A 60,948-nucleotide genomic window follows, 5' to 3' on the forward strand; every position below is an offset into this window, starting at 1 on the left:
ATGCAACCATATGGTGTATCTAACTCAGAAAGTCTCAAAAATTTAGGTCCAGGTACAAGGGAAATGCATTTAAAATACAGCTTTCCCTTTCTAAGTATTCATCATCTTCATCTTCAATTTTCATAGTAGTTCACTTACTGTTCTCTTGGAACAGAGGCTGAGCCTGTAATTATCAAATGATGCACGCCCTGGCTTAGGGTAGACTGAAGCTGGAACTCCCAAGGGATGGGAGACAATTGCTCAGCACCCATTACACTTAGTGTTTCACTGACACTTAGGACAATTAGTGCAATTAGAAATTGCAAGACACAGGAAATTCTCCAGCTGACTCCAGGAATCCATGGAGGCTAATTTTAATCTTCCTGAATGTAGGTTTTCCTGCAGAACAGAAATCTGGGAGCAGATGCTGCCCTAGAGAGCTCATATTTTTCTTGGAAGAAACCCTATGCTCCTGTGAAATAGCAGGGGTCTGATCCGTCTCTCCTTTCTGTAAACATCCTAGTGTTTACAGCAACATCACAATGTTAAGTATCACTGTACAAAATCCAGATGTCCAAACTCATGAAAAACCTCTATGAAGGCAACAGGAATTCTTCTGTGGATAAGGCAAGCTGCAGCTTGCTCTAGATGGATGTAACCAGAGCCACAGTTTACTCTCAGTTGCACTGGCACGAGCATAACAAAGCTCCATAAAGCTTCAGATGTACAGTGGACTGACAGCAAAACATGTCCCTAGATACTGAAACATACCCAAAGGAACCAACTTGTTTGAAGACCTCATTGGAAATGGCCAGTAGCACACCTTACCTTTTGATCTTTCACTCCAGCTGTGACTTCTATTTAGCTTTTAACTGTTGGAAGTCCAGATTTTCCCTGTCCCTTTGCCATATGAATGCCTAACACTTTTTGTTCTATTAACATGCCATCTTCGTTATTCAGGATACCATGGATAGCTAAGCAAAGGAAAACTAGATGTAGCAATAACTTCATATTGTGTGTGCTTGGAGGAAAAAGTTTCTCCCTCCAGGCATTACCCATGCACTCCCACTTTGCTCACTGCAGTTCTACTTCACAATCCCTGGTTCCCATCCTCCCAGGATGAGGATTACAGGTCCCAGTCATGCACCCACAGTTCTTCAAGCCAGGGGCTCACTGCAGGGGCATGTAGAATTGACACAGGGACCATCCTGTGCAGTATCAGCCAGGAGGGAGTCAGGAGCCAGACTGGGACTCAGCCTTCAGTCACATGCCATGGGTAACACATCCTCACCTGCCCAAAGCCAGAGGGGCTTTCTGACTCTGTCCCAGTCAAATCTCAATATGAAATGGATGTTTTCAGGGTGGTTCCATTGAAATCCTGCCTTTCCCTTCTGACCCTGTACATCTTATTACACCATTTGGAGCAGAAGGGATATTTCTCTCTCCAGCACTTCATCAGGGCGAGTGCTGGTACAGGGGATGGCATAAGGTAATGTAACACGTTGCAGTGAAAGCCTGCATCTCACTCAATCAACAAGACCCCACTGTGGACTTTCTGTGCAATCATCTTTTAAAAACTGCACCCCAAACAGCCTTGGTACCTTCCTCTTACATACTTAACACTTTGCTTTCTGTTTGTTCCAAAGTGTAACAGATGTATAAAAGCCTTGATCGGTGGGTGCAGTGTTTTTGACTGGTGTACTGCCTTTTTGATAGGAAAACTTTATCTCCTGCCTATTTACACCGTAAGTACTTCAGCATACCAGGCCATAACATGCTCTGGTCTGTTAATAGATGTGGTGTTTTTCCCAAGGTCACACTTTTTCCACATTATTGCTAGATCTGACACCTCTTGAGGAAGACTGCATGGCTGCTCAGTGCAGGACGGCTGTCGAAAGCTGTCAGCCGAGTGTGGGGGACATGGAAGACAATCCTGCTCTGCCTGCACACAACATTCAGTAGCAGAGAGCGCTACAAGGAGCCCAGCAAGTCACAAGAGCCTTTGTGGAGCTGCATCAATGTACAATAAATAGCACAGTAAGAGCAGGAACAGGACCCCGTTGTGTGCCAGCAGGCACCGTGCACGACAGCTTGTGCTGAATGGCTCCAGCAGCAGCGTGCCAGCAGCTCTGGGCAGGCAGGCAGCCCAGCAGCAGCACCGTGCCAGTGCTGGCTGCCCCTGGCCCAGGTGGGCCTGCCTGCTCCCCCCACAGAACGGGGGAAGCTGCAGCTCCACCTCCACTCCGCTGCCATCTGGCTTTGGGCAAGTCCCTTCACCACCCTCACGTCCTTTGCAGCCTCTGTGCAGTGTGGTGGCAGGTTATCCCTCCCTGTATAGCTGCTCCACAGAAAATATCCTGCTTTGGATTTCTGCTTTGGATTACATCCCACTTGTACAGTGCCAGGAAAAATAAGGCCCTGCTGCAGTGCAGTCTTAAAACTCAGACAAGATACCTTTTTTTAATATAATTTCTTATGTTTGGTCAAGAAGTTTGGTTTTATAAAATGAATCAGCTATTTTCTTTATTCTTTAGGTTCTATCTAGGTCTAACTAAGTGCACATTTTTTAATATTTTATTAAATTTTGAAAATCTTAAAATTATATTATAATTTTAGAATGATAAACACTAACACATGAACTGCAATACACCAAAGGGCCAAAGAGGTCTCCTAATTATACCACTCTCTTAAAAATAGTTTGTATATATTGGGATTGACCAGGACTGATTTACAGTTCTAGGAAGGAAAATATGATACAACTGATCCAACAGATAACTTCATCGAGGAGATGCCACAGGCCTGGTCTCCATGGAGCAGGAGACTGTAATGAAGAATTGCTGTAGGGAAGAGTGAGCTGTCTCCAGAAGTCAGCAGCTTTGGAGCTGGCTTCAACCAATTACATTGGAAAGAATAATTATGGACCCCTGTGCTTCTACACACATTGTAATTGCAGTTTTGAGTAACAATTCTTTACACATGCAGAGCATTCCTATCAACTGATACTATTGAACAGGTAACATCCACCAGACAATTCAGTTACACACTGAGGAATACCAACACAAATGATTAAGCACTGTCTCTCAGAAGGGGCACCAGCTATTTTTCCACAAACAAGAAGATGGAAAGAAAAGGTAATGTTACATCAGTCAGTATTATTTCAGTAGCAGGGTAATTTAGGACAAAAATTTATGTTCAGGCTTTGAAATAGCTGCAAAGCTCAAGAAACACTATGATGTAATTTTGAGAGCAAACTCTGAGTGCAAAAGAAAGGCTATTGATGGGAATGTTAAGTTACTCAGAGACCAAGAGAACATAAGATTGTACATTTATCCATACCTGATAATCTTCAAAGAAAAATTTAGCTTTGCTACTTTCTAAATAAAATATTTAATTGAAATTACAATAGCTATATGAGGCAAGGAAATACAGAGGTAATCAAAATATTATTTTCTTGGCTTATTATCCAGAAATTTCAGTTTTGGAACATAATTGAACACTGCTTTTTCTCTCCTGTGGGCTGGTTTCTACAAGTCACTAACTTGCTGCTGCAAAAGCTGATTAGTTTCAGTGTGCTGTTACTCGAACAATTAAATTACAGGATATGAAATAGCTTGCAAATTTCTGGCAAAGTATCTGTTAATATGAATCATATGAAAGAAAACATTTTCTATCAAAATGTGTGTAATTACAGATTTAAGTCCAGGGTTGTGGCTTTGGACTTTAAAACCTCTCCATAGACTCAAGGGCCCCCAAAAATGGCAAAACAGTGTCCTGTGCCCAAAAGTAGGATTCCTAAAGTGCAGAGTGAGTGGAAACTTTTAACACTGCTCAGAACACCTTTCCTCTCTATTTTAGAATCAAATCCCTCAGGACAGGGCTGGACACCCCTCTCTACTGTTCCCCCAGTCTCACATTTGACTCCTGTGTTACAGCAGCAGCATCTGTAAGTAAGCAGAAGTAAAACCTCCCTCACATCATTCACTTTTTCTACCCCTTTTGTGTTTCATGTCTATTCCAGAGGCTTTTAATGAGAGCTGTAAATGATTCAGGATCACTCACCTTTGTTAAGAACAAGTCACAGAAAATAAATACATGCTCCACAAGGAAAAAAGAAAAGTCCTACTGAACAGTGGTAGCTTGTTGATGAAGGAAACATATGTAAAGAATTGTAGATGCTTTACAGAAAATCTATGCATACAAGATGTCTGAAGATTGCAGTACACAAAAAGAGGGATTCACCCAAAATATCCATGGCATATCACATGACATGACTGGCTCAAACCTTTGGCAAGATTCTCAGCACTCGTTTCCCTGCACAAGAGGACCGGGCTGGGCTCTCTGCCTTTCATCCCCACTGCAGATGTTCACAAGGTGCAGAATTTCCCAAGTGACAATTACAAAGTCCACCGTCTTGCCCCTTTAGAGACGCTTGTTAATTTACAGCAGAAGTGATTAATTACCTTGCCTCTACTAAGAAAAACTTGCCTGTTTGGTTCAGGGAAGTTGATCTATAAAAGTCTGTATTACAAGTTTGAACTATTATCTTTCACAAATCCACAGCACACCTTTGACTAGGGAATCCTATGGCTTAGGATCCCAGGGGCTAAAACTTTTCAATATTCCCATTTGTTCAACCACTGCAAAGCCATGTGTGTTCACAGCCCAAGAACTTTCGGTAAGAAATTGACTAATATCTCAAATCTGGAACACAAAAATGTGCCAGTGCATTTAGATGAACATTTAGCTCCAATGAATAGGCTATACTTGCAATCTTTCACCCTTTGTTTATTCATTGCTTGTATCAGTGACTCATTCCTCCCACAGAAAAATCAGCAGAAGGGCACTCAGAGGAACATTTTACAACTATCCCTCATTTTTCCCCCTCAACTTCCTCCCATCTCCTCTAACTCCATCTAGTACAGATTCCACCTCTCCTGCAGCACGTACAACAGCAGTAGATATGAATGGATCACCTCGTCTCAGAGATATCCCCTCCATCTCTTTTCTGGCTGGTGGTGAAGTGCTCTGGGCTTTCTACCTCTGTGACAGGAATTGTAGGATAGACTGTATTTTAACCAGATCTGCTTACATGCTGACAAGATCTAACAATGGGGGCAGCATTTCCCTGGTATAATCATGTCCACAACTCTTACATTGCTGCATTAAGATTTTGTACAAGAGAAACAACGCATTTCAATAATACTTGGTATATTATATATAATAAATATAATTGAGGTTACACTAGAAGTCTTCCCTCTTGTCCTTCTTGTAAACTGGAATAATATTAGATAGCTTATAATCAGCAGGGACCTTCCCAGCCCTTTGGTAGATGATCAAGAGGGGTTTTCCATGCCATACACCAGGTCCTTCACAATGCTGGGCTGAATCCCATCAGACCCCACAGACTTGTGAGCATTCAGCCAGTACAGCTAGCCCCTTACAATTTCAGCATTCACAAATGGAAAGTCACTGTTCTCACACTTGTGAACCTCCATCTCAGGAGACTCCAGGAGTGACAAGGCAAAATTCCATCAAGGTAATAAGAAAGGCAGCCTAGATTTTCTTCTTAAACAAATGACATCTCTTTCAAGAGAAAGTCTGATAAATGAAGATCATCTGTTAAGCATAAAGAAGTGACAATTCATACCAACATAGTATGAATCCCATTAGCTCACTTGCTCCCACAGGACATTAGGAAAAGCACCACAGAACTCCCCACAACTACCTAAGCCAACCCACACCAACAATTTACATTTTGAGACACCCTATAAGCAGTTAAACCTTACACTTGGTAGAATTTGGAAAGGTAGTTTCTACCCAATGTGAAGGTTGCTATCAAACCAAGAGATGTTATATCATGGAAACAATGACACCTGTTCCTCAACTGCTAAAATTTGGTTTGTGTCCAGTTCAATGAATGGGGCTGGGCACTTGATTGTGTAAGCTCTATAAATACACAGAACAAAGGAACTTGGAAGTTAGCCTGGGAAGGCTGATATCTTGTACATAGAAGAAAACTAAAGCAGAGGTTTACAGGTATCTCACTATCCCAATTGTCTGAGATTTAGTCTAGTACTTAGAAACCTTATGTCATCTATGCAAGGTGACTTAATTCCTTAACAACATTTGAAAGCTACACTTTCAAGTACCTCTTTACACAGTGTATGACTGTAGAATACAGGGGACCTACCTGGGACTTGAATCCAGTACTGCCATGTAGTTACCTATTCCTTCCTCCTTCTCTAAAGAAGAGAAGTCAGTGGGTACACTGTGATTTGTGACAGTGGTTCAGGTGCACTTTATGAATTCCAAAACCATAGACAAGCAAAAACTTGTAAGCCCCACTGCTTACTCTGTAAGTAGATTTCTGGGGTCCTTTCCCTGTGTCAGCTGTACTATATAAAAACAGATATATGAAAGTTAACAGACTGAAATTCAGTATCTGATTCTACAGTGGTAAACAAAAACATTATCAGTACAAAAAAGAATTTATAGCAGGCTAAAATTCTCTTTATCTCAGATACTTTCCCTGTGAAACAGTAAGGTAGTTTTACTGTAGCCATTTTATGGATTATAACTCTTTTACTCTACTTCCACTGACTAAACACAAGCATTCTTTGTAACAAACTGAGCAAGCTGGGGGTGGGTGGAGGGTGGGATGAGATGACCGACACAGAAAAACAGAAAAACACAAGCAGAGAGATAGATGTCTTGCACCTTATTTTTTTCTCCATTATGAAATCCATTTAATCTACATTTATAGCTTATAATCTTGTAAGGATCTCACTTGTTTCAGGCAGTGAAAAAAGGAAGAAAAAAAGCACAAGCGTAGTAGCTTTTAACTCGCTTTTCAGTCTAGAGAATAGCATACCATACAGATTTTAAGCAGTAAGTCTTTAGATTAAGCTTCAGAAAGAGGCTTTATTTACAGCTAGACAAACCCCTAGATTTCTAGGTTTTCCTTAGAAACTCATCTTATTGCTTACCTTGGGAGAGCAATAAATGTCAAGGTTAATTTCTTCTTACACTGGTCAATGCAAGATTGACCAATGCAGACCCTTTCCCCTCCAAATTAACTGAAGCACAGTTTAAACTGAACAGATAATTCTGTGACACCTGAAAGAGGTAATGTAGTCACAAAAATGGATGCAAAAATGGATGGAAAGAGGACAGCACTGTTTGTGTCAGAAGAGAAAGTTGGAGAGAGCTGTTTGCTGGTCCCCACCTACTAGTCCAGACAGAATTTTACAGGAGGATTTATGTCTAATTATGGGTTTAACCAGACAAAAATATTTTTATCTCTGTAGGATCCTTCTCACAGATAACTCTAATACATCTGCACACATTGGAGACGTGTGGTTTGGAAGGCCTATCTCACAAAAAGCATCATCAACTCTGTCCAGTCCTTAATATAAAATCTGAATATGCAAGAGAGGACTGAGGTGAATATTCTCCTGTCATACCTGACCTGCATGAAAACTGTAGTATATCCTGGAATTTCATTAGTATGTTAAAAAATAACTTAACAGGTTTAGATGTAGATGATTTAGATAGCAAGGGGGAATCTGAAGTTACAAATTCTCTTAAACATCCATAGTGACATTCACAGAGCTCAATTTAACACCCGAAGCTAACACCTCAGTTTCCAAGATGATCATATTGTGTGGTTCAAGGAAGTTCACTATTTACATCAAGCTTTTACAGACACCAAAATGACAGCTCTGCTCTACAAGGCACTAAACTTTATATACAGTGAGAAAACCTGTCCAAAAATCCTCACCAACTACAATAAAAAAAGACAAAACTCTTTAAATTATTTGTCATGGAAATGAAAGATTAAAAGTCAGCACTGAGGTCTTTGGAAACAGCTGAAGCCTCATTTTTCAAGAGACTGACTTCACTGGATAAGTAATACTGTTAACTTGGATCACATTTACATGTTTTAGCAGAACACACAAGAATTTGGTACATGACTCTGGTATGTTCACACAGATGTTATGCAAACACGGCAGTGTGTATTTATAGGTTTCTTTCTTCTGTGGAAAATCCCATTTCTATGAGTACACTGCAAGTCTCGGGATACAGCAGACTCTGTTCTCAGCTAAGATACTGTCTTTCAAAAGTGTTTTCATAGAGAGTAAAACCATGACAGCACCATGAAAACAAGCTTATTGTGCTTTGATAAAAGAAAAGCACTGCAGATGTATAAGCTACACTCTTAGCAGGAAAAAAAAGAAAAAAATTAATTTTATGAGAAGTGTCTTAAGATGTCTGAAAGAAAAAACCTTTATCAAAGATACTAAATATTGCAAAGAATGGAAAAAAGCATTAAATTTGGTCTCTGTATTTGGTATTATGTAAAACTTGAAGAATTCATTTTACTACTGACATTGGCTATATACTCCAGTGGTTCAACGCTCCAATTTCAAGAGGTGCTTTAATACAACTCATGTACACATTTTAAGGTAATACCTCCAGAGCTCTAAGTGCTGATGCTCCAGGGCAGGCAGGAGAGCAGCTAGAAACAGATTTTCTGGCACTCCATGCTGTTATATGAGTATAAAACAAGGTAAGCTAGGACTAAAGACTCATGCAGTGCTTGGAAAGAAGTTATGCTTTTGGTTAGGAATCCAAAAGCCACATATTTATAAAAAAACAATGAAACCATCATGTTTATATAAATAAGCTTGATGCCTTAAGATTTTAGCCTTTGTATTTTTCAAATCCTGTAGTGCATTAGTGCATAACTCTAAACTCCACATAAAGTGTTAATTACTGTCTTCACATTTTGGTCAGACAAAACAATTCCGCTAGTCCTAAAACTCAAGGACACTCTACAGCCTCAGACCCTGAAAAGTATAAAGAAAAGTGAACTGGTGGGGAATGAACTGGGGGAATATGACTTCATTACCTGAAGCTGTAATTGGAGGATTAATCCCTGAGTTGGAAATAGACCAAACTTGTATCTGTCTGGAAAACTTGTGACCATCATCCATTTTGGTTGTAGCCCCTTGGGGAGGCTTTATCTGCCCTTAATGTACCTGACGCCCCTTCATTAAATATATCTGCTTTTATCCTTTTAACTTTGTCTGGCCTCTGTTTCTAGGCAAGCCCGAAAAAGGCATCAAGCCAAAAACATGAAGAGGTTGGGAAATCTCTCATAGCTGACATTTTTCAGTTTGCCTTTCTGTCTTCACATTCATTGACAACTATTCTTCCCACGTCTAGCTAATTAAAATGGGAGCTATGAATGTAAACACTATGTGCTTCCACAGTTCTTTGCACAGATACATCATTTCTCAGAGTGAATAGCAGCACTTGTGCAGTCACATTGTGCCATACAATATCAAAATTATCTGAAGCTGATGAGGAAATTGGAATGTTGCTGCCCTCAGAGTTCCTAGAGTGTCTGTACAGCATGATCTCCAGTACACTGTAAAATAATTTCGGCTGGAAGGGATCCATGGAGGTCATCTGGTCCAAAACACCACACACAGCAGGACCAACTTCGAAGGTGGATCAGGTTGCTTAGGGTTATTTGAGTTCCCAGTATGTTCCAGGATGGAGATGTCACAGCTCCTGTGTAAACTGCTTGATCAACCTAATCTAAAGAAGAGTCTATCATCTATTCCATCTCTCTTGCTGCAAACTGAGGGAAGTAGCCTGTTACTTATGCACACACATTTTCCCACCTGCTAAACACAAAATTGTGTTTAACACCAATTGCACACCTGAGCTTGCTTCTGTAATACCTTTGGAAATTAACGTTATATAAATGCACATCCATACCCAATGCCAAAAGGCTTAAAATTTATTGTGCTTACCTTCAGAAGTCTGAAAGTTAGCCTAGATTTCTTTTGCAAACTACTGTCAACAAAGATGGGGTAGAGTGTTCTTGCATATCTAAAGATGAAGCTTCACAAAAGTTCCATTTCTCTCCACACTTTCTCTATCTTAGATCAGGCACTTAGTAACTAGACTGCCTACCATAATTTCATGCATTTTTGTATATTTAGATTGCTGCATCTTTAAGGGGAAGAACTAGACAAAAAGATCAGGGTGAGACAATGCACAGAAACACCAAATAATTATGAAGTGATCAGCAGTGTAACAAATTAATTTTTGAAAACTCTGTAGCAAATGCTTTTCTTGTTTTTTCAAACAGAGCACTAACTTAGTCACAGCTTCAAGTGAAAACATGTACAGCAAGTTAAGTCTTTAACTGATCACCAGACCAACACACATACAAAAAGCATAATTTAATTATCATCTTTTTGCCGTGAGTAAGCATTAACAATGAAATATTTAACTGTCAAAAGTCTTAATGAATATCTAAAAGCCTAATACAAATATCCAAACTATTAGTAAACATTTGTAATTTGAAGTGTTAACAATAAGACATTTAATAACTCTGCATTAAATCTAACAAGCCCTTTCTAGAAGAATATTAATTTACAGTCATTCTTTCTAACAACTCTTTGTACAATAAAAAAAATTAGATTTGTATTTTTCTGCTTCCCTTTCCCACCCAACCACCCACATAGTTTTGCTCTCAGACTGAGCTACTGGCCGATCAAGCCTGATGGTAAAAATCCTCTCAACCAAGGGTCCAAGATCTCAGTTTTAGCATCCAGCTCAAATGCTCTTTGGGAAAAAAAAAAATCCATGTTTTTGTACAATGTGCAAAGTGCAACTTTTATCCAGTGCCATTAGAAGTGTGTGCTGCTATGAACGTCACCAAAGAATAAATCAGTAAAAATTGAGACTTCTCAATTTCCGATTCCTCTCTTACGGACAAATGTTAGATGATGTCTACAGGAACGACAGATCAAGCGGATTTTATCCTGGTGCTTACTGGGTCAGGTATGTTCCAATTTCATTAGGTCAAACCAATGTTTTTACTCAAGTTCTTCAGTTTCCTCTGTAAAAAGGTCAGCCAAATCTGCCACTGTCAACACTGAGGCTTCTGACTGTTTCATGGAAGAGCTCGTGTGGCTGTGGGAAAAAATTGCATGCGGGTATCAAAGAAAGAATCAGTGTAAGTAATGAGCTGTGTGCACTGAAGACAGAGCACAGAGTTCAGAGGCAATACCTGCTCAGCTTTGAAGCTCAGCAGGAAAACACTTCTGTCTGGGAAAACACATACACTCATCAGCTACTGCTCCTGCACATTCTGAGTAAGATAAAAAGCCCCCACTACTGTCCCCAGCTGTGGTCAACACCTAACACCACAAAGGCAGCAGAACATGGGATAATCTGCTGTGACCTCCTAACATTTAAGGGATCTGCTTCAGCTTCCAAGCATGAGGTTTAATATTACTTTCAAAACATTAACCCTCATGGGATCATTTTACCACTGTACATTTATCCAAATTTTACGTGCAAAAGTAGTGCTACTTCACAGAGAAGGAGAGTAAATCACTCTTCAAGAGCTAAAACTGAAATCTTTCATAACTACAGCCAAAGATGTACATGTAATTTTTAGTTTCATGTTCTGTAACAGGCAAAATTTCCTTAAACTAGGGCCTCCTCCTAGATTTGTCATGTGTAATACCATCTAGTTAAAAGGTACAAACCTCTTACACTGTCTGCATAAGGAATGTAAATGCATTTTTGGTCCCGCTCCAATTCATCACTGCTTATAGATTTTGGAAGGATAAACCACAGTGAGAACTGCTTTCTGCGTCTGCACACCAGCCTGATGTATCACTTAGCATCTGGGCAATGCTTGCATACACTGTGAAACCAAGGAGTGTGACACAGCACCATCGGACGAGGTTTGCAGGATTAAAAAATAACAAAAGAAAAAATCCATGTCCTGTGTTAGAGTTTTTAACAGATGCTGTTGCTCTAGTGGCAGGCTTAGTACTATTCCATTAACTGCAATGTTATTATACCAATGGAAAGAGGGAAACTGAAAATATACATCATAATAAATAATTTACTTAGGCTTTTATGAAATAAAATACACAAAACATAACCAAAATATTTTCCAGAGAACTAAAATACCTTAAGCTGCAAGTTACTGGAACCAGGTCAAAACTTCAGAAGTCTTAAAACTGTTTTTCCAGTCAACACAGTTTGAAGAACAGTTGAAGTTTATATATAAGACATATATTCCTAACCATAATAGAAGTGTGGTGGAGAACCACCTTTCCATTTTCAGTGCAGTAATGACATTTAGAAAAATTCAACACATACCTTCTATCTACAGTTTTCAGCATAGTCTGCATTCTCTCTTCTATTGTTGCTTTTATCAGGAACCTATGAACAATCGTAGATCTGAATGTGTTTAAAAAAAAGAAAACGCCACCATAAATGAGCAGAATTTGTACTGTTACTGCCAAAGTTTATAACCATATTTCTATCTCATACTAATTCTATTAAAGGTGTTGAAAATATACCTCTGGGTTTTAAAAAATAAATGTTACAAGTGATTAGCAACTTCCATTGACATTTCAGAGTGCTTAGTGCTTCCCTGTAAACACACTTTCACTGCACTGATCACACACTAAACGAATGTAAGCTGTATTAGCTACAATCCTAATGCAGGTACTGGACAAAGTCCTGCTTTCTGTGTCCTTACTAGAAACATTCCTCCAGAGCCTAAAGAAGAAAAAGTTTTGCCCACTGGTAATAGACAATGTTCATATTTCATTGTCACAAATTATTCCAAGAGACAAGAGTTCAATATGATGGGTAATTAAACCTAATACCCAGAGTTTTAATAACATTATTTTTGATGACAGCAAAGTATTAGATTTTTTTTTTTTAAATGAAGTCAGTAACTGTAGTCAGTAAACCCTGGTAAAATAGAAAATGCAAAATGTCAATAAACATAACACAAAGTGAAAATTCCATTTATGAAATAAAATTTAAAAAAAAAAAAGCAGTAATTTAGAAAAGTGCCAGGCACCAGAAAGTGAAATGGAAGGAAGTCAGATTCCAAGATAAAAATGAAAAATCACCCCATGCTCCCCAGTATAAACATTTTTCAAGGTAAGAACCCTTGAAAATGCTTAGATGGTTTTCAGATCTTAGGCTGAAACTTTTAACATTTCACAGAAGAATGCAGGGGGAATACTTTTGGATTCACAGGCAAAGGTCTACCCCCAGAAATGAAGTAACTGAAATGGTAATAGTTGTACCAGTGGCACTAAACAGAGTATTCCCTAATGCTCAGTGTACTTGGAACACAGCTCTCTTTAAAAATTAGCCTTGCTGAAGTCTTAATTCTTAAAAAGTACAATGTATTCTTGGTGGTTTTATTGCAAGGTTTTTGCCACACCTTTTGTGCCAGCATCATATAGAATTGCAGTGTGGGCTGTTCCAAGCGATCTTTCCTATGCCCTCACAGTTAATTCAAAATCTTTACCAACACACACAAATACCCACCTGTTCATAAATGTTCTTTCACACACATGCTCCTTCATGTCCTCCTTTCTGCTTTCATTTCCAGAACACAACACCCACTATTATTCTACAGTATTTTTATTGACTGCAGCTATTTCTCTTCTTCATGTACATGGCTTTAGTATTTTTTTTTAAAGCCACAAGACATTAGGAAAAACACATACATCTCATATGTTAAGGACAAACTTTCTAAAACCTTTTCTAAGTGTTCAGCACTACCTATGTCAGAGCAACAAAACTGAAACAAACAAGAGACATGCAAACTCATATGTCTTTAAGAAGACGAGGTGAGAGCAGAACTGTGATTTAAAAACTTAAAAGTTTTACTGAGAGTGCACTGTAACTTTCTTTTTGGAAAAAAACCCCAACCAAAAAAAGCCCCAGAAGAAGGAAACAAAAAAAAAAAAATCCAACAATTTACACAGCTCCTAATCTGGAGCTGAGAATGACCAGTTAAAAAGAGCCTCTCAAGGAAACTCAGAAAGGTCATGCCTGAACTTAGCCATAAACGACAAAAACAATGAGTTGCTCGGACCTCCAAAGCTAAGACACTCCTGGACGTTTTTGCAAGCAGAACTCCAAAGTTAAAAACTAAGGCATCAATGGCATACATAGAATAGGGCAAGGTTTTTTCAGATATATTCTGGACCATATCTAAACCATTGAACCCAACTGTAACTCTTACTTTGTTTGGCCAATACGATGCACCCTGCCAATAGCCTGTAGCTCATGTGCTGGATTCAGAATGGGCTCCACGAGCAGAACGTGAGTTGCTTCGATGATGTTCAATCCATTGGAACCAGTGTGAAGAGGCAGCAGCAAAATATTGATATTGGGATCATATTTAAATGCAGACAGGTTTTCCTAAAAGGCAAGCATCACAGCAGCGTGACAAAAGTTCCTCAGTGAAGAGTATGAAGGACAGGACTATCTTTTCAGCAAATTATAGCAGCTAATACAGGCTCCAGAGTGACAATTTTGCAGGTCTGTCATCCCAGAACAGATACATAACAGCCTCAGGAAGGCATTAACTTCTTGCAACACCGATCAGTGTGTCTCATCCTCAACTTCCATGCCAATGTATCTTTCTCAAAAGTGAATGTCCTGTTTATCCCCAAATGCTTTAAACTAGGACTTTTTGAGATTGTAATTTTTAGAATGAATAAGTTAGAGATGAAAGTTTCTGCCATATAAATTTGCTGCTCTTCGTTTCATTTCATTTTATGAAGTAATGAAGTAAAAAGGATCAGATTAACTTCTATGAACTATGATTTTCCCACTGAAAAAAATTTAAGAAAAATATCCTTTATGTACCTGAAATTTACTAATTCCATTGATCTGAGAAAAAACCATGTTGTTGTCATACAAAGCTTTTGAAATTATATCCAACACATCTTGCCACTGTAAAAAAACAAAACAAAACCACACAACACAATAAAAGTAACTCAACATTACAAACAGCAATGAAAACTAAAAAATAATTAACTTCCCTAACAAAGAGTAGATTAAAAAGCTTTTCAAAATGCTATGATTTGATTTTTTTTTTTTAAAAAAAGTTTGCTAGAAACCAAATCTTTCATCAAACTAAGACAGATAATTAGAAAGATCAACTTGAATAAAAGAAATTGGTAGCCATTGCAAAACCAATTTTACAATGTATTAAAAACACCTGGACATCACTCTTAAAAATATCTAGAATTTCTACAGCTTCCATTCAAATCTAAGTGTTTGCCCTTTAAAGAAATAAGCTTTCACATCTACTGACTATGATCATTATTCTTGTTCCAGTTACAGGACTTGCCCTACAAATCCTCAAAACAATCAAGTTGTTGTACAGAGTGATTCAACATTTTGGTAGCTAAACTAGTTCCTGAAAATATTATGAACGCTTTAAACTCAAAACACACATGCAAAGACAAGACAGAAAATGGTGATTAATACCGTTGAGAAAACTAAGGACTTAGCCCCTGGATCTTTAAATTGAATTCTCTTCAGTGTTCGGACCACAGCTTCCACTTTGGTGGAGTGACTTCCCTTTGAAAAGTCAAAGAAGCACATTAGTAGAGCAGGATAGTAAAGAACTCCTTCCACATTCATTGCTCTATTAAATGAAGCTATATTAGGTCTCTTACATGAAGTTAAAAATGATCAGCCTTGAGGAAGGGGAGGTTAAGTAGCACTGAACTACTTTTACCTCTCCCTTATAATGCACTGCATTAGGATCAGCAGTGTGTAACAGCATGTGTAGCACATGGAAGAACGAAGGGCTATGCAGACACACCCTCTAGTTCTGCATGAGGCCAAGCAGACAGCCCAAGCAGTGCAGTGGCACCAAACGTGCCCAGCAGGCCTCCTGCAGTTCAACTTTGTGGCACAGTCTTTAGAGAACCTTTCGAATGCACATTAATATTTCCCTACCTTCACGCCTCTTGAAAATGGACCAAGAAAAAAAAACCTACCTGAAATGTTATTTATGCTGCTTCTGTTTCTCCTTCTGGCAACATCAAACTTACATTCAGTACCATGAAGCTTGTTAATTATATTTAAATCAGTAAGAAAATTGTAAATATAATTAATTTTTGAATGATGGTGAGCTGGAATGAAAACCTCTTTCTGTTCTGCATTCAGAAGTATTCCAGTGCTTAATGAATCCAATACTTTATTCTACTTCTTGTCCATTTTGATTTATGTACTTTTCCTTTTCCCCTTGGTCAGCAAGAGGATACAATGAGATGGTATTCTTTTTCCATTTCCTTCAGTATGTACTTTGTATTACAGCAATTTTACCTAATGTATTTTTTAAAGAAGCCTTTACTTTCTTTCTAGTTCCTACACACATAGTAATTTCAAGCTGTGCTAGATTCAGCAGGACAAATACTATTTTATTTCTGTCTGCACCTGTCTTTTGAACATTGAATTAACTATGTTGGCTCACTACAATGACAGATCAAATTTACTGAAGTCATGCTGCTTGCAGAATTGGCTGGGAAGGATGTCAACAGTCTCAGCACAATCTGGGAAACAATGCTGGGCTGCTTGACCACTCACAATTAGGCAGCTAACATGTAAAAGACTTTGTGCAGACTGTTTTACCACAGACTGCAGTAAGCAGTGCCATTTTATTACCCACGGTCCTCCGCAGTGATTCCAACTCTGCAATGTCACAGACAGAAATCAACCAGCTTTCTTCCACGTCATTTCTGTTGCACCTGGACATCGACTGCCCATCTGACTGTTTGCAAAGTCAGATGGACAATTAGAAATGCTTATGTTGGCAGGTGTTTTGATCTGAAAGGATGACACATTTGCAGCCCTATGGCTGCTGCCTGCCAATCATAAGCACCTACAGTTAGGAGATCCAAGACTAGCTTTTTAGGACATCCTACATAATTCCAGGGTCATTTATGTGCTTTTCCAATACCTTTAATCTCCGATTCAGTGATGACAATCCTGGATAATCTGTTCTAATTGTCTTTTCCTCAGAAACTGTTTTTAGACCTTATCATAGGTTTTATTTTTCCCGGCTATGACAGATAGCAGCTTTAGCCACTGTTGTTGATTCTTCCACCCTTCAGGTTCCTGTGACTCAGGTGTTACAAAGGTGATTTCATACAAGATCAGTAAGGGGAACTATGGTGCAGAAAAGAACAGCACAATGCTCTCAATGGTCAGTCTTTTTGCACTATTTTTTAAACAAGATAACTGTGTGAAGTTCTTAATCCCTTTGTCTACATCATGTTAAACTATATTAGACTTATTGAATTCACAAGTGACTAAAACTTTTTGGCCCACAGCACATAAAAATATTTCAATTTTGCTCTCTGTGGAGAAATGAAACTAACAATAACCTTTTTTTTCAGTCTGTCTCATTACCCCTACACTGTGAGTCTATCATTTTTTTGAAAATTCAGATGACTATTTATAAAGAAATTGGCTTGTTCAAATGAATTATGGAACAGTTGACATTAGAAACAAAACTATCCTCTAACAAACAATTTCTGTCTCAGATGACAGGCTGGCAACACCCACTGTAATACTGACCAGACACAGGAAGCTTTTACAAAACCAAAACATGCAGGGATGCCAGTAATGTCTCTCTCAGTATAAAATGCTTCCATTTACAGTAGTCCTTTTGCATCTAAGGCATACCTTAAGATGGTTAGTGTTGGTACAATAAAGAGTAAGATAGAAAGAGAGGTAGTGAATACTTTTAGAGACTGGAGGGATTGGGAAAGATCAGATTAAAATATAAACACTGAATAAATCACACAATATTCATACCTATCCTGAAAAATACTGATGATAACCTCAGTATTCTACAGAAACCATAGTAAGTTTGTTAGTCTTTGTTAACTGTCCTTTAAAGGAATATGAGGTAGAAGTTTTTATTCTTAACAGTGTTGGTTGTTTAGATAGTAAATACAGTGAAGTTACAGTGTAAATTTTTAATTTTTCATGAACAAAGAATGAGATTTGCTCAAGCAAATTCACACAGAATTCATACTTTTGATTTATTTTTGTTTTGTTCAAAGTTTTTGATGCAGAAATACTTCAAGAAAACACTACAACTCTTTATATAGGAAGCAGATGACATGTTCTCTCATGGTCTTATATATGAAATGTGGTTATTCTAGTAATTTTTTAATGTAATTAATGAAACATTTGAAATTTTGTTAGAAACAGGGTGACATCTCTAAACTGTATATGGAATTAATATATAAAAAGCCCTGCATTAAATGATGTTCTAAGAAGTAGCACTTGAAAAATACAGCCTATTTACTCCCCCTGGTGCCACATACTGTCAACTACTTTAATAATTCGAGTTAGGAATCATCTATTCATTAAATGGAATTCTATTTGTCCAGGGAGATTAAGGTAACTAGTGTGAGTGTGGCAGCATTGTCGTCAATACAGGGCAGCGACCCTAGAAATTGTGCAAGGCTCAAGGAGACTTGTACAGGTATCATGTAAGTCTGTCAGCACAACTAGTTATTATTTTTAACTATACTAATCAGATTAAAATTCTGACAATGTATGTCCAGCTATATTATGAAAGACAGCAGTATCATCTAAACCAAAGTATTATCAATTAATGTATTTTACCTTTGCATTTTAGCCCAGAATCCTCTACTTTTTCCAAAACTGCAGTAAACACAGGTTTTTGTTTCTACAATGTTCTACAAGACATTCATGCAGAGCAAACATGTACCTATGTAGTACTATGCACTACATATATGTCAGTATTACATATATGTCAGAGTATAAAGACTCATGGAGATGCTGTTTCTTCAACCCATTGAAAACCCTCCATTAGTGAAAAAAGCAGATACAACAATCAGGACTGAATTCCTACACATTTGTGTCCAGAGGTTTTGTCATCAGGATAAACTATTAATAAAACTATATAGCACACTTGTCTGCCTAAATGCAGCATGTTACAAAACAACAAATATGCACTACTGAAAGTCTGGGCCACAGAGCTCCTGCAAACAGCTCACCTTCACAGGAATATCATCCTCCTGATTTGCAGCTTCTGCAGTGAAGACATAAGATATTTCTTTATGAGATGTTGTCTGCCTGCAAATGGCACATTTAATTGAGCTCCGGCGGGTGCCAACGCTGTACTGCTGGATGATGATTGCTATGCACTCATTACAAAAACAGTGTCCACACGTCAGCACCGCCCACTAGACAGGAAACAAAAAAACCCAAACACAACACAGTTTCAGTTTTGGACTAGTGCAAAAGAAAAATAGTGTACTAATCTATGATAAATTACATTTTCATAGAGAAATTATGTTCTTTTCATGATAGTCATCAAATTAAAGAAGAATTTTGCAATTGTTGCACTCCAGCTGCTAAAAATCCTGAATTTCCAAGTTTTCCAGCACAGAGACATTCAAGATTTAAAGGAAGTCTCTGCATTTACTGTTCATTGTTTACATTGTCTTGGTTTTGAACTTCAGGAAAGACATTACAATCTTTCATTTCTATGAAAGATGATTCTTAATGCCTTATATGTAAACATTGGTTAAGCATTTACATCATTTTTTTAAAACAAAAAATGTTCTTATTTGTCTTCTATAAAATTCTTTATCCGTGCATTCATACTAGGTTGGTCTTATCTAATAAGTGATAGAAAAAATGCTTTAATTTTTCCCTACTGGTAAGTCCTAGACAGTATCTTTGGACTTAAGAAGAGAGATTTTGTACAAAGTGTCTTGATCTCTTTTTGACAGAATGTATATGAAACAGAAGATTGCATAGCAGATGATCTGCCCTTGTGAGCCTAGAGCATCTACATGTCAGCCAAAATCTTCCATAATAGAGAAGCAATTTGTAGACCAGTAGTTTTGAAAATCAAAATAATATCTTTTGCTGTACTAGTCTGTTCTTTAGGCCATTCCACGAGGAAAATCTAGAAGTTTTCATGGGACCAAGTAGCAAAGGAATCGACTAAACCACTGATTATCAAGCAGAAGGTCTTTTAGGCTGTGTAAGGCTTTCTCAATTGTGCAGAAACAGGATGTACAGTATTTTAAAGTTCTTTGCAATATGAAAGTTGCTATCACCTAAAGCAGCAGCAGTCTTGCTGTTAGGAAAAGATAAAGAAAGCTAAGAGATTATTTTCCTTTTCAGTGAGCTCCTCCAGCTCTGAGATAAAGAACAATGGCAGTTAACAGGACTAACAGCTGTTCTCTGTAAAAACCTGTATTACCCTTGGAAGAAGAGCACTGAGGGGATTTTGCAAACATGGCAGGAGAGCAGTTCATGCTTACATGTCTGTAATGCAAAGAGAAGCCAAACCTCCTTCAAACAGCTACTCTAAAAGAAAGAGACAATTTAGTTTGACCATATAGGAGTCCTTTCATGTTTTTCCCTAAAGTATGGTAAGTCAAGTTTAAACTATGGCTTTGTACTCTATGATATAGATGGAGTCTCACTTGAATTTCAGCTCCTGCAGTTCATCCAGAAAGTGGTGGGGAAAGAAATCTACATTGCCAAAATTTATTCTACTGGATTTTGCTACTGTTTGCATAATATCCTTATATCCTTTCCATTATATAAAGTAATACCATTTTCTTTAGAAGAAAAAAATACTATCAATAAGAACAATTACAGTAAAATATAATAGTATACAAGAGAACTTTACATTCTTTCTGTTTGCTTATAAATCGGAAATAAATCTTTCTGCCAAAAGTATAGCTTCAGAGTTATAAAACAATCATGAACACACATTTTTGGAACACTTAAGCACCGATGTCAAAAGGTAAAAGAAGTAGAGGTGCTTGCATCTGAGAAAGATGTTATTTCAGGGGAGAGGCTGGTTGGTACATTACAGAAAACAGCTCGTTTTCCCTGTTTCATGACAACATTCATTTATAAATAGATCTTGACAATTTGACACACAAGTGGCTCAGTTCAAGCTAAAGATGCTCTAAAACTAAAACCTGCTCAATAAGTATCTTACCTGTCTTCCCAGCTGACGTGCACAGATTGGACACGGTTCTGGGTTAACTCCTCCGGTAGTTTTATCCTGAGACTATATAAATTAGAAAAAAAAAGTATAAGCTTTGTATTTTGTTATTCTATATTTAAAACAAGCTCCTAGAAAAAAATGAATAATGAAGCCCTTAAAAGAAACCAAATCAAACCAAAACAGTATGTGAGAAAATTAAAAACATATTAATGTACTCAAGTCCATCTTGAGGAGTTAAAAAATATGGAACTTATGGTAAGCAATAGGAATGCTTTTCATTCTGCAGTCCCTCAGATGCCATCTGCAGCTCTATGACAGCTCTGAAAAATCCTGGTAAAATACAAGCTTCAACAAGAAACTCCACATATTTTCTATCAGCTTCACATTGTTGCAAAACCACTTAAATTTTGCTTAACTATGCTTACTTTAACATAAATGCACTTGCTCAAATGCTATGATTAAAATAACATATAATGTTATTATAAATGTAAAATAAAATATAATGTAAAAATGTAAAAAACCAAATTATAAATGCAAAATAACATGAAGGTTGTCTGGTTTAGTTTGTTTTTGTTTTTGTTTTTTTTTTAACACTTAAACTCCAGATGTGATTACCCTTTTGTTTCAGGTAAGCTCTTTGTAAAATACCAGAGGTATGTAGAGACACACATAATTTTATAAGGCTTCTACTAAACATGGCCCAGATAGTTTTAATGAAAACTTTTAGCATCTAAAACCAGTTCATAGTTTAATAAGCATGTAATTAAGCAAGTAACTAAAATATATAATGCAATAAATAATTTTATGAGCACACAGTAACACAAAGAACAGCACACCGAATTTCAAAATGTAATGAATCTTCACAGAAAATACAATTTCTTTAAGATGGAAGTTTTAAATAAAAGCAATGGTAGATTTCTTCCCTTCCACAAGCAGAGTACATCGCTTAGGTAAAGACCAAGGAATCATTAATCTTACTTTCTCCAGATTAGTGAGGTACAGAAGTTGTCCTAATTTCTTTTGAAGCTGTGATTTGGCAACTGCCTTGTCATTCAGAAGTTTCACTCGGTTTTGCTCTACCTACAAAAACAACATTAAATATGTGTTAGAAAAGGGAGAAAAAAACTTGTTTTACAATAACGCTTAAATGATTTTTTTTTGTGAAATTCAGGTGAGTAATTTACTGGTGACAGAAAACCAGCTCATGCTGGAAATTTAAGATGTGTTCTCCCCAAGCAGACTTGATTATCTATTCCTTTCATGTATCCAGTATGAACACTGTGAATGGGCTGAGATGCAGAAGGTACACAAAATTGCTTTTTATTGTTTTATTTACATTATTGGTTCTTTACAGAAACAAAATTAAGTTAAAATGACCCGCATTTTTAGAAGTTTATTTTGAACTTCATTCAATTTATTATCTATTTTCTTACGACTGTGTATATATATACTAGAACCAACTGCTGGTTCCAAAAACAATGTGTAAGAGACAATTATTTTCTTTATATTTCTCAGAAATTTCCACTTTTTATTTAACCAATATAAAGACAGAAACATCAAGCTGACTTTTTTTATATTAATTACAGCTGATAGTGGAGAAGGGTGATACTGTAGAAGAGGGAGGCACTTGAAGGATGAAGGTCAAAGTAATGGGCATTTCTTTTATGGCTGCATATATATACATGCATCAATCTTACAACTTTATTAGGCATTTGTTAAGCAAAGTGCTCCTTTTTAAAAACTGTTTTAATACAGAAAAAAAATTTATTTCCTTATAAAAAGAAGCACTTTTATTTTACTCAATCTCACAGAGAAAAGCACAAAATGTGTCTATAAAAAACATACTTCTATTGGTGCAAAAAAAAATGAAGGGGTTAAATCAACCCAGCATTTTCTCTGTCATCATAAACAGAGTCAGGGGTAGCTCAGAAATTTCAAAATACTGAAAAAAATATTTTTCTTTGAGGTGCTCACTTCTGTTTTATACAGGTATTTGTGGAAAGTATCAATATGGATAAGGAATCAGGTCAACTTAATTTTCCACCAGGTTGGAAAACGGCAACCATAGGGAAAGTTGCTGCTGCTGAAAGGACAGCAGTATTTTAGAAACATGCCACTCTGTCAGAAGGCTAACAAAAATATATCAAAATAACAATTACAAGCTCAAAATGGTCCATGTACTTAATGTAGAAATAGGTAAGAATCCTATACTCCACCAAGACTGTCTGAAATGAAAACAGAGTCACACTACAGACATTATACACAGATCCAGATTTTATCTTTGCAGGAGGTGGGTTCCTTCAAAAAGAAACCATTCTTTCCTGCCCAGTACTCTACCTCATGTGGTTCTATAATGTGGAGCACTGGTGGATTTGGTTTTGGCTCATCAGGGTGACGCACTCGCAGTCGTTCTGTCGCCATTGCCAGCTCATCAATAGCAGACACGTGATCCCTAAGGACCATCCAATACTCATGAAGTAACTGTAAGAAAACCCCACACACATGAACAGCTGAACTGAATTAACACTTACATGACTCTGTGAGAATCTTTTTGGAGGAGGAGATAATATTTCTTTACAGCATTCAGTCACAACAACAACTAATTATAAAGGAAAACAAGCGGTATAGACATAATTTTGCCAGCTCTCTTTTCTGGACTCTGTATAAGCAACCATAAATAGCTGTCTCTCATTTCTTCTACAACTACTAGTATTACAGTAATTAATGCAACTAAAAATTCAGAAGCAAAAAGCCTTGCAAAGAAAAAAAAAAAAACCCTGCTGAATCAAAAAGAGTTATTTCACAGGATATTATCTCCGTAATTCAGTGTATATTAGAGTAGTACAGTCCACTGAATCAGTATTTCCAAATCATATTTCAAGACAGAATCATAACACTGTCTTCATTCTCACTGGCATATTAGCCCCATCTTTAGCTTCCTAACCAAAAGGCACATGGAAAAACTGTGCTCCTTCTTCACAAGACTGAAGGTAAACTGAATTACAGAATGGACAAGTGTTGGATTTCCTGAGTCTTGCTACATTCTGATTTAAGTAAACAAATGAACACAATTAAATTTTCATACTGCCTTAATAGATGCAGCTACATTTCTTAGCAATTTGATTAGTAGCCAGTATGGCTTTTAGAAACTCTTAAATCATATATAAATCATTTAAAATCAAATCCTTTAATAAGCACTATGGAAAAGGTTGGTGTAGGCAAAGCCTAATTTCAGGAATATGACTTAGATGTGCTAATATTCAGCTGCAATTTGTTTATAACAAATTAAATGGAGCACACAGCTGTTTGATCACCATGTAATTTACTGTACCTTATATTCCTTTTTCCATGCTTCAAAGAGTTCCAGGAATACACTCCCTTCTTCAGTTAGCCTAGCATCCATTCGGTGAGCTTTGGCAAAGGAGAGAAGAGCTTTCAAGGCACGCTCAGTTTCACTGGTTGCCCAGAGCCCTCTGCTTGTGGTGGGCAAGCGGTCATCGACAAGCCCTTCTTGGTCTTCTATCATCTCCTCAAATATTGCCATTTGGCCTTTAACACTTCAAAACAAACCAAACACAGCACTTAGCACTGATTTTGTACTTCCACATCCATCTGTACTTACTCATCATCTATTTCAGCCTTCTTATATATGATCAAAGAACAATGCAAACCAAGCAAATATGAAAAGCTGTTTTATTACCTAATCAAAAGCTTGCTTTGAACACAGTGACCTTGGTACCAATCCTCAGGCCATTTTGTCAGCTCAAAATCATCAATAGCTTTTGTAAAGGCTTACACATCTAAATCATCTTTCAGTTGTTATTAATGTCACGTTCATTAAAAAAAATTAAATTCAGACTTTTTATATAAGCAAGAATTACAGTTAAACTCTGATGCAAAATTTGCTGTGTATTGCACTGTGAAAGAACAGCACAGCTTCCCATTTCTCTCCTTGACAAATAATGCTAATTTAGAAATACATCAATTCTTTCTGATTCAAGCAGTCATGAAGCAACAGAACTCCCACTGGTAAAGACTTCTCAAAATGTTTTCTCAGTAACCTCAAGACTTTTCAATCCAATTTTGACACTGTGAGGGATATGAGAGAAGTCCAAGAGAAAGCATGCAGAGAGCTGTAATCTATGTCTCTCAGTACTGCCTGCTAGTCATTCTTCTCTGACACCCCGTGCTGGTGTCACCCTTCTATCAGCTTCATCATGTGTGAGATGTCTTCTCTCTTCATCACATTGAATGAGGGTGGTATTATACCACTTGCAGCTGGACTGCAAATAAATATTGGCACAAATAGGAGTATGTGTTAAATTAGCACCCTTCTAGTTATACACATGCTTTCTGAACATGCCACCACTTCATTTCAAATGCATGGTCATATCATAGTGGCTTGAGAGAAAGTGGCCATGTATTTATTCCTTGGACACCATTTCTTCAGATGAAAAATACATAGAAAATTAAACCAAATATAACTGCTATCAAAGCCATTAGCAAGAAGTCACTATCATTTCATCATAAACTTGTTTCAGAAAACATAAACCAATCCAACTTTCACTTTTTCTAACAGTGAGAAATTCATAAAGCTATGAACTTACCTATGCATAAAGAGCTTTGACTCATATTCTGTGAATAATTCGTCAGCCTTACAAAAGACACAGCTGCAATACAGAAAATTGGAAATAGATGCACTCAGAATTTAATCAGAAACCAAATTATCATAAGACCTTATTCCAGCATATGAAACAACACAAAACTCTTAAAAAAGAACAAAGTAACAGCCATATGTACATTAATATAGCTGACACTAGAAGATTTTATAAAAATAAAACCAAGAGCATGATTCTAACAAATGGATCTGTGATATCTGTGTGCATATAACTCCTGAGTATATAATAAAGACTTTAGTATGTTATTTCAAATAAAGGAAAATTTGGTTTCACACATCTAAGGTTTATTTTCTGCTTTCAACACCTACTTGTTAAGTGGCAGTCTAACAGGTCGCAAATGGCAGATAGTGGCAGCCTCTATAACCTGCTTAGAAGGAGGCCCTTCTAAGTTTTTCACTGCTTCTCTTACAATCTTCTGGAACTTCTTCACTTCATCCAGCTGGGTTGTGAGTAGGTATTGAAGGCCTCTGCAGTCACGGAATCTGATTTAAAGAAAAAGGGAAATTACTGTGCACCAAGACATCAAATCCAAACTTGATTCAGTATTTTAAAGTAGAAGAGAAGTAGCTTGTGGATGCTAGCTTTGGAGCAGGCTGCAGGCCCCATGGCCTCTCAGTCCTGCCTGAGAGCTAGCCTGGGAAATTCATAGGAGGATTTCAAAACAATCCTCAGAGACAGAAAACAACTGCCAGGTGCTGTTTGTCTGTCCTCTTGTTTTCCTTGCAGGAGAAAGTCAGGGGGGTGGTGAGCCCCACTGACCAATGATGGTGATGTAGCACTTTACTAACCAATAAGAGTTTCCTTTCTGTACTTTCCACGTATCTGTCTATAAAACAGGCCTGGAGCAATAAACTAGAAGATTCTCCTGTTCTGACTCCCTTGAGAGTCCGTGTCGTTCTTTCCGCCGTTCCCAATTAGAACGACAGTAGCTAATGTAGGATAACGTACAAAGTTAGTATCACAAGGAAGTGCTTATTCCTGCTATGTGCAGAGCTGTCAGAAATCACTCCAGTGTATCCCAGGGGCTGATGCCTGGTATTTTTAAAACAGAAAGACTATTTTCAAGACATGAGAGTGTGGCCAAATACTAGTAGTGAACACCAACCTGCAATATTCTGGTCCACAATGCAGATCTACTAAAGGTAACCCACGGCACATACTTAAAGTCTTTCTTGTGTCTGCTGGCCAAGAAAATGATTTTCAAGGAACCTGTGCAATTCACAGCAGACATATGCACCCATCACAAAAATACACTTCATTCAGGAAGTCAGGTTTCAAAGTTAAATTAATTAAATGGACATAACATTAAACTAGTTTCCTAAAACCTAGGTGTCTCTTGTGATAGGAGGAGTGTTGAGGTAACAAACACAAACATGAACAGAAGTTAAGCACTTCCCACATTGTGTTATTCCTGAGAGCAGAAGTCTCGCTGAAAGAAAGCGCATCATTCCTACAAGGTCTGACATTGATGTACAAGACTGTGGTTCCACACCCTATGGAAAGTTTGATCCAAAAAAACCATTTTGGACAGTGCAGAAAGCAAAATACAGGTTTAACACTATTAAAGCTTGGCATTCAATATGACCTACTTCAGTAACGTGCATTTTAAAATAATGTACACAAAGTTTGCCTGACCAGGTAGTCTGAAAATAAATGTAAATTGCAACCACAAGTCTGGTGTTAATATCACCTGCTGCCAAGTAACACCAGCTTTATAAAAATCTCCCTCACTATACTATGGATTAATCATATCCAGTACTCAACTAAGAGTACTTGTTGCTTCCACCACTGACCAGTAACACTTGATAAGACACTGTTTTCTAAGTTTTATCTCATATGCTAAAATGAATTAAAAAGGAAGTAAGTTTTATCCATATGTTATAAAAGAAAGTTTAGTCACAGATAGTTTTTCTGAATCTATACAATCTATAAGCAGCAATTTAAGATGATATTTTCTAAATACCTAATTTCAATTGAGGAAAAAAAAACAAAACAGTTTGACACAAACAAATACAGATGGATGCATAGGCATAAAAGTTTTGCATGAACATGACAACAGTCCTTTACTCATATTTATTTTGACCAGAATGTGATGCTATAATTCTCAAATAGCCATGAAACGTTTATATCCAGACTCACAGACTGGTTGAGGTTAAAAGGGGCCATGGGGTGCTGTCTTGCTCAAATGCTCTCTTCAGGCAGGGTCACCTAGAGCTGGTTGCCCAGGACCATGCCTAGACAACTTCTGAGTATCTCAAGGATGGAGACCCCACAACCATTCTGGGCTACTTGTTCCAGTGCTCAGTCACCCTCACAGTAAAAAAGTGTTCCTTGATGTTCAGAAGGAACATCTTGTGTTTCACTTTGTGCCCATTGCCTCTTGTGCTGAAGAAAAAAAAAAGGTTAAGTTTTTGTATCTTTATTTAGGTTAAGTACTGAAAATAAAACATACATTTACTTCTATTAAGAAGAAATTTCAACCTTTTTGAATCACGATGGCAGAGCAGTCAGAGTGGAGGATACATCTTTACATATGGAATTAAATTATGTGTGTATATTAAGTACTTAAATTTATAGATACATGTTTTATAAACTTGTACACAGATGTATATACATTTATATACATATATTTACATATACCATAAATATAATAAAAAATTATTTGACTAAAACATGATTCAGAAAGTCTGTCTTTAAGAGAATAAATTCATGTGTCTGAGAAAATGGCCTGAAGTTAAACTGTCAAAGCACTGTCCTTCCTATGTCTCCCTTTTCTGTGATGAACTTACAGACCTTCATCCAGAATGTACAAGAGAAGGTCAGGAGAAAAGGGTCTATTCAATCCTGAAATTTAGGGGAGACCTTATTGCTTTCTGTATTTATATAACTGGAAGGTACAGAGAAGACCAAGTCAAACTTTTGTCAAAGGCACTGGACAAAGGAACAAGAGACAATGTACACAAGATGAAATACAGGAAATATATACTAAGTAAAAGAATTTTATTTTATTTTTTTCCACCAAGTGGGCCAAATACTGGAACAGGCTTCACATATAGATTACTGAATCTCCCTCCTTAGAGATCCTTAACAGGTCAAATCCCTGTGCAACTTCACTGGATTGAACAAGCGTGGGTCTGGATCTTAAGATCGGGGTTGATTTAAGTGGTCTCTGAACGTTCCTTCTGAATTCATTACTGTGTAATTGAACCCAAGAACAAGTGGTGTACTGCTGTCTTGAACATGAAACCAACCTCAAATTCTTTGCTCAGAAAAACAGTGATACTTCTTTATCCTATACTTTCCATTTAAGTAAGCCCATTTATTTTATAGGTAATTCAATTTTAATGAACTAAACTTTGAATTTTTTTTACTCAGCAGCTTCATGAGTATAGAGGACTGTAAAACCACAGTAGATAATAGAGAAAAACATTTCAAAGAATGCTTATCTAAGAGAAAACACTAATTTTCCTGCTTTTCTTTCCAAGTCTTCTATCTAGTTGCACTTTTTCAGAGGCTGGTTTTGAAACATAATTGCAGTCCAGATACTCTGAAGCAAAAACATCTGCTATCTAATTGCAACTGCTAGCACAAACTAGGAAGAAGACCTGAATAGGTTTAATGAATAGGTGTGTACAAGTTACTTCAGTTACTCTCTTACTTCTCTGCCATGGAGAGTTTACTGGTCTGCTGTTTGTAGTTGCAGGTTATTTCGTTTTGCACACGCTGAACAAGCTCCTCATCGATGGCATACTGTATTGCTGTCTGGATGACATCCAACCACCAAGGAGAACCTGAATGTATCTGTATGACAAACAATAGATTTATCCTTGAACATTCAACAGAAAACCAATCTACTCACTGCAGCAGAGGCATACACTGCTCTTTAGGCCATGGTCAAACACAGACTGGCTAATTCCATGAAAAGTGGAGGATGAGAGTGTGATTAAAAAATATCCCATCTTGTGTTGATGTGTAAATACATGATTAATAAACTGTTTACATTCTCCACACCTTTATATTCCTTCAGTAGAGTCAGATTCACCAAGGCCATCTACACAAAACAGCCACACAGAGATACTGTGATCTCAAAGTTTCTTCCTTCTCACTCTCTCAAAAGGAGATGAAAAGATCATTTAATCAGAGAAAGCAATGTTCCCTGTGAAATTAACAGAGCAACACTGAAGTGACCTTGTATTTTTAACAGGTGAAAGAAAATAAACAGCTAGAGTTCTGGATAAACAGATGAAAATCCTATTCTTTACAAATGCCCAAAGTCAGAGACAAAACATTTAAGAGGTACCTGCCTTTCTTTGAAGTTCCCGAATGGTCTGAAGAACTGGTTGTAAGGCCTGATGGGCTTCTGCAACTTCTGCGTTGGATTTACTCATATAATGCTGTCGAAGTTGTTCTGCCTGTGTGGAAACAGGAGCTTAGACTATGCACAAATCATATCTGTGAGGAATACTGCAGCTACCACAGTGTTTTTAAATGGCTACCTATCTACGTGCTACCCACCTTCATTTGTAAGCAATATTTAGCAATTTTTTTTCCCTCTAGAATCCAGCATTTACTAGTAAGCCAATAAAAGCATTTGAGAAGACAAATTACTATAAAGATGTTAACAGTACAACTTGGCTTTTGGGTAAGCCCAAACAACAACATGGGAATACAATGCATTACAAAAGGGAACTGGAATATAAGTCAGGATTCTTACTTACCTGTGTTGAATAAGCAAACAATAAAAAAGATCCCAAAACAGTCTAAGAACAGGATAATTGAACTTACCTACATATAAAACTTACTCATAAAATAACAAGAAGGGCTTAAATTTCATTAAATGCATCAGATATAATATTTTTCAGAGAAATTCCAACAGTGAAACCTCTCTTGGCATGCAAGTGCCACCACTATAAAAGCAGTACCAGTTTATTTTATATTTTAAAAACTGATAAACAAAAGTAACATGTATCTTGCACTGTTACATACTGATTTCACCACATACATTTATTCTGTGTACTTTAGTGTATGTTTAAGTCTTTTTTTGTAAACTACTACTAAGATAGTACATTCTTGTTACAGAGCCCATTTTACCTGGAGTGGACAGGAAGGACTCTTGGGTACATAGAAGAGCTACTGGCAAAAGGTAGCTATGAAAAACCACCTCTGCATCACATTTATAAATAAAACAAATTTTCTAATAGCTTTCTTTACAATCATGCCAGGATAATGTAGTATTTAAAAACTACTAGAATTACAGGTCAATAAAAAAAGAGGCAGTACTTCTCCAGAACTTCTATAAGGCAGGTACAAACTTTATATATTTAGGAGAGCAAGGCTCATTAAAACAGAAAAAACTGCTATGCTTACATAGAATTTGCATAAAAACTGTAAGATACCAGAAGATAGCCAAATAGTAAGACAGATACTCATCAAAACATAAAACAAGAGAGGCTGGAAGAACTGGGCCTGTGCAGCATGAAGAAGAGAGGCTTAGAGATTACTAAAGAACAGCTTCCCAGCCGGCAGAAGGCAATCACCAAGATTGGTGATTGATAAAAACCCAGGCATTTTACTGAAGTACAAGGGACAATGGCAATAAATTGAAACAGGAAAAAAAAAAAAAAATCACAGAGAACTTCCCTACTATGAGACAGAAGAAGTACTGGAACAGTTAAGTTGTGAAATCTCTTCCTTTGGAGGTTTTAAAAGGCCGGTTGGATAAAGCCCTGGGATTCCTGGAATCCATGTTGACCGTGCTCTGAGCGGGAAGTTCAACTAGAGACATCTCAAGGTCCCTTTCAGCCAAAATAGTGACACAGTAATTACATTCTTTTGGAAATGTTGTCCTTATGCCCACTGCAAATAACCAATGAGGAAGAGTAATCCCAGCTATTTTGACAGATACTTCCCCAGTCAGGATTAAGGATATAGTTAAGCTTATGCATACAGAAAGTGATATACAGTGATTTGCTTATCTGGCCAAATTAAAATAAACTTTACCTACAGAAAACTCTGACTATTTTAAGTTAAAAAGAAGGAAAGCTAAAGAAAATGTGAGAAAATAAAGGACTCAGAAGAATTCATGATGACACATTCTTTATCAGTAACATCTGTGTAATTTATTTCCACAGAATATGGGGATGGGAAAACAGCATTTTAGAGGTAAAAATTATTAAAATTTCTGTAAAACACACTCACAATATAACAGAGGCCACCAGCATTGAGAACAGCAATATTGTATTGGACATTTCTGCTCTCATCACATAGCAAACAACTCTTGATTTTACTAAGTTTAAGGGAAATGTATGTAGTTAACTAAAAAGCTATTTCTTTTGAAATGAATTGATTCTTTAGTTAGATAATATGCTGAGGAGACAAAAAATAAAAATACACTCTTCAATATTTAGGTAAAAACAAAATATATTTACCTCTTCTGCGAGTCGGCTATCACGCAAAGTTGGGGGAATTCCTGGGTGCTTTGCCAACAATTCCATTAAATTATGTGTAGAATGAAGTCTCTAAATATACACAGAGTGAGGAGTAATCATGAAAAAAAATCCATTGCAACATCCTTGGCAGGAAAAAACCTGAACAGCAATGAAAGCTTACGGCAAGAAATTAGCATGCATTTAAAATCAGTTTTGTCTTTCTCTGCTAATCTGGAAGCATCTTATAAAGAAAAGAAAGATTCCTTTCCACATTTTACTGGGAGAGCAAATGAAATATTCAAAAGACCTTCTTTAACATCTCAAAAGCAAATCAGCAGGCAAGTGTGATAGCAGGTCATCAGATCCTATACCATACTCACCCTCCTAATTAAAACAGCCCTTGACTATTACGAAAAACAAATTATTTATCTCAGAGCACTTTCTTTGGTAAATGTCTTAGAATACTCTGAGGAAAAAATTAATTTAGACTATGTAAAGCAAAATAAAGTGTAAGGAAAATACCAGGTGCCAGGAGCTGTAATAATTTTTCATATTTTTCATTTCTCTGAAATAAAAGATACCAAAAAACGCATGACCTTTTGGTATACTTTTAGGGAAAACAAATTTGATTATTAATATAAGGAAACACTGCTCCTCTTCTCTGGCTTCACCCTTTATTTCTCAAACCAGACCAATAATATTATGCATCCTGCACAGCTCCTAGAAACTCATACAAATAACCACCACTATCATAAATCTGCCTTTCTCACATCCTGGATTCTCTTCACCTCTGCCCTATTACTATCTCAGCCACTTAAGAGGACTGGCCAGCAGTGATTTGCCATTATCACAGAGAGCTAATCCTACACAACTGAGAAGACTTAACAGATGTAAAATTCCATTACATTAAGGCAATATTAGGGAAAAAAAAAAACAACTTTATTGGATTGCACAATCCAGCAGAACAATTTAATTAGCAACCTATGAGCAGCTTAACTAGTTTATGCTAATATGACTATGCCAAGCAAAAAAAGCCACCAGGAAGTCACAAAGGAAAAGAAGAATCAAAGAAGCACAACAGAGACATCAAGCGACCACATGCAACACAAACAATAATTTATTCAGAGAAGCAAGCAAAGAAACAGACAACTGATCTCTTATCTATGTGTCACTAACATTTTAAATCTCTTATTACGCTGAAGAAAATTTTGGTCAATTTAGAACTGATAGTTCTTGAAGAACTATAAATATGTTACTTGAAAGAACCATGATTTTTTTACCAGGAAAACATATTAATATTTTTAAATAGTATTCAAAAGGCATGAAGTCAAATGCCTGAAGAAAAAAGGCACTTCAGGTCTTTTCCACGTTTTGATGCCCTTTTATTTTCTGCAGTGCAAATATTTTATTATTCTCTATCATTTGGCACATTAATATCACTCTCAGTGCAAACCCTGCATTCTGTATTTGCAGGATTTAATATAACACTGGTACTGTGAGCAGTCACAGTCACATGCAGACTAGGAATTCAGCTTGTTAACTGTACTACAGAACAGCAGGTGGAGATCACACACTGCTTCAGGGACATCAAGAAAACTCACAGGAAGGGTTTTAGAAACACAGCAGCTATTTTATTTTTGTCAAAAAAAAAACGCAAAAAAAACCATCAAGGTCACAGGACAGAGGACAGATTCCTATCTAAAGATTGTGATAAAAAGATTGTGATCATTACAGCAGGCTGAAAGAGTAATTCAGCACACCACTGGGAGGAAGAAAAGACTGACCCTGCTAAATTAAATCTAAAGCATTCCAGTTCTTAATTACATCTCTTTACATGTCAATGCTCACTCACTTGCAAGGAGTCTGTTTTAAGCTTTTCTTTGTGCTCTTCAGATGATCTTAGTACTTCTCTGTACAGCTCCGCAGCCAATGCATATTCTCCTGAATTAAAAAAGAGTAACAAAAACACATATTGTGTTGGTTTTTAAATACAGAAGCATGACCTTACAAGTGTTATGTTACTTGTAACATACTAAGATGTTCTCAGAAAGTCTGCATAGTAAGTGCCTGTCTTCAAGCAATTCTTTCCTAGACATTCCATGCCTCCCCCCAGAAAAAACTGGTAAAAGACAGATTATGATATTCTACGAAGACTAATGCAGTTTCCAAATTAAATATCTTTTGTGACTGTAAGACCTGTAAATATCTTAATCTTAAAATATGTATTCATGGTTGCATAAATAAAAAAAAAATCTCATGTTGCACTTCAAAAAATCATCTACAACTCACTGCAGTGATGCATTGTTAAATTTGCACTGCAAATGCATTATTCACTCTCCCAGTGAAAACCATGAGAAGTTGTGTTATACTTCAGAAATGCAGAAATGATTAGGTACATGCAGGGAGCATAACTACTGATGTAAGCTGCCAGCATCACAATCACTTCTCAGGAAAAAACTTATAACAATTAAAAAGAAACACAAAATTTAAGTTGTGTATGGAAAAGCAGTGAAAAAATAAACCCATTTAAATTTTCTTTTCTCAACTGATGGAAATTTACTTAGCCAGTAATACTCTTAGAGACTCATAAAATATGGAGAAGTACAGTGATAAGAAATGCATAAAGACAGATAACAGAGTAAAACAAAAAACATCATCCTATCTATACGGAAATGTAACAATTCTATGTCAACAAGATTTGCTACTTTTTAAATTGAAAGAGTTGCATTTGTAAGGGTGTAGTTCTGCAATATAGGATTGCAGTTACTAGTAACCAGCCCAAAGATAGGTGCTGAATTTGCTACCTTGAAGCTTGTCAGGCCTCCCTTGAATTTTTCTTGACCTGCCTGAACCTTTTCCTTGGCTTAGCTGTGATAGCAATTTCTGTAATTCATAGGTGTCTATGGCTAATTTTTAGAATGTTTTTCAAGTTTTGTTTATCTTTGTGTGGAACAAACACGGCTTTATATAGGCAGCAGTAACAAGCAGTTATTTCATGTAGAATGAGATATTTACAACTACCACAATGATGTAGTGTAGGGAAATACAGGCCTAGTAACAATAGCAGAGGCTATTGACAAGTAAAGATATAGGATGCAGTGTAGAGTACAGCCATGGGATGCTAAGAGATGGTGCACAGGCTTGGCAGTGAATAAGAAAGCCATGGCTATAAACAACTCACCCACAGTCAAAGAAATGCAGACTTAGAGCTGGACAAAACTGGTTTTAGGGGCAACAAAGAGAACAAAGAAAGAGTATGTAACATTCATAAAAGGCATCATGTACACTAAATTTGGCGTTTTCATGGAGCTGCAGACCAATGAAGAAAGATGCAAACATGCTAGCAAACATAAAAATGACCCTCACTGGATTCTTGTGTGAGGAAGAAACCATCAGCATAAACATCTTATTCCTCCTGATGAAGGTAGTGACAACAGGCAATTGCACTGCCACCACATCTATGAAACCACTGACCTCAGGGTCAAGATGGGCCTAAGTAGAAAGGTGAGCATAAAAGCAGGACAAGAACTAGAAACAAGTGTGATTGTTACTCTTTTCTTTTCCTGTAGTAATTAAATTTGGACTAATAATAATTAAACCTGTAAGTTTTCAATTATGCTGCCTGAATTCATGGCCTCAGTTTTATGTCAGGTGTGCTTCCCCCTTCCTGATAAAGAAGACTTGAGTGCAAAGGCAATACTAGGGGAGGAGTTACAGACCAGAACTCTGCTGCTTTTGTCCTGCTTTTGTTTCTCATCAGACAAAATTTTTATCAATCTGGTTTTTGAAATAGGCCAAACATAATTTTTGCTATTAGTGTATTTTAGAAGCATTACATCTGTATGTAACTATTTTTAAGCACTTAACTTTGAGAAATGCTTATCTCCAGCCTGCAGTTCTAAAAAAGTATTTCAAGCCTACTAACTACAGATTAAAGAATCTGAACATAGTCTTTCTGAGAGGCAAGTAAGAGAAAAAGCACTTTGCCTGTTCTCCTTGAAGGAAGACTTTGACATGAGTTGAAAGAATTCAAACAGCATGTCAGCTTTAGAAAAACTTGGAAAAGAGACATTTTTACACATTCATAACTGAGTAATTTTAATTTATTTTTATTTTGTGGCACACTCAAGATTCATGTAATTATTTTTGTTTCTCATTCAAAGCTTTGTTTTCCCTTATAATTCAGACAAGATCAACATTGACAGAGCTGTCTAGCAGGAGCAGCAAAAGGAATCCACAGTCAGCATAGCAGTTTGCATGGCTGGGGGCACAAGGAAAGCCCAGAATGCAGTACTGATAAAACAAAAACAGGTTAAGTACAATTATTCAAGTATGACTTGAATGCTCCCAGTACACAGAGATGGAGCATATTCTTTACTCCTGTACTGAAATGAGTAAAGAATATGCTACAGCCCTTTGATCTTACCTTTAATGATATGGATACCAGCTAAGCCATTAAGAGCACACACCAGCTGTCGGTGAGCTTCTTCACACTCAGTTCGACATTTCTTTTGCAGAGATGCTAAGAGTTCCTCCATGGTCATGGTGCTGAAAAGGAAACCAAATGGCCTGAATTTGAAATGAAATCGCAGTACTAGAAAGGCAAGAGGGTCATGCTGAGCAGCACAGCAGATCATTACATGCATCCAACACTGAAAATGGTTTTTTGAGATTTCTTTACTTAACAAAACACCTCTAGCTGTCAGATTTTCTTCCTGTGAGAACTTTAACCCTGACTTGAGGGTGTCCAGAGGTTGACATCTCCTGGAACACAAAGAAATAAGCAAGAAGAAAATTTGAACTTGGTAAAATAATCCTTCATGGGGCAAAATATTTTTCTCCTTCTGTTAGTGGTGAACTGGAAACAAGTAAAATAGACTCCATTTTGTCAAAAGCTGTTCAGATGAAAACAGCTATGACAGACTACACTTCTACCCTCTGCTACCAATCTTAACACAAAACACACGAAGCGTCAATGTAAAGAAGCAAATGTGTGAAATGAGAACAGAGAAGACTAGCAAAAACTATTCTAAAGTTCCTTTTCTACACTTATCATATCTGCATATAATGAGAGGAATTTCACTAGAAGAGAATTAACATAAAAATACCAGAAATGGAGAGAAAAGAGAGGAACAGAAATTAAGTGGAAGTAGGGAGGAAACTTGAAAGACACCTTGGAGTAAGGCCACAGGTTAAAGAACCAGAGGATTGCTATGAAGGGACGGGAGAGTAAACAACAGCAGCAGCCTACAACAGCTGACCTGAGGCTACTTCTAATAACAACTGCTGCTGTTAGACCAGACACCATCCCCTCTACTGAAACCCTTCTCCTCAGCCTCATTCACTTCAGGAGAAGCATTTACAATTTGGTGTTCAGCACTGTGGAACAGAGTAAGAGGTGACATAATCAATCTTGCACAGACTGCACTCAAATTATGCTGGAAGGATACCCTTGCCTAGGCCTTTTTTTTACCTTCCTGGCAACACTATTCCAGTTTCAGAAACTGATTCTTTGTTTTATAGTATACTGTTACACCAGAGTCAGTTTTAAATCAGTATAATCTCTATTCATAATTACTTAATTCTGCAAACACAATGGTAAATACACATAACACTTGCATATGCTGATACTTCCACCAATGCTACTTACCTTTTATTTTCAAAACCATCAGCAGTTATAAAAAAAATTGTAACAGCAGAAGGATATACTTATAAAATATGCAATTTGATACACAGCCTGAGACTACCAATTACAGCAAAGAGAAGGGGTTTTTACTCAGTTAAACTAGCAGAACCTTAAAAAATCTCTTTTGAAAGCTTTTATTTTTTTTTTTTAGTAGATCTCATTTACTGCCTTCATTACACAGGTGGGGAAAGAAGTCATCTGTTATAGAACAGAATATGCTCCAAACTCAGGTTTTTATTATTTATTCCAGGCCTGTGTTTCTTATCTATATGTTCCAACATCAACTTTCTAACTTCAGTAGATTTCTCTTATTGATCAAAGGTCCAAACAGAGAATTTCTTCATTATTCTCCTACATATAAGCAAATATATATATAACCAAATCTCTCTATTCTAGGAATGTCCACTGCTGCAATTGAGTTTGCTTCACAAAAAAAGGTAAGTAAACAGTGCTGGGAGTTGATTTTTCTTTGTACATGTGATTTTAAGAAAGATTCAATTTTCACTGCTGATTTTCCTATCAGTTACTATGCAGCTGTCACTGTGCACCGTTCCACCAAGATCAACACAGTACAAAGATGTTCCCACCATACTCTGCTCAGTTTACACATATTACATTTATACTACACTGGCTCATTTTAATGGAAATACTCTTGTATGATGGGTGGGAGTACTGATTTCTCCTATGTTTGAGTCCTTGCTTCCACATTAGCAGACTGCTACAGTAAGTGATACAGCACAGTGTCTATTGGTCTGTGCTGGAGGTGCAAAGTCAGCTTCAGCTGCTGAGGCACTGCAGGTGCAGAGCAAGGAGTAGGACACAAAACTTCTTACAAGGACTGAAAGAGACTGAATAGAATGGATAGACTAGGAAACAGTAACAAGAACATTGGCAGTGCTAAAAGTTGAAGTTCTTTCCTACCTGTAGCTTAAAAAAGAAACATAGACAGCACTCCCAGAGTCTGGAATGGAAACAGCCTGTTCTTTCATAACCTCCTACTAACTGACTGAAAAAATAGCAGCTACACTTCACAATAGGGCTGGCAACATGCCTTTTTTCTGGTCTAACAAAAGCTGGGACCAAACTGGTACTTGCAGAGCACTTGTGGGGGAAGATGATCTTGAAAGCATGCAAATAAAAGAGCATTTGAACAGCTTTCAAATTTGGATCTACATTTACAAATTCTTCAGCCTCACATTAACGTTTTCTTTGAACTAAAGAATTATTCCATTCTGTTGATTCAGTCCTTTCATTGTTCCCATTCATAAACATGAGTTTTGTATGAGACAAAAGAAACAAAAAAGCAGTGGGCTTATTTCAAAACAGAAAAAGAATCTGGTTTGTTTCACGCTCAATCTGTTACCTGCAACACCCTAGTCATAGTAAGGTTAGAATGCTACTGGGGAATCAAATGCCTTCAGTACTATGTTCTTTGACACACGAATTACACTAATGACCCCACTGTGGCCTGTTCAGCCTCTGAGGTCAGATTACCTTGGTATGCCATAGTCACAAATTTAACTAAGGAAACTTAAATTAGGCTTATTTGAGGACTGTACAAGAACTTGCACTGCTGGAGACATACAGTTTTGCTTCGGATAAAGTAGGCCATTTGACAAATTACAGAAATTCACCTTTTCTGTAGTGGCAAGAACTCTCCCCGAACAGCTTGTGGGTGACAGCAGGCCTGCCTCAGCCGTAGCAGAGGGTATAGAATAGAAGTCACAGTCCTTCTATCTAGGCTGCTAAGCTTAAGAGTCCAGTCTGAAATCTTCCTGAGTTTTGCCAATGCATCCTGGCAGCACACCTCGTGCTGGCGATGATAGAAGTGTCTCTCCACAGGAGAGAAGTGAAGCCAGTGTATATTTTCTGTCTGAGGGGGGATTTGAATCTGAAATTAAAAAAAGAAAATAAGTAATTCGCAAATAAAACTATTGATATATCATGTTCAGGAATTCTAAAACTCAGAATTTTTATTTACTTGGTCAATCACATCCTTCTTTGCTGATCTCCACATTATCTTCGCAATTAGACTGTAGAGAGGCCGGGGATTTTTCCTACAGTAAGGTCGATACAGTAGTTGGTCCCACCAATGTTTGACCCAGTAAGGATCAACTCCAAGAAAAAGGACTAATCCATATAAATCTGTCAAGAAAAGAAAGCATTTGTGTTTTATCACTTCGCAATATATCTCAAAAAAAAAAAATTAACTGTCATACAAAGGCTATCAGGCATAAATCATCTCCTTTATCCTTTGCACTTGTTTCCCAGTCACTCCCTCAGCAAAATATTTGAGGCAGGAGATTGGGTGGTGGAAGATGGGGGTTCTCTCCTTTAGCATGTTTTTTTTATTTCCACACAACTTGAGACACTATAGCTATTTATGAGACTCCTAATTTCAAGTTTAGCAAAGAAGAGAGCAAATAATTTAAACCAATTCAGAGCAGAAGCAAGAGACAGAAATCACATTATTGCATATGGTTAACTGGGTTTGCCAGGTTTTTCTAAACCAGTATTGCTCAGCATCATTACTTCAGAGCCTGCTGTGCACCAACTGCTGCCCACAATCCTAGAAGGGGCTGCAATTCAGAAGAATTTTCACTTCTCTACTAAAGCAGAAGAAATTAACAGAAGACACTTCAATTGTTTTCTTGCTAATTGAGAGAATACATCTTGCTAATTCTGCCTAATTCAGAAACCTGTCACTCTTTGGAATGAAATTTAAGGACATACTGACTTTAAACTTTTGTCTAAATCTTAATGGAAAAATACAGAAACACACATTTAAATGCTGCACGTGGATACTGCAGAAACAGAGATATGTGATGATAGCTTAAAGTTCTTGAAAGTCTGATGGCTACACCTCTTATTCTGTTAGCTTTATCATAATTCAGTATTCAGCTGAAAGCATTGAGACATTCACCAAATACATCACAAACCAGAGGAAGAAAAATCCTGAGAATCAGTTCAACTGAAGAAGCAATTTTTTACCCAGAGGTCCTATCCCACTGCATTACAGCAGCAGTGGCACAGATTGAAATGAGTCTGCAGTTTTCATCCCTGACGTCATGGGGGCTGCCTTAGTATAGCCTGAGAGTTTGTCAACAACAACTGCATGACATTTCAGATATATATTAAATCAACATTCACACACAGAGCCTTGAAAGAGTTCATCACGACACTAAAATCAATCATTTCTTTCTACAGCTTTGCTTTATTAATGATGTATTCTCAAAACTATTACATGTATTTATAAATTTATTTGACAATTCCATAATGAACTAATCTAAAATATTGATTTTTACAACATAGCATCCAAACAACAATCCATAAATGCTTACATTGATTTATCCACTTCCAAATGCATTGCCCCAATGTGTACCAGATATTCCAAAATCCATCAGAGAACACAGGGAGACAAAGCTCCCTTTTTCTTATTCTGTCTCTTATTAGTCAGCTCCCTTTTTTTGATTCTGTCTCTGAAGCCTGTCTACAGAAACTGAGCACCACACACACACACAAAAAGACAAGATAAATGTCACCTGCTAACATACAGCTACTCCACACATCTCAATTCACTAAGTCCTTACATAAGGACTAGAAACAGTTTCATAAGCTTTAGCACAATTTTTAGAATTTATATCTATGGCACTGGATGCCTATGGTAGTTCATACAGAGCTACGCAAAAGGCAAATACAGCTTTGCTTAATGTCTACCTGCAATAGAGAAGGGTTAATATTTATCCACTACACTAAGTAAGTGAAAACTGAAAACAGACTTGAGTCAGCTATTAGACAGAGCTTCTCTGCTCCCCAAAGTATTTGTCTAACTCAGGGAGACAAAAAAATTTCAGCTCTTCGATTTTTATATTGATTCATGTATAGACGGCTTTATTATCGTGCTTAAAGTTTATGGCTTACAGAGTCAGAGTACCTAATGAATTCAAAACAAAACTAGCAGACATTTTAAATGCTTCAAAGCCCCACCTAATTATCAGAATAAGGAAGTACCACAGATTACACTGCTACATAAAATCTCACCTTCTAATCCTCGTTGCACAGGAGTGCCACTAACACACCAGCGATTGATTCCACTCAAACGGAGTGCCATTTCAGCAGCCTAATGAAAGGACATAAAGCCAATGGTAGGAAAGGAAAAAACAGAGTGGAACAGTCTGACAACATGTGGATCTTATTTTTAAGAAAACTGAACATCTTTTCAGAATGTACCCTTAGACCTAGAAGCAGCATTGGTGCAATATATTATAAGAACATATAAAATTTTTGATCTTTTTAGGTAACTGAAAGCTGATAAAAGCCATGTCCTCTTTCAAGTAATCAAGTGCAATTAAGGGTTCAGAGAGAGCAAACAAATAGCAAAATAAACTGTAATTAAAAAAAAAAAATTGAACATTAAAGCCTGTAAGGCGTTATATAAGTAGTATTTTTGTCTTCCTGTCTTGGGCATGAGGACTGGACAAGCACTAATTAAAATATTCTCCCCGCAGACTGTATCCCTTGAGTTTGCAGACAGACTGCCAACTATTTTAGCTTCTAGACCCAAAGGACATATCTATGCCTCTGAACCACATCACTGAACAAGCTAGTGTCTTGTTTGAAACTATCAAACACCATATACAGTGTGATGACCTAGTTCTTTAAACTGGCAGTATAGATTATGTTAAGTATTTTTTGAGCTAGATACACTTCACAGTCTTCCAAAATTCCAACAGGAGAACCATATAATAATAAGTATCTCCAACAGAAAATTCACTTCTAAAGAACAAGGGACAAGAACAAACTACATGAGTGAACTCTGAACATTAAGAGGGGGAGAGGAAAGACCACTCTATTATTTATTACAAACTTGTCCAAACATTTTCAACTTAAATGAATGCATGACCAGGAATGTCATACCTTTGCAGTAGTGCATTCAACCATTTGTGCCTCATCGAGGCAGATCCTCCACCACTCCACTGCCACCAAGGGGCTGGGGATGGCCATGTAGCGCTTCTGGTTCCTGAAGCGGCGCCCGTCCTCGCTGTTACTGTGGGGAATGTCTACGTAGTTCAGTTCGGTGCGCAGGACGTCGTACGTGGTGATAACCACCTCCTGCTCTGCCAGCATGTGAGGCTGCAGAAAGCCGTGCTTCTTCACACCTTGATACACCTACAGAGATTTACAGTCAACAGCACAACAGCAAAGAAGGGAGGTAAGGGACACTTTGATCAAAATGCCAAAACAGCAGAACAGTTTAATATGTGCAAGCTTTTAGCAGTGTTGCTCATATAAACTGTTTATAAAATACGTATTAATATCACAGTATGGTGGGAAATTCATCTAAGTAACCTAATAATAAATACAATAGAGTCATGGATGCAAAATTTGTATGTATAACTTTTTATGACTTTGCAAAACATATATTTCCTCCTTTGGAGGACACAGGACTTCATTATTTACTACAACAGTTATTTGTGGGAACAGTTATCTGAAGACTAAGTATTCTGTAATGTTGTATAGAACAAGTCACTTTTACATTTTCAGTCTTCTCCTCTCCTTTACTGTAGATGCATTACCTTTCTCCTGAAAACTTTACTCACTAAAATTTAATGGATTATTAGGCAAAGACAGAAATATGCGTCAAAATATATAAAAAAGCAGAAAGAACACCGTGAATCAAGTTTTACCTACAGAGATTTAGGAGATGAAAAGAGAACACCCTAGGTAAAAAATAATCCCTGTGCACTAACAGAAAACTTTCATATTGACATTTGTTCTATTATCAGAAATACTTTTCTTATCTCCCTCATAATGTTAAGCCAAATCCCTTTAGAAACATACAGAAGTTAAAATTAACTGCTCTTTACCCATTGATGATCAGCACATTATTTCACTGTTAATTTCACTCTAAACCCTACTTTTTCACCCAGTAACAATCTGCCTCTACTTTTGTGCATATGGCAACAGTGTTTCTGTCAACTGAAAGAAACACCTGCAGATAATTTTTTTCTGTTCAGCCCCAGAGTGGGACAACAGAGCAACCCAGGTCATTGCACATGAAACAAAAGAGAGAAAGAGAGCTTGGAAGGGGAAGAAAAAAGAAACAAAATAACTAAAAAGACCATGCTTTCTAAAGCAGCCAAGAAGAAATAAACAGCTGCCAAAGTCCAAGGATTTCTTTAAGTATTTATGAATAGATTTTCTGGAGATTTATAACTTGGCCAAGTTTTGGTTGTTTTCAGAGCATCAGGAAAAGACAGTCTGCCACAAAGCAAGACCTGTGATAAATTTTAATTTCTTGTTCTATTACATAAAACCATTAGGATTTCCCATGGGTTGTAAGCAGTTGAAGAGTAAAAAACACACATCACATGCAATACAAAAGCTGTTAACATGGGAAACTGATTCTTTGAAACATCTCCACTACTTTCATTTAACCTTAACAGAAAATAAAACAACAAATTTTCATTTTGAAGCAACACTGAAGACAAGTCTCACAGCTGTCAGTTAAAAGAAAATGAGAACAATCTTGTAGAATGGAAGATGTCATGCAGTTTAAAGTACTGACATTCAGTATCTAAAGTATTTTATTATTACCATGTAAATCTATTTCCAATCATTTTTATCAAAGCTGGTACTAAACTCTGACTGAGCCCTAGGAAAACCTTGCAACTTTTACACATTTGTTAGTTCCTGCATTAAATCTACTTGAGCTGCTCACACAAATAGTACTAGAGGCCTAGAATTCATTTATACATTGGGTAACTATGAGTAATAGCCAAAGGTACCAGATATATCCTTGAATATCAAGTTAAATCAATTTGCTACTACTTTGTTCAAAATACAAGTGACTGACAATTTTCAAAGCTCTTGATCATTGCAAAGGTTCTTGACTGCTAAAAATATGAAGGACAAAACTTGGCTGCATTGGTAATACAAGACTCTTGAATACTGTGATAATTGTATCTTAAAAAAATCTGTATAACCATTTTTAGTCTATGTATAATTAGGTTTATTCTAGCGACAGCGTTATTAGAAATCAAGTAAAGGACAATACATGGTCTCCAAATAAGAAAAATACTAATAAGTTTGGCAGATGTTATAGAGACAATGCCCAAGTTGTAACAGTATTCTTTGCAGTAAACACCAATGCCCAAGACTTCTTTTATAAAGCTTGAGAACCAGAAGTGCAAAACTATAGGCTTTATCTACAGAAGCATTTTTTATTGAGAACAAAAGGAGCAACAGTCAGAGAACTGCTGAAGTCCAAGTGTACAGTGAGACAACACTCAAAACACTCATAGGCCTCTTTAAGTTCCTTGGTAGTCTGTCAAACAGCCTTCCCTCTCAGAAATCACATGTTGCTGCGACTGGTGAAAAATTTGCTTTCAGTTGCTATACAATCTAGACTACTGATTTATCTCCCAGTGACCAACTAAAACAGGAATAAAAATGAAGAACTAATTGCAGACTGTCTTTCTAGGACACCAATGCACCACATAATGCCAAAGCATCGGTCTAGCAGCAAGAAATGTAGAACTCTGACACAGAGGACAAAGACCTCTGAACTTTGAGTGATGCAGAACATCAGGCAGGAAGCCCTGAGCCCAGATAAAATAACACTCCAGAGTATGAAGCTATATAATCTTACCAGAACTCGAAGAGATGATGATCTTACATGCCTGTTGATCTCATCTACCCACTGGTGACAAATAGAACTCGGAGAAATGATAAGAGTTGCTCCTGTGGGAACTGGTTTCATGGCCACAAGGCAGTGGGGACAATAGAAGGGTCTGCTCTTCAGGTTCTCCTCTTTGTAGTTTACACATTCTGCATGTTGCCACAGGTAACATTTCAGGCACTGCACACGAGCCTTGTAGTCAGCCAATCCGAGCTCACCACAGATGCATTCAAAACGATATTCAGAGGTATTAAATGGAAATACAGAACTGGTATGTTGTACGCTACTGCCAGCATGTTCTTGGGGAAGTGAGGACTGGGCCTTTGGGATTTCCTGCTGGACAACAGCTGCAGTCTTAGAAACATCAGCATCAGAATGACTGCTCACGTCACTGGAGACAAGGAGGCTGCCATCAAAATCAGGAGACTTTGAGACCACAGCTTCTTGTTTAACATTTTTGTCTTCTACAGAGTTCTCATGATCTGCTTCAGATTTCCTGTTATTTTTACTGGTTGCACAATAATCATGTTCTTCCATGGTGATATTCTCATGTGAAGCAGTTTTAAAGACATTTTCAGATGTTACGTCACTGTTTCTTGATTCTTTGGTTTGAGTTTTAGCATCAATCAATTGCTTCTTCTGACTGTTTTCTGAAGTCCTTGCTACCTACAAAGTAAAATTAACCAAGAATGTGAGACTTTACGTTCAGACTTGCCCAGTGACATTTAACATCTACCAGTGCTACTTAATATCTTCATTAATGATGCAGCAAATTTGCAGATGACACGAAGCTGAGCTGTCACCTCTGAAGGATGGGATGCCATCCAGAGGGACCTGGACAAACTTCAGAAGTGGGCCCTAGGGAATATCATGCAGTTCAACCAACCAAGTGCAAGGTGCTGCACATGGGTTGGATGAACAGACTGAGAGCAGCCCTGCTGAGAAGGACTCTGAGTAGTGATGGGTGAGAGGCTGGACAGAATCCAGCAATGTGCACTTGCAGCCCAGAAACACAATCTTGTCCTGGGAAGTATCCAAAGCAGCGTGGGCAGCAGGGCCAGGGAGGGGATCCTGCCTATCTATTCACTCTTGTGATAGCCCACCTGGAGTGCTGCAATCCAGCTCTGGAACCCCCAACATAAGGAGGACGTGGACATGTCCAGAGGAGGGTCACAAAGATGATCAGAGGGTTGGAGCACCTCTCCCATGAGGAAAGGCTAAGAGAGTTGGAATTATTCAGCTTGAAGAAGAGAAGGCATCAGACTAAATTATGGCCTTCCAGCACCTGAGGGAAGGCTACAAGAAGCTGTAAAGGGACTATTTACAAGAGCACATAGTGACAGGACAAGGGGGAATAGTTTTTAATGAAAGAGAGTAGATTTAGATAAGATGCTAGGAAGAAATTCTTCACTGTGAGGTGGTGAGACACTGGAACAGGTTGTCCAGAGACAATCATGCCCCAACCCCAGAAGCTTTCAAGACCAGGTTGGATGGGGCTTTGAGCAAATTGGTCTACTGGAAGGTGTCCCCATGGTAGTGGGGTTTGGAATTAGAAGAGTTTTAAAGTCCCTTCCAACCCAAGCAACTTTCTTGTCACCATTTTTTTTAATGAACATATAAACACATCAGTACATAGATATTAAGGGTTTATATCCATTTCCAATTTGAGGATTTGGTTAATGTTTATCAGTGTTTAAAAAACAACTTCACAGTAAGAACAATACAACTCCCAGCAACACTATTTCAAAAGACTTATGACAAGACTTACGATGTAGTTGATATTGCAGCCCCAAATTTTATCTACTTATGACTTCTGCTTCTTTATTTATGAGTGTCAAAGAAATTGCTGCAGTTTTCTTCATTTTTACCACAAAATCAGTGTCACTGAACTAGTGCTCACAAGCTGAGAGTAGCATGCAATTGGCAGAAAAAAGAGCAACATTTGCAACATTCATTGAAGTAGCTACAGCAGCATGTTTTACCTGCTCTTTGGTTCTTTCTCGCTTCTTCTGTTCCTTGTAATTCTTTCCCAGCTTGAAAGACCCAGCCAGACCATGTCCTTTAACTTGTTCTATCACCTGCTCTGCAATTAGCTTTTCTAGAGTTCTTTTGAGAAGCCGTCTATTTCTCTGTGTGTCGTATCTATATATGGAACTGATGTACTTAAATATTGCAATGATGGATGCTCCTTTCTTCACATTCATTTCCTTTACAGCCGCTAATATCATTACTCGTAAGCCTGTATGAAGAATCAAAACCAAACAACTTACAGCTTTAGATAAAATGAAGTTACCTCACAGAATGTGTATTAAGGGAACTCTAAACATAGTGTTCATCTAAAAAATGCAGACAAGCAGCAGTTTTGACAAACTTTTACTTGATGCAGCTCTACAGATTGCTGTTTTGCAGTGATTCTAAAACAATGTTGGATAGCAATGGAAATAAATCACTCAATTTCCTTATTGACCCATAAAAAAGACAACTTATTTCATTTATATGCATGAACTCCTTACAAAGACCACTAGTTACATGGAACTCTGTAGCACAGAGTTCTGAGTTAGTAACTTCACTTTTAACTGTGGATCACTTGTTTGTAGCATATAATCCTACATGACAGTGCTCAGCAAAAGAATCATTTCATTCTGAAGAAGTCAAGAATAGCCTTGAACTCATAGTCAGTGGCTCTATGTCTTACATATGTCTTATATGGCTATAAGACAATGCTAAAAGCAAAATGTATTTTACAAGTCATCAGAAATACTTACTGGGATATTGTATTTTTTCCTTTAATTTAGGCTCCATTTCCTTTGTTTTTTTCTTTTTATTTCCCTCTAAAGGTTGAGGCGGAACAAAGAAGTTCACAAGCTTACCCTAGTGCAGACAACATTAAATAGTTATTAGCTCATGTCTCTTCACAGTCACTCTGACATTCATTAATCTCCTCACATTTGAAAGTTGGCATGAGCTGCTACAAACGTATGTTCTGATCTCACTAATTCGCTCAGATAGCTCATTTTTAATTACAGAGTGGCACATCATTCAGTTCAGTTTCTTGGCAAACAGTGTTCAGCACCCTAACTGAAACACAAAGAGCAGCTCTGAAATCCTCTTGGGTCCTCCACTGCTTTAACATTAAGTTGCAAGAATCTACAGCTGATCTAGGTTCCCGATGGGGGAGGAAAATACATATTTAATATATAGCTAGAAACATAAAAGGAAGTAAGCAATATAGAGGATGAGCTCTAGTCAGCTGTATAAAAAGTATGTTTCTTCTTTTAGGGATTGTCACCCACAGTTTTACTCTATTATTAGAGTAAAATATTACCTAATATGTCTGTCCCAACTACTTACATCATGAAACAGTTTCAGTAACTCCAGCCCTCCAAAATCTTTGGTCTCTAGCTATTGTTGTCAGTCAGTGTCCAGACACTTTAGTGCTTATACTCCTCGCTTTTCACTACTTGGTGTTGACCCTCTTATATATTTAATCATCTTGTTCCTTCTAAGAATTGAGTCCCTTTAACCAATAAAAATTACAAGCAGGCAGATGACTATGGGTAAATGTACAATGCAACTGGCTTCCATGATTTCCAAGGGATGGAGTACCAACATATTAAACTAAATTATGTGTTTATACACTCCTGAAGCCTGTCCAAACTATATCAACAGCACGATTGCCTGATAAAATCATTGAGCAATGGCAAAGGATCAACAGTTTCTCCTGCAAACTACTCCACCATTTATGCTGCCAAGTATCATGTCCTACTAAGTAACAGAACTTTAAATATGGACTTCTATAAACCAGAAAGCAATAAACTCAAGTGCACTTACATTCATTCTGAAAAGCATTTTCTTCATAATAACTCTCAACCTGGTTTCCTTACCTCAGGTAATGTCAGATCATCTTGCTTAATGTCTGGTCCGGTATGATTCAGAATAAGAGCCAGCACCTCTACTGTTTTTCCAAGACCCATCTCATCTGCCAAAATACCTCCAGGCCACTGGGGTCCAGCAGTTGGATACTCACGGATAACACTAAAATTCAAGTACATTCCCAGTGAAAGTCAGTAACTACAGAATGCTGTGACAGAGAAACATGAGTTCAGGCACACACAGCATAGCTTCAGCAAGGCAAAGTTTGTAAGGTGAGCCATTATCTTTTATTAGTTAAGCTGAGATTAACAAAAAATAGCAAGCTTTTTGGGTGTGCGAACCTGACCAAGACAAATACATATGCCAGAATTCTTGGATTTTTTTTACCTTCTAATAGGCCTTGCCCTACTAACCTTAGCATATGATAGCATTATTCCCAAAATATTTGAAATATTTTTATATTTACATGTGAAAAAGATCTGAAAGTTACATAGGGAAAAATAAAAAGCAAACTAGAAATCAAAATGTTCTATTCTGACCAAGTTAATTAGAAAAAAGAAACAGATTTAGTAATGCAATACCTAGCATTAATAAAAAGCATTATACCGCTGCCTTCCTTTGGGCTTTAAAAACATTGGATCAGAAGATCAAAACCTCCAATACAGTAAGTTAAAAAAGTGTTAATATTAAACCACTATATTATTGACTTTTCTTTAAAGAAAAGCTTTAATAATTACATCTTCAACTTGAGATCTACATATTTATCTGTGCATTACATACTCCAGTTTGTGCTTTATTTCAAATTAAAGATATCACTGTTCTAATTCGTTAATTTCTAATTGAAAAACAAGTTATGAAATATCTTACATCCTGCAGGACAAAGCTACCAATATGGTTTTCACAAAGCACAACCTCGAGGTGTCCTCAGAAAGAGTAACTATAAAAACGTACCAGCCGGTAAATGGATTATAGTAGATTTTTACTCCATCCAGAGTGATCACCTCCCGCCATAAGAAGTGCAGCGCGTTTTCTATGGAGAAAGTGTTCAAGTCACAATGATGAAGTTTCTCTATTAACAGCCCACTCCTTAGAATTATTCAGCCTTTTTGTGACAATAAGAGACAAAAAACAAGTCCACCTCCACAGAGCTTCATGACCAACACATCAACTGCTGTTTAGCAAGACCTAGCTTATCATTTAGTGTACTACCCAAACAACAGCTTTTATGAAAACATTAATGAAATAATTCAAAAAAATCTAATCAAACAGCAAGGAAACATTACACTTTCCTCAATTATGCAAGTTTTTCAGATCCATATACTTGCCACTACTTGGAGTACTTGCGTTGTTCTCTCGGTGAAGCATCCAGTTCACAGCCTCACTTTGGTATGGCCTCAGAATGGGAATCAATGCAGGATGCTGCACATCTTTTCTCAGTAATTGTATATCCTGCTGGTGGGTGTGCCTTACGAAGTCATAAAGCTCTTCAATATTTTGTCGCTCTAGTTCCATGTCAGATTCTTCTTCATCTTCCTCCAGCTCATCTGCATACACCAAATAATCAATCAGCTTGAGACAACATTTCAGTAAATTCTGCAGCAACATATTTAATTTACACTTATGAAAACAAGCAAACCAAAGTGTCATTTAAACATATGCTATGACTGCATCTGAGTCAGCTAGCAGCAGTAGCAAACAATGAGCAGTTTAATAACTGAAATAAAGAAAAACATTGAAACAATAACAACAGTAATAATAATAATAGTAATAGAAATGAAAAGGAAAATAAGAGAGATTAAAAGAACCCAAGAAAAAAGAGATGTACAGTACAATTGCTCATCTCTCACTGATCAATTCCCAGCCCATCCCCAAGTGGCAACTGATGGCTTCCAGCCAACTCCCACCAGTTTATAAACTGAGGATGCTGTTCTTTGGTGTAAAATATCCCTTGCCTGTCCTGGCTATGCTCTCCCCCTTCTTGTGCACCTGCAGAGCAAGGACTGAAAAGTCCTTGACTTGGGGCAAGCACCACTCAGCAAGAAGCAATAAATCACTGCATTACAAATATTACTCTCACAGTGAACCCGAACACATGGCACTGATCAGCTACTAACAAGAAAACTAACTCTATCCCAGCTGGAACTAGGACACCTAAAAGCTAATATGCTATGATGATCACAGATGTATACATACATGATCAGCAAAGCTATTTCTTTAGAACTGAAGTACAGAATGCCTAGAACTTTATGAAATTCATTTCATAAAGACCTTCCAATAAAAAATTCCAATTGCCACAGAATCACAAGTGTCTCATGCTTCTGATTTAAATATTAACAAATGACCTTATAGAAAGGAGAAAAGTAAACCTTCATTTAGTCATCTGGTTAGGAAATGGTAGCAGCAGGACAACATGTAATTCTCACCACTTGCATCACTGCAAAAATTCAGACAAGGCATACTTTCAAAATTAAAACCCACCTCAAGAGAAGTAAGCACCTTTTGGGACAGAAGGCCTTCCGTTCTCTTCTACCCTCTAGGAAAGAAGGCCTTATGCTTATGTATTTTTCACATAATTTGGATATATGGGCATATACAGAATTTAAACACCGTAGAACAAAAATTCATTAAAAATTCAAAGGCTGGCATTCTAGAAAATAGATACGAGAGAATGAAAGACTTGGAGGACAAGTTTTAATGGTGTTTTAGGCCTAAAATTAAAACATCAGTATCAAAAAAATACAGACCAGTTCTAACCATAGCTAGCATTGGAGATAAATTCACCCTGCAGAATTTTATATTAAAAAATACCCCCAAAAAACACACCAAAATTGGAAGCAGGTCAAGGCTATAATTTTCAGCATAAAGTGACCTTAAAGTATATTGAACATTCTAATAAAACAGCTAAAATGGCTGGCACACTTAAATCAAATTTAATTCTGATGCCTCGGGATAACAAGGAAGACATGTACCTGGCAAAAACCAGGAAGCTTAATTTTAAAATAAGGTTCAGAAGCTGGTCTTAGGACTCTCTTCTATGAAAAGCAAAAGCTTTCTTCCATTCAAATGGGTGGTGAAGGTGAAGAATGATTTCCAAAACAAAAGGAGGAAATTATACGCCTATATATGGCAGCCATCAGTGCCTTCCCCTAATCCTTTTAAATCAAAGGAACAATTCCAGTGCTTCACAAGAGAAATGAAAATCCTGAAAGACATTAAGTTTCTACATATTCATGAAAACTATATATATGACTTGTAACGTAAAGAAGGCAATCAGACTGCACATGTGGGGTTATTAATGATCCAGCCAAATACAAAGCACCAAGGAAGCACTTAGCTTTATATATTAAAGAAACCATTCAAAGGGATCCTCTAACACATACCCCTCACTTTAGGGAAAGAACAGAAAATTAGAGTGTTTGCAAAGTGTAACTTTGATCCATGAATTTTATATATAATGATACCTATCATTGTACTTGCTAAAATAACAGTCTTCAAATCTCACAGTTTAAGCATAATAAATTGACTTCTACATAAACAAAGTCTATCCAGAATTTTACAGGAGACCAATGACTACAATATAATTTAAAGCAATTTTTTTAATACAATTGGGGTTTTTTTTTGCACATAACTTTCTTGTTTTGTTCATTCAGAGATTTCTTTTTTATGATTAAATGGTTCTACATACCACAGGGATTTTGAAAAGGATGCTAGGGAAGTTTATCTCTCTCTCAGTTACTTATTTAAGAGTGAATATTTAATTATGTTTTCAACCATTTCAAAATGTAATTCAGTTACAGAAGTTGCATCTTAATCTTTTTTACATTTGAGAAACAGATGGCATTGTATTATATAAAAATTCAGTTTCTCTGATGCTTTTCAAGTACTCTATTTAATTCTTTCAATGACTGAACTACAGTTCTGCAACTGCACCTGCAGTAGGTTCTTTCCTTTTCCAGACTGCAGTATAACATCATCTGCATTAATGGAAACAGCCTAGATTAATGGAAAACTTGTTGCCTCACATATGGTAGTAAATAAACAAATACCAAAACATCTTTGTACAAAGAATTTATTCTTCTTAAAAAAACTGAAGGTAAATGGCATATGATAAAAAGGTAAGATGGCAGAGAACATCTGGCTGAACAGGCAGATTTGGCTGAGACTCAGGGAAAACAGAGTTTATGACCTTTTGAAGAAAGGGCTGGCAGTTCTGGAGGACTACAAGGATGCTGTGAGGTTACTGAATTTCAATTTTCGGTCCCTCACTCTGAGAAAGACATGGAAGTGCTGGAGCATATCCAGAGCTGAGCAATGAAGCTGGTAACGGACCTGGAACACAACTCTTAATAAGGAGCACCTGAATGTGTTGGGGATGTTTGGAGAAAAAGTAGATGAAGAGGAACCTTAGTCCTCTCTACAACTTCCAGAAAGGTCTTAGTGAGGTGGGGGTCGGTCTCTTCTCCCAAGTAACTGGACAAGAAGAAATGGCCTCAAGTTGCAAGAGGGGAAGGTTGGACTGGGTAACAGGGAAAAATTGCTTCCCATAAATGGTTGTCATAGAAGCATAAGAACAGGCTGCCCAGGAAAGTGGTTGAGTCACCATTGCAGGAAATATTTAAAAGACATGTAAATGTGGCACTTAGGGTCATGTCTGAGTGATTGACTTGGCAGTGCTGGATTAAAACTTAAATGATTCAATGATTCCATATTAAATATTTTATCACTTTTTTTCAGTAGCTTAATGTATCTATGCTATGATTGCCATAACATAGACGAACTTCCTGACAGAAAGTCTCAAAACCATCTAGAAGGATATCAACAGAATTAACCGAGTACAGTGAGGGAAAATATATTAAAATTAAATGCAGCAGTAGAGAGGTTATATCCCTTATTTGTGTAAATCCTTGTGCACAACCCCAACAGCATGAGAATTTGCTCATCAGTGGGGGGAACAAGAAGCTTCATCTTGGAATGTTATTGTATAGATTTCACTCCAGATGGACATTGATAAGTGTTAAAATATATACTTAGGTGTAATTTTACAAAACCTAAACTAATTCTGTTTAAAAACATGTGGAATTTAAACAGAGACTAAGTTGTTAGAAACGTTTAAGAGGAATGCATTCATCAGCACAAAATCAAGGCTATGTGATTTTATGCTACATCAGTAAATTCATGCTCAAAAACTGTTAAGAAATGAAACTAGTTTCACAGTGCATAATCACTTGGGGTCTTCCCTCACAAATGTTTTTCATTTCTGTGATATGCTTTTTCTGAATTCAGAGCAGAGCATAATGCACACTATGGACTTATACAGTGGTAAAGTGATCATGTTTTGCTCTCTAACACTTTCAGGATAATTCTTTACTTTTGATTTGGCTTCATTAACACTGAACATTAAATTGATGCACTTACTGAGCTATACACCTACCTACTGAACCCACTTGCAACAGTTAGCAAAGAGGCCATAATTTTTTTTCTTCTGCATTGTTTTCTATTCATCTACTGAATTTCTATTGAAACTCCATTGCCTAGTCTGCTTGCAAGCTTTTAGTTGTTCTTCATCTCTGTTATGCTGAATAATACATTTAAACACTGTTGATACTATTTCACCAATCATTCTTTTTCTCAAAGCATTAGTAATATATTAAGCTGCACATGCCTTTGTAGGACTTGACTGGTGATTTACAATCATTTATTTCTGTTCTCTGTGTCAGCTATTTTACTTCGTCATTTACATGGCATTCATTGGCGTGAAATCAAGACTCTATTATTATTTTACAGCACATAAAAATGTACATGCTGAAAAATGTTCAGAATCTTTTACCAGCTGGCAACATAGCTCCTTTACAAACCTGAGCTGCTTGCATGGCTTCTGGAAAGTAAAGGCATGACAATCAAAGTGCTCAGATCCACATTCTCGCCCCAGTGACTTTACAGGGCATGTCTTCCTTCCCTTTCAGAAAGTGCCTCTTCACCTGTAAGCTACACTAAACCATGCAGTCCATATAAACACATCCTTTAGTGTACGGAAGACAAATGCTCCAGTTTCCAGCAGAAAATTACTTTGGATCTTATAAGTCACCAGTCATCTTCCTCACAATCTCTTTCCCCAACTTTTCCACAGTGAGAAGATATGCAGAGAAGAAAACCCTGCTTTCTGCTATAGCATTACTTTTATTTCAGTACTCTATCATATGCCTTAGACATCTCAAGTCTATGAATTCTCTGGCAACTATTCTGCTTCTAATGCATTTATGATAATGTATTTCTCCTAACAGATTTAAACCCACTACTATTCATTTCTAGACCTTAAACTATTTATTCTTCAGACCTCTTCTTGGATCTGATTTATTGTGCTTTGAAACCTAAACTGGCATATTTGTATCAGTCAGACTTCAGCCTGTGGAAGGATGATTTCTTATGTGCAGTATCTTCTACACTTACTGAGCTGTACTGGCCCATCCCTTGGTATATCTTTAGTATTTCCTCACAGTTGCACTTTTAGCTTCTCTTTAGAAAAGCTGACTGATTTTTTATACAACTCTGCCTTTTCTAATTAAATGCAGTCATATTTAGGGTGAGTGCTAGGCTTCTGTCACCTGCATACTCTGTATACACACTCTGTGTATTACAGTCACTGAAACAGTCTTCAGCCAAAATTTTGAATCAACTCTACACTCAGGAACGAGACAAAGGTTGATTGGGTTGTTGGTTTGGTTTTTCCACTAGTTTCCTAAGACATAACGACACAAAGCCATCATCCTTCATCCTATAAATCTGTATTACTAGTAAGTGTAATCTGGCAAACCTACCTTTAATTCTAAAATGAGAGCAAGGCCCATGTTTCTCAATCTGCAGTGGTATATTCTCAAAACTGTTATAAAGCATTTTATAGTATTTTACACTGTAACTGCTTTACAATATAAACCCAAAGGAATCTATTGCTGCAGCTGTGTGTTAGGCCCTAACCTGGGAACAAGTTTTCCAGATTTAATTCCTGATTCTTTTACACTCTTCCTGTATAATTCGGACAAGATACTGTAGATCTGTTCTAACAACCCCCATGAACTGGTGAAAACTGTATTAACTCCCAAAAAAGGTAAGGACTCAAAACATCTCTGTGCTTCAGTACCTGTAGAGAAGAATTATCACCTCTAATTTCAGCATAAATGAATTAGCATATGATTAAAGGCCAGATAATAGTATTGAGTGAATCACCTAATAACACTGCCTGGAAAATAAGAGTTGCTCTAGGTGGCAGGAATAACTATTATTTTCCTTTACATTTACAACTACTACACAAGACAAAACTACTTCTGTTCACCAACAATCAACTTTATTGCATTACCTGGAATTAAAAAACTGTAGAACTTTTCCATGAGCTTTTGAATCATCTGATTAGCTTTTTTGGGTCTTCCACCTCCATCACTGAGAAATTCCGGTTTACTCAGCCCAGATTCAAGGAGGTAAATTCCAACCTGTGAAAAGGTTACACAGTTAACAATTTAATTAACTGCTAAATTGACAAGAATATTATAAAAGAATAGCATAAAAATAATAATAGTGGTTTGAAAATTAGCAGGTCCAGACAGATATAATAAATCTACTGAAAACACCATGTAGAGGAAATACATCTAAAAGCTTCTGTGATTCCTGCAGGTAATACACTGCTAATGGTGAAAAAATAAAAATGTATTTCTAGGGAAAAACACACTGAAAACATTACAAAAGCATATAGAAACTATACATTTTCACCACATTATAAATACAGTATACACATTATAAATACAGCTATACAGTAGCTGCCAGACTGTTTTTCAGATGTTTTTATTTTAAAATAAAAAACCAAAAATAACCAAACCAAACAAAACTTTCAAAATGCAAAGCAAGTATAATGGATGTATACCTTTAAAGCCTGAGTCTCTCCAGGTCTTTGATAAAGTCCAATTATCTTTTTCTTTTGCAACCATCTCAAGCCTTCCAATATTTCACCACTTAAAGTTGTTTCCACCAGAATACGTTGTTCATAAGCGCCCAGGTATTCTTTTGTTTCATTACTGTACTCTTCTTCACTTCTTTCATGAACACAGACCTGCAGCTCATCATCAGAGTCTCCTCTCATTAAAGTAAAGCTCCTGTCACGGAATTCGTCAGTTCGAATTTGCTCAGAAAGCAGACGAAGAGCAAATTCTCCCAACAAAGCCTTCCAGGACCTATCTGCACGGTATGGCAGGACTATAATATTTAGCTGTACAGACACAGGAGTCAAGATGGAATAAGAGTCTTCTTCATCGTTAACTGTCAAAAACTTAACAGATTTTGAGCCACTGCCTTCTTTCTGTACAAGATCTTCATCAGTGCTATCATCGTTTATAACAATGAAGGATGCAGAAGTGCTTGGAACTGGAATATGGTCCTCATTAGTTACTTCATCATCTAACGCCACCATCTCATTTCTCCGGTCTTCATGCATATTCCAGCAGAGCTTTTTCTTCTTCTCCTCATCCACTTTGGACGGAGGTGCACGTTTCCGACGACTACTCATTTTGTCGGTTTCTCAACACTACTTTCAGTGTCTGCAAGGTGATGCAAATTGATCAACAACAGACATTACAAAATCAAATGCTCACACTAGAATTTCATTGTGCAAAACCCTGGAACACAAATATATGCACTATGCGCTCCAGCTGTTCAGAAGTATTAGCTTTGGAGGGCCTCTCCTATTCCTGTGCCATCAAACAAAGCTGGACATGAAGCATTGTCTCGCACTAGATCTTACAATTCTGCCAGACAGATACAGATGAAGATCAACAAGAGTGCTTCATTTCAAAGCTGTTACTGAGAGAAACTTGTGGGACTGATATAATCCAAGAAGCAGTGGAATCCTTCAAAGATGGGGGTGGAGGGAGACAGCAAAAAAATCCAAAACAAACCTCCGCAAACAAAAGTGCAGGAAGTACAGGAGATTTGGGGGTGGGTGTGGGGTAAATACACATAGAATTCCTCTTCCCTTTCAAAGCCTACGCAGAGCTGAAACTTAAAGCAAACTTGACACAGGGCTAGTCTGAAGTTACCACTACATAAAACATGGTTTAGGGCCCAAGCTATCATCTTCTGTCCTTCAAAGGACAATGACCTTGTTACTAGTATGGAACAATTTTCCCAGGAAACTCTGCATCCTGGGCCCTGGATATACAAACTGCTTGCAGAAGAGCAGTTATTGTGCATTTCAAGCAGACCAGTCAGCAAACTAAATGCAAAATCTTACTGATACTGACTAACTGCAAACCTAAGTGAAGATGGACATCCAACTCCTTAACTGAACATGGACACAGAACAGATATTGTGGATAAATGAAATACAAGAAAATAAAGTACTACTGCTAAATGGTATACATGAAGAAGTAAATTATAGAATATTAGACCCATCTGGGAAACTAATAACTACATAGTCAAAACCATATGCTCATAATTAAATACACAAGCAAGTAGGAACTTTTCTTCAAGAAAAGATTTTTTACAAGAAGCCTGAACACAGCAATAGATCTGTGACCTCATATCACACTTTGTCAGTATAGATATTTGTGTCAACTCAGCTTGTGCATACAACTTTTAAAGGAATGTAGGAACATAAAATAAAAATATTCCAATCTACTAAATCCAGTACACCATATCCTAATGTTAAAGGGGCTTATGCTGAAACGCAACAGAATTCCTGTTAATGAATAATTTTAGAAGGGTCTTGGAAAAAACCCAAAAAACAGTAACAAACAAACACTAATTGATAATTCATGAAGCCTGAAGGAAATATTGTGGAATATACAAATCTTGCTGTGTTTGAAATTCAAACACAGAATCACAGATACAATTAGGTTGGAAAAGACCTCTGAGATCATCAAGTCCAACCTGTGACTGAACACCACCATGACAACTAGACCATGGCACTCAATGCCACATCCAATCTCGCTTAAACGCCTTCCAGGATGGTTACGCTACCACCTCCCTGGGTAGCCCATCTCGAAGTCTAATCGCCCTTCCTGTGAAGAAAATCTTCCAAAGGTTCAATCTAAACATTCCCTGGTGCAGCTTAAGGCCATTTCTTCGCATGCCGTCACAGATGTTCGGGAGAAGAGGCCGACCCCACCTGGCTACAGCCTCCTTCCAGGGAGTTGTAGAGAGCAATGGTCTCCCACAATTGCAGAACAAACTTAAGGGAAGGAAGAGCGAATTTTTCAAAACAACGCTCATGGCACACGGAGCGATGCTGACAGCACTGGAAGCGAATCCCGATGGTGATCACACGCTGCACCCAACCCACAGGCACAAGGGTCCCTGCGGCATCCCGGCCTGCACATGCACGGCACTCTAAGGGACAAGCGGGAGGAACCCGCTCTCTGTGAGCGGGGTCTGCCCGCAGCTCCAGCGGCCAGAGACGCCCGTGCCCACCCGGGGAAGCAGCAGCCGCACACGGGGCAGGGGAAGCGGCCGGGGCTGTCTGCAGGGCCGGCACCGCGGCTCCACCGCCGCTCCGAGCGCCCGCCGCCCCAGGGCCAGGGCCGGGGCCTCCCGCACCGCGCTCCGCCGCACGGGCGAGACAGCTCTCGTTGTCTCGAGCGAGGAAAGTGACTGGAAACTCGGGAAGGCGAGCCCAGCAGCGGGATGCGATACCCTCGGCAGCCGGCACTGTACCACCGCGGCACCTGCCACCGGCGGGCCCTGCGCGGCTGCGGTGACCCATCGCCGCCCCCCCGGTCACGGCGCAGTCGGCCCGCGGCATTCACCGCTGCCCGCGGCCACTCGCATAGGCCTCGGGCAGCCCGGCCCCGCCGCCGCCGCCCGCGGCACGGCCGCCGCGCCGCGCAGGACCGGCGAGGCGGGAGGAGCGGCCGCTCACGGCCGTAGCGGAGGGCAGGGTCGGCCCCGGGAGCGCAGGGTGAGGGGAGCGGGGCCGGAACCGCGGACGTACCGGAGCGGTGACGCTGCTGCCCCGGCGGCCGCGGCTCCTCCCGGCTCGGGCGGGGCCCCCCCGCGCGCCCGCGGCGGGGGGGCGGGTCCGGGGGCGCGAGACGGCGCCGCCCCTGGCAGCGCTGGATGAAGCCCCCGGGCAGGGGGGCGGAGGGGGAGGTGGGAACGGGGGCGCGCGCGCTCCCGCGCTGGCCCGAGCGGCAGCCAATGGGCTCCGGGAACCGTGGAGTTTGCCCCGCCCCTCCGTGACGTCAGCGGAACAAAGAGACGGGAAGGCCGGGGAGCGGCGCAGGCGCAGTTGGGTGCGTTGAGGACAAGGGGGTGGGGTTAAAGCTGCGGTGCCCTCAGTGGGGCGCGGCTGAGGGCGGAGCGAGCGCGGGTGTGTGACGTCATGTGTGTGGGCATGTCCGCGCGGCACGCGGGCAGGCTGGCGCTGAGGGGCGGGAGCGTGGTGGGATCCAGGCAATTCACGGGAAGTTCCACCTGAACCTCGGGAAGAGATTCACTGTGCAGGTGGCAATCTGTGCCCTGGAACAGATTGTCCGGAGAGGCTGAGGAGTCTCCCTCGCTGGAGATACTCAAGAACCGTCAGGTCGCGATCCCGTGCCGCGTGCTCTGGGATGGTCCCCCCTGAGCAGGGAGGCTGGACCAGACGGCCCCTGTGGTCCCTTCCATCGCGACCCATTCTGTGATTTTGTGCGCGAAACGTTTGGCAGAAGAGAGAGGACTTCAGGCGTCTGACAAGAGCGATTGAAAGAGCGA

General features: G+C 38.1%; 1 protein-coding gene across 1 annotated transcript; it reads right to left on the reverse strand.

Moving 5' to 3' along the window:
* Window positions 1-10,223: 10,223 nt before the first annotated feature.
* Window positions 10,224-60,278, reverse strand: SHPRH (SNF2 histone linker PHD RING helicase). Its single transcript, XM_086877562.1, has 30 exons — window positions 60,188-60,278; window positions 57,129-57,798; window positions 56,571-56,700; window positions 50,545-50,763; window positions 50,171-50,249; window positions 49,231-49,381; window positions 48,112-48,217; window positions 47,329-47,585; window positions 45,317-46,012; window positions 42,583-42,834; window positions 41,707-41,785; window positions 39,647-39,810; window positions 39,300-39,556; window positions 36,406-36,527; window positions 33,832-33,920; window positions 31,980-32,069; window positions 29,856-29,963; window positions 29,210-29,352; window positions 25,860-26,033; window positions 25,480-25,542; window positions 24,204-24,429; window positions 23,210-23,353; window positions 21,851-21,952; window positions 20,864-20,935; window positions 18,891-19,079; window positions 15,334-15,426; window positions 14,707-14,793; window positions 14,078-14,256; window positions 12,181-12,261; window positions 10,224-10,974 (listed from the first exon to the last, which is right to left on the reverse strand). The coding sequence occupies exons 2-30, from the start codon at window positions 57,765-57,767 to the stop codon at window positions 10,878-10,880; spliced, it is 5,088 nt and encodes a 1,695-aa protein (XP_086733688.1). The 5' UTR covers window positions 57,768-57,798; window positions 60,188-60,278; the 3' UTR covers window positions 10,224-10,877.
* Between the last annotated feature and the right edge of the window lie 670 nt (window positions 60,279-60,948).

Source organism: Cyanistes caeruleus, chromosome 2, assembly GCF_971803275.1.
Source record: "Cyanistes caeruleus chromosome 2, bCyaCae1.hap1.1, whole genome shotgun sequence".
Lineage (NCBI taxonomy): Eukaryota > Metazoa > Chordata > Aves > Passeriformes > Paridae > Cyanistes > Cyanistes caeruleus.

What these genes read in the sequence shown, in the direction of transcription:
- SHPRH (XM_086877562.1), bottom strand. Translation starts at nt 57,767, where the DNA reads ATGAGTAGTCGTCGGAAACGTGCACCTCCGTCCAAAGTGGATGAGGAG. An exon ending in ACCTCACTAATCTGGAGAAA is followed by an intron (nt 20,936 to 21,850) that starts GTAAGATTAATG and finishes TAATTTATATAG; the next exon opens with TCTCAGGATAAAACTACCGG. An exon ending in ATGGAATTAGTAAATTTCAG is followed by an intron (nt 14,257 to 14,706) that starts GTACATAAAGGA and finishes CTTGCCTTTTAG; the next exon opens with GAAAACCTGTCTGCATTTAA.